This window comes from Eretmochelys imbricata, chromosome 1 (assembly GCF_965152235.1).
Source record: "Eretmochelys imbricata isolate rEreImb1 chromosome 1, rEreImb1.hap1, whole genome shotgun sequence".
NCBI classification, from domain to species: domain Eukaryota; kingdom Metazoa; phylum Chordata; order Testudines; family Cheloniidae; genus Eretmochelys; species Eretmochelys imbricata.
Window position 1 is genome coordinate 257,252,897 of NC_135572.1, and position 68,032 is coordinate 257,320,928.

Genomic DNA, 68,032 nt, shown 5'->3' on the forward strand with positions numbered 1-68,032 from the left:
AAGCCCTTACTCAGTCAAAATTCCCCGTGACTCCCATGGGAGTTGTGCCTGTGGCCAGCATTGAGTAAAGAATGAGCAAGGATTTCAGGATTTGTTGCTAAGACCTGCTAGTAAATAATGACCAGCTTTACTGAGCTCAGCCATGACAGGTACACACTAGAACTAGAAACCCCAAAGGCCCGCATTGCTGATCTGCAGCTGGTGTGTCCTTGTATTTGTGTGATTCAAATTTAATGCTTTTCTAAAGTGACAATGTGTGAGAAAGCCTATAATCCAGCGATGTTAAGCTCTGGAACAAATAAGATAATAAGTAGTTTGTCGTAGTAAAGGATGTCTTTAAAAGCAAGCATTTTTCTCAAGTTACTTTGAATCGTATTTGTGTGCTATATTAAGAAATGTAATCTTGTACAGGGATTCATCACATGCAGTTGTCTTCTGATCACCCAAGGAATTCATCTAAATCAACCTTTAAATGTTTTCTTAAAAAAAAAAAACCACAAAGCAGGACAGCAAAGGGGGAAAAACACGTGAGAGTTGATGATTAATTTATTTCAAAACAGTACACATCCTCTGTTTTTAATCCAAAGAGTAGACAGATGACTCCTACATATAGGGCCAGATACGCAGCATTGACATCAACGGAGCGATGCACGTGTACACCAGCTGAGGATCTGGCCAACATGCTGGGTGTTGTCTCTGTGTTCTGTTGCTCCACTGATTTACAGTTTAGCATTGTACAGGTAAAAATGGTCACCTTTTAGATTAAAATTTTTGCTAAATTATGACAGACGGTTAACCCTTCAATGAGAGTAGTGTCTGGTTTGTACCTAGTGCTAGGCCAGCGCAACAATTCCATTTAACTACATAGAATATGAAGCTCACTTGAAGAGGATTCTGTACTCCACAGTGTAATCTGTTTCAAGGAATGAAAAATATGGTCCAGGGAATAAAGGGTTTTTGCAATGAGTTGTCGCTAGTCTTCTGCAGTTCCATCTATGATAGACTTAAAGGAGAATGGAGAAAACTTATAACCTGTCCCCACGTAGAACTTGTTCTGGAACTCCACCCTGATAGGGGGAAAATAAACACAAAGAGAAGTTTAAGAGGCACCGTAATGTGTTATATGAGTTTGCAAGAGAAGATAGGGGGGTGGGGAGAGAGGGAAGAAAGGAACATTTAAAAGTCAAGCAGTGAGGTACAAAAATAGCAGCTCCAGGAAGAGAGAGACCGGCTGCTTAACTAACAGTGGAGGGTCTGTGTCAGAAACATGCACAAGTTTCCAGGAATCTCTACAGCTTTGTGATGTGCATATAGTCTGGACTGGTGGCTGAGCTAGGGTTTCCCGTGGGCCGCTCTGACATAATGGAAAGGGTCAGGATCAGCAACAGCACCATTGGCAACTACATTTCAAAGGAAGAAGAACCGCTCTTGACATATTTGGTTCCCACCTTCCTTGGGTTGGGGGTACAAGGAGGAAAGTAAAGTGTCTGAGAGAGAGTAACAGCTGTGGCTGAAAAAGGAATTCAGAAGAGCCACTGACCATTACAGCCCCTTTCATACATCAGTCTGAAAACACTGCCAGTGAGGGGACAATCACCAGTATCTTGGAAGCAGTGAAAACTAGGCCCTTGTTCCTACACTAAACCTAATATCCGAGAGAGCTTTGATAACCACTGGGGGCAGCCAAGTTCACTCTTTCATGCAGTACAATGGAATCCGAGAGCTAGCAAACTTCTCAGGCCCTCCAGCCCCATATCAAGTGATTCCAAGCTTTACAAGCTGGTTTTTGCTCATTGTATTGTGTGGTCAGGGATGGAATGTCACGTGATGCAAAGTAAACAACACAAGCCCTCCAAGAGAACTCCAGAGCCGATGAGTTCTTTTTTTCCCTTGCATTGAATTTGTTTTACACATCAGTCTGGGTTCTTATAAGATCTTAGAAAAGTGTCTGAACCCCTAAGTGCAGGTGGAACAGTGAGTTAACACTAAATCTTCCACCACCAGGAAGGAGTTTACAAAAGAGAGTTACCTTTTCTGTAATGGGTGTTCTTCGAGCTGTGCTGCTCATGTCCATTCAACTTAGGTGTGTGTGCTCGCCACATGCACTGATGTTGGGAGTTTTTCCCTCACCACTATCTGTAGGGGACCGGCTCCGGCGCCCCCTGGAGTGGTGCGCACACGCGGTATATAGGGCGCTGCCGGTTCCCCCCACCCTCAGTTCCTTCTTGCCGGAAACTCTGACAGTGGGGAAGGAGGGTGGGTTGTGGAATGGCCATGAACACCACTTCTCGAAGAACACCAGTTACAGAAAAGGTGACTGTCTTTTCTTCTTCGAGTGCTTGCTCATGTCCATTCAACTTAGGTGACTCCCAGCAATACCCTTGGAAGTGGGTAGGAGTTCACAGATGTGTTGATTGCAACAGCGCTCTGCCGAACCCAGCGTCGTCCCTGGCCTGCTGCATGATGGCGTAGTGGGCTGTGAACATGTGCACCGAGGACCATGGCTCGACAGATGTCCTGGATTGGGAAGTGTGCCAGGAAGGCTGCTGAAGATGCCTGCACTCAGGTCGAGTGGGCTCTGACGATCAGCGGTGGAAGGACTCCCGCCAACTCACAGCAGGTCCAAATGCAAGAGGTGATCCAGTTAGAAATCCTCTACATGGACACCAGGAGGCCCTTCATCCTATCAGCTGTAGAGATGAAAAGCTGAGTCAACTTACAGAAAGGCTTTGTCCGATCTAGGTAGAAAGCCAGAGCCCTTCTTACGTCCAAAGCGTGAAGGTGCCTCTCTTTGCTAATCTCATGGGGCTTAGGGTGGAAGACCAGAAGGAAAATGTCCTGGCTCATGTGGAAAGTGGACACACCTTGGGAAGGAAGGCTGCGTGCGGCTGGTGCTGAAACTCATCCTTATAGAAGACCATGTAAAGCGGGTCTGAGGTCAGGGCTCGCAGCTTGGAGACTCTCCTTGCCAACATCACCGCCACCAGGAAATCTACCTTCCACGATAGGTGAGACAGGGAGCATGAGGCCAAAGGTTCAAAGGGCAGGCCTGTGAGCCTGGAGAGAACCAAATTGAGATCCCACCGAGGGACCGGGGACCAAACTCAAGGAAAAAGTCTCTCGAGACCTCTGAGGAACCTGATCGTCATGTCATGGGAGAACACCGTCTGCCCCTGGATGGGTGGATGAAAGGTGGAAATGGCTGCCAAATGCACCCTGACAGAGGAGCGTGCCAGACCCTGGTTCCTCAACTGAAGCAGGTAGTCTAAGATCGACTGCACTGAAGAATGTGAAGGGGAGATGCCCCGTTTGGCCACACAGTGGGAGAACCTCGTCCACTTTGCCAGGTAAGTCTGTCTAGTCGAGGGCTTTCTACTCTCGAGGAGGACCTTCTGGACCCCTTCTGAAGAGGGGAGTTCCCCACTTGGGGAGTTCCCCACCTCTGGAAGACCATGTCGGCTACCTCCAGGTGGAGCACCCACTCATGGTGAGAGGAGGAGTCCCTGCTTAGGTGTTCCGCTAGCATGTTCTTGGCACCCAGAAGGTGACACGTTTCTAGATGGATTCCATGGTCGAGGCAGAAGTCCCAAAGATGGAGTGCCTTTGGCAGAGGATCATGCTCCCCCTTGTCTGTTGATGTAGAACATCGAGGCTGTGTTGTCCGTCAGGACTCTGACCACTTTGCCCGACAGGTGAGGTAGGAAGACCGCACAAGCTCTGCGCACTGCCCTGAGCATTTTGACGTTTATGTGTAGCGTCGTTTCCTCTGGGGACCACATACCTTGGGTCTTGGCCCTGAATCGCTCCAGCAGCAGGAATGCCCTGGTATGGGTAGAGTTGAACACTGCTCCGATGAAAGGAGCGGGACCAGGAGTCAGAGTTGGCCCAATGCCGGGAAGCACCTGCATGCAGTGATGCCCTCTTAGGGGATCGGCCACGGTCCAAGGAATGGTGATGGTGATCCCGCAACTGGTCCCTGGAGTGGTACTGCGGTCTCAGAGATACCGGGTGCCAGGATCGGTATTTCTGCCAGGGGCACGTGCCTCCAAAGGTCTGCACCCAATGACCGGCGAGCTGCGCCTCAAGCCTCTCTGCCTGTGCCCAAGGGCTGGGGACCGAATGGTGCTGTGCGGTGTTTGCCTTTTGTGGTCAGATGCGTGGCGGCTATGGGAGGGCGAGTGCCGGCGGGACGTCCCCCCATGGTGGGGAATGGTGCCCGCTGAGGTGGGGACCATGGTGGTCCGAACACAGGTTTACCCTGTGACCGGGGAACCGCAGGAGCCGGCGTGGGCGGCACCGGGAGGGACATGATCTCCTGCGCTGCCTGCAGGGCATCTGGCATGGACGGCACCCAGAGCTGACTGAAGCCTCTGCTGCCATCCAAGGTAGCTGGCAGGGAGCAGGTTGGGCTACATCGCTCCACAGGAGCGTGGGCCCAAGATCCTTACGTGGGTGAAGAGTTGCCCGGCTCGGGACCTTGCTCACACCCAGTCTTATTCTTTCCCTTGCGGGAGGTTGGAAACCGGCCTTGCACCACCTTCTTGGACTTCTTGGTCGAACACTGGCAAACAAATGTCCTGGCCCAGATGGAATTGGGAGACAACCTTAGGGAGGAACTTGGGGTGCGGCTGGAGCTGCACCTTGTCCTTGTGAAATACTGTGTACGGTGGCTCAGATGTGAGGGCCCTCAGTTTGGACACCCTTTGGCCAAGGTAATGGCAACCAGAAATGCCACCTTCCAGGAAAGGTGGAGGAGAGAACAGGTAGCAGGGGGCTCGAAAGGGGGTCCCATGAGTCTAGAAAGGACCAGGTTAAGGTTCCATGGAGGGACTGTGGGGTGGGAGTACGGGAACACCCTCTCCAACCCCTTAAGGAACCGTCCCACCATTGGGTGGGAAAACAGTGAGCACCCCGAGAACCCTGGATGGAAGACGGAGATGGCCACCAGGTGCACTCTGAGTGAGGACGGGACTAGCCCTTGCTGCTTGAGGTGCCGGAGGTACTCCAGAATGGCCTGCACCGGGGCCTGGCCCGGCTGCACCTGTCAGGGTTCACACCAAAACGAGAACCTTTTCCACATGGCCATATAGGCCGCTCTGGTAGAGGGCTTTCTACTGCCAAGCAGAATCTGCTGCACAGGAAGGGAGCACTGGCTCTCCAGGGCGTTTAACCACAGAGCCTCCACACCATCAGGTGCAGTGACTGCAGGTCCCGGTGTTTGGGCAGGACTACTGGGGCCTCCACCGACAGCTCTAGGAGCGATGTGTACCAGTGTTGGCAGGCCCAGGCTGGGGCAATGAGGATCACCACCGCCCTGTCCGTGCACACCTTGAGCAGGACCTTGTGCACCAAGAGGAGTTGGGGGAAGGCATACATCAAGCCCCCTTCTCCACGGGATTGCAAACGCTCCACGAGTGAGCCCGGGCTGCAGCCCTGGAACGAGCAGAACCGTGGGCACTGGGCGTTGGCCCTGGTGGCAAACAGATCTACCCGGGGAAACCCGCACCTGCAGAAGAGAGAAAGCACGACGTCCACCCTGAGCGTCCACTCGTGCATGCGGTATGACCTGCTGAGGGAGTCTGCCAGCTCGTTCCGCACCCCTGGGAGATAGGACGCGTCGAGGTCAATTGCATGGGCTATGCAAAGGTCCCAGAGGAGGAGCGCCTCGCGACAGAGTGTCAAGGAACGAGCCCCACCCTGCTTGGTTATATAAAACAGGCAGCACCTGGCCGTTGTCGTTGGAAACTGGCGCAGGGAGGCCACTGCCTGTTGGATAGTCTGGAATCAGGATACCGGAAGGCTTGCCCTGGCCTGCACTGCGTACAGGACCACCCCTATGAATTCCACTCTCTGCGTGGGTACAAGCGGGACTTGGGGATGTTGACAAGGAGCCCCAGTTCGTGGAACAATCTCAGGGCCACCTCCACATGGCCCCACACCTCCACCTCGGATCGGCCCACCAGGAGCCAGTTGTCGAGGTACGGGTACACCCAGATGCTCTGCCTCCGTAAGAAGGCCGCCACCACCGCCATGCACTTCATGAACACCCTTGGGGCCGCGGCTAGACCGAACGGGAGAACCGTAAACTAATAATGCTCTCAGCCCAAGCGTAGGAACCGCTGATGTGCTGGGAAGATGGTGATATGAAAAGAGAAAAGGAGTACTTGTGGCACCTTAGAGACTAAGGTTTATTTATTTGAATAAGGTTTATTTACAATTTATCTGAGCATGAGCGTTCGTGAGCTACAGCTCACTTCATCGGATGCATCCCGTGGCTGTAGCTCACGAAAGCTCATGCTCAAATAAATTGGTGAGTCTCTGAGGTGCCACAAGGACTCCTTTTCTTTTTGCGAATACAGACTAACACGGCTGCTACTCGGAAACCGGTGATATGAAAGTACGTGTCCTTCATGTCGAGGGCAGCGTACCAGTCCCCTGGATCCAGGGAAGGGATGATGGTGCCCAGAGAGACCATGCGGAACTGGGCCTTGATCAGGAATTTGTTGACCCCGTGCAGATCTAGGATTGGGCGAAGGCCCCCTTTGGCCTTGGGGATGAGGAGGTACCAGGAGTAGAACCCTTTTCCCCTTAGGCCGTGAGGCACCGCCTCTACCGCCCTCGTCTCTAGCAGCAAGCAGACTTCCTCCTCTAGGAGATGCTCATGAGAGAGGTCCCTGAAGAGGGACAGAGAAGGGGAGTAGGAGGGGGGGAGGGAGGCGAAATGCAGCGAGTACCCATTCCGCACCGTGCGTAAGACCCAAGGGTCTGACTTAATGGTGGACCACGCACGGGAGAAACAGGACAGGTGGTTCAGGAAACAAAGGGACGGATCTGGTGACTGGTCTGGTATGCTGTCCTCGAGCGCACCTTCAAAAGCCTGGCTTAGTGCCCGGCCGGGGTTTGTGCTGGCCTTGGTTCTGGCCCGGCGCATTATTGTTATTATTGTTATTGCACCATTGCCTGTTATCCCTGCCTCGCCTATGGTAAGGCTCATGCCTATGGTGAGGCTGGTACTGGCATTGAGGGGGAGGCTGCAGCTTAAAGGGCCTCCTCTGAGTCGCCGGCTTGTGCATACCCAGCGACTTGAGTGTAGCTCGCGAGTCATTGAGGCTATGCAGCCTCGTGTCTGTCTGGTCCCAGAAGAGCCTGGACCCTTCAAAGGGGAGGTCCTGGAGTGGATTCTGGACCTCGGGGGGCAGACCTGACTCCTGGAGCCACGCCAAGCACCTCATGACCACCCTGATGTGATTGTTCTAGCCGCCACGTCTGCCGAATCCAGAGAGGCCTGGAGAGGGGTCTTGGCTATTGCTTTGCCCTCGTCCACCAGGGCCATGAACCCCTCTTGGGAACCTTGCGGGAGGTTGTCCTTAAACTTCCCCACCGCCACCCAGGTGTTGAAATTGTGCCAGTTGAGGATGGCCTGCTGGTTAGCAATACCCAACTGAAGGCCCCCAGATGAGTACACCTTTCTACCAAAAAGGTCCAGGTGTTTCGCCTCCCTGGCCTTAGGGGCCGGGGCCTGCTGTCCGTGGCACTCCCTTTTGTTCACTGCCGAAACCACTAGGGAGCAGGGACTCGGATGGCAGAACAGGAACTCATAGCCCTTAGATGGGGCAAAGTATTTATGCTCCACTCCTTTAGCTGGTGGAGCGCTGGAGGCCGGGGTCTGCCATATAGTCTTATTGTTAGACTGAATGTCTTAATGAGCGGGAGCGCTATTTTGGATGGACCTTCGGGGCTCAAAATGTGCACCATGGGGTCCTCCTGCTCAACTGTCTCCTCGGCCTGCAACCCCAAATTTTGGGCGACTCTGCACAGCAGTTCCTGGTGGGCTCTATGGTCTATCGGCGGAAGGCCGGACACCTCTGTACCCGCCACCGCCTCATCGTGGGAAGACGAGGAGTTAGCTGCTGCTCGACCCCCTCTGGTTGGTCCTCCTGCTCCCCATCTCCCGTGGTAGGGGCCTCCGTCTCAGGCCGCGGCGGGAGTCCATGGGACGGCACCGGGCTCGGTGCTGGACTTTCCACTCTATGCTGGGGGGATGCTGGAGACCATCTGGCATTGGTGCGGAGACCGGGACTGCTGCACCGAGTAACTTGCCCTGGATGGGGCCCCTTGGCACTCCTGATAGGCCCAGGGGGTCCAGAAGGGCCAATGGCCTGGCGGCCCCCATTGAGGTTGCCAGCTCCCCTGAGGGTCCTTGCTTTCCGGGCCCTGGTGTGGGTAGGTATAATGGCCGGAGCCGGTGCCAGACTGCAGCGATGCCAATCGTGAAGACCATGGCGGTGCCAACAATCTGCGCCGGCGGGAGAACAAGCGGCTCCTGGCTGAGCGGGACTGGGATCGGTACCAGTATCCCCGGGACCGGGACCATCTGCGGGAGACCTCTGGCGAGGGCCGTCTCAACTCCTCCTGGTGCCGGTCTCTGGGCAGTGCCAGAGAGCGGTGTGCCCTTTCTGGTGCTTCTTCATGTCGACCCGCTGCCGGTGCCGCAACCTCCTTCTGGGCCGCTGGCAAGTGTGAGTCTGCAGAGTCGGAGCTCGACCAGGACCAACTCTGGGAGCGGTGCTGGGACAGTGTCCTCGAGCAGCACACCATTGCCGGCTTACCCCTCAACGGCACCCGAGGCATGGGTGACGGAGGGTTCTCCCCACAGGGGAGGGGACTCGCCGCCGACTGCTCGATGAGGTCCTTTTGAGCCTCAAAGGTGCCAGGGGTAGAGGGCTGATCTGTTATGCCCTTGAGTCCATCGTCCGCATTGAGCTCACTTAGGTCTGGGCTCGGTTGGGCTTGTGCTGCCAGGACCGTCGTGGTCAGCACCGGTACCGCGGCCTTCCCGCTCTTATCGGCACTCGGGGCCTTGGGAGGCGCCAGCCTCCTGTGCGGGGAACGACCACGCCTTCCTTTAGGCCGCGCTGGGGGCCACACCGGGGAGGACAATCGGTGCCAGGATCTAGCCTGGCGCTCCGGGGCCGACAGTTTACGGTGCTAAGCCAATGCCTGGTCTCTTGACGGCTCCGGGGCACTACGCACCAAGGAAGTCTGAGCCAGCGTCGGGCGCTTCAGGCCTGGCAGCTGCAATGCAGCCTCCATCAACAGTTACTTTAGGCGAAAGTCTCTTTCTTTCCTTGTCCTTGGCTTAAACGCCTTGCAAATCCTACACCTTTCAGTTTGATGTCCGTCCCCCAGGCAACGTAGACGCGAGTTGTGGGGGGTCACTAATTGGCATAGGTTTGCAGCACGTGGTGCAAGCCTTGAAGCTGTGGGCCTGCGGCATGCCCCGCAGCCCAGGGCAGGTGCTAGAGGCCTCCAAGCACCTAATGACTTAAGTGTCCACAATCTGTATATAAACAAACTGATAACAGCTACTCTAAAGGCTAAGGGACTGCTCTTCTATGAGAGAGAGAGAGATTGTTCCAATGCCGCCACGGATGGTAAGAGGGAACTGGAGGGGGTTGGGCTGGCCGGGGTATATATGCACGGCGCAGTGGTGCCCCTCAGGGGGCCCACCGGCAGCCGCTAAGGGAAAAAGTTTCCAACGCTGGTGCACGCGGCGTGCGCACACCTAATGTGGAATGGACGTGAACAAGCACTCGAAGAGGAAACATGAGCTACTCCCCAACAGACATGAGTTTGGAGGTCTCAGTTAGGCCACTTCACCTGACCGTTTACATATTTTTGCATGCCTGCCCGTCTTCAAACAGGAAAGTGCAATCTCGAGCAGTGTTATGGTATAAGCCTGAGGTACAATAAACGGCTGTGAATAGAAAACATCCTGTAACAAATATGAGCATCTACCGAGGCATACAGTCTCACTTTCTAATTAGGTATTTACATGCCCTCACCCCGTGCCCCTCCCCATGCACATCATCATGGACTCTCTGTAGTAAAATGTGTGCCCTCGTTTCTGCACTAGAAAAGGCTTCCATAGCTTGAAGAGGGACGAATACGTACCAGTGAAGGCGCAGTGCATGCAGGAAGGCAGAGAGGCCCTCCATGACAAGCAGAATAGCTACAGTCAGAACTGCAAAGATGGCAAAGATGATGAAGACCCCAATAAGTCCTCCCCAGCCGCTGTTCTTCAGTCCAATGTTCATCACCATGGTCCAGAGGACTTCTGATAACTCTGCAAAGCAAGCAGAGGGGAAGAGCAAGAATAGTTCAACCATCACAATGGTAAAATCCATACGCCCACCCCGTTCGCTGGATGGAACAATCCATTTGTTCTGTGCTCCATCATTCACAATGCCTTCCCTAAAGGGAAGCTGTGTGCAGAACGAATGGGAAGTGGGTATATACTGCAGCTGAGGTGTAACATCCTGGTCCTCCGTAGAGCCCCATTGACTTCAGTGGAGTACTGCCAGTTTACACTAGCTGAGGATCTGGCTCTATATCCTTTTGCGGAGCTGTGTGTGTGACTGCACCTGCCAGAGATCTTTAGAGAAATCCGGGCTGCTTTCTCCTGAGATCTCCCTTTTGTTTCTATCAGAGTTATAATAGTCTGTGCCATTTTAGTAGTTCTGGTCCCTCAGACAGTGGGATGCCAGGAGTGTCCTTCATGGTTTTGCATTTCATCCTTACTGCCAAAATCAGTTCCCTTTCTTACCGCTGACTGTCTACTTGATCTCCAGCTAATGTTAAGATCTGTGATCGCAGGCAATAGGTGCCTGTGTAAAAGGTGGGTTCTCTTGGGGTTCAAAATTATTTCTCTGATCAGTCTATTCTATGATTTTGCCTTGCAACGCCGGCTACAAAAGTCCCTTGCGAACACCTGTTCTCACTTTCAGGTGACATTGTAAATAAGAAGAGGGCAGCATTATCTCCTGTAAATGTAAACAAACTTGTTTGTCTGAGCGATTGGCAGAACAAGAAGTAGGACTGCGTGGACTTGTAGGCGCTAAAGTTTTACAATGTTTTGGTTTTGAGTGCAGTTATGTAACAAAAAAAATCTACATTTGTAAGCTGCATTTTCACGATAAAGACATTGGACTACAGTACTTGTATGAGGTGAACTGAAAAATACTATTTCTTTTGTTTATCATTTTTCCAGTGCAAATATTTGTAATAAAAAATAATAATATAAAGTGAGCACTTTGTATTCTGTGTTGTAATCGAAATCAATATATTTGAAAATGTAGAAAAACACCCACAAATATTAATAAATTTCAATTGGTAGTCCGTTGTTTAACAGTGCGATTAAAACTGCAATTAATCTTTTTAATCACGATTAATTTTTTTGAGTTAATCACATGAGTTAACTGTGATTAATCAACAGCCCTAGTTTTTACATGTCCCTCTTGACTATATTATCTAGGCACCTAATAATCTTCATTGTATTTCTCTCCACAGCACCTCTGTGCTACTATCCCCATTTTACAGATGGGGAACAGACGCTAAGTGACTTGCCCAAGGTCACACGGTAAGTCTGTGGCAAAGCAAGGAATTGAACTCAGCTCTCCTACAGTCCATGCTGGCACCCTAACCATTGGATCATCCTTCTTCTATCTCCTTGGACAGTACAGAAAGATCCATAGACTATATTTTGATGTAAGAGTTCAGATGAATGGGCTATCATCTTAGGTGCCAACAGTTGTAATGAACACCTCTGCTAAACCTCCCAAGAAAAACAGGTGTTCAGATGTTCATAAAAGGGTTACCTGTATATTTAAGTGCATGTCACCCTTTTACTCAAATGTCTTATACTTTTTAACACTTTATCTCCAGTATAAGGCTAGTGTGACTTGGCTTCTAATTAAGTCCTATTAGACTCACTTATGTGCCAACAAGGCTGTTATAAGGGGAAGTGCAGCTCACCCCTTCCAATCCAGGGATCTCTGCACTCCTTCCTTCTGTAGTTGCCCATTTCTAGATTGTAAACTCTTTGGGGGCAGGGACTGTCTGGTACTGTGTTGGACAGTATTTAGCACAGTGGGGTCCCCAGTACATGACTAGGACTCCTGGGTGCCACAAAAATATAAATAATAAATATATAATAATACTTAGAGTTGGTCAAAAAATCAGAAATTCTGTCCTACGGGGAATTCTGATATTTTCACATTTGTTTCATCCCAAATCAGGATGAAAAGTTGACATATTGAAATTTTTCATGAAATGGAGAGTTCTAAAAAATTTTGATTGGAAAATTTCAGATCAAAATGAAAAGTTTAGCTATTCCCACATCAAAATGTTTCATTTTTATTTGCTGCACGTAATCAAAATATTTCTTTTCACGTCAGTTTGACATTAATCTGTGTCTGCCTGAGCTGCCCCGGTGCCTCGTGGGGAGTTGTAATTCTGGTGCCTCATGCTCTCATTCTCCTTTATGGGCTGGGTTCCCCGGATGTGCTACCTCTTCCCATGATAGTTCAATCAGTGCATTATGGGAAATGTAGATTCAGCCAGAGAGCCAAGGCCACAGCATGGACATGAGGAAACACAATTACAAGACACTAGAGGGACTCGGACTTTAAGGCCAAAATGGACCATAATGATCATCTAGTCTGACCTCCTGCACATCGCAGACCATGGAACCACACCCACCCCCTCCTGTAGTAGGCCCATAACCTCTGGGTGAGTTACTGATGTCCTCAAATCATGGTTTAAAGATTTCAAATTACAGATAATCCACCATTTACACTAGTTTAAACCTGCAAGTGACCCCGTGCCCCACGCTGCGGCAGTTCAGGTGAACAGATTGAATTGCCACAAAACATTTTGATTTTGTTCGACGAACCAAAACACGTTTATTTGGGTTGACATTTGGTTTGATTTTCCTGATGGGCAATTTCCCTGATTTTTGGGGAAACCAAAATTTTCCCCAGAAAACTTTTTGACAAAAAATTCCCAACCAGCTCTACTGAAATTCTTTCTGTAGCAGCCTTTCACAGTCACTACCTGAAGAATAACGAACACAGAGTGATAACTCACGTGCATGAGCCAAGCTGAGGGCCCAGAGCCGAAGGTAGGATGCTGTGTTGGAGATGCAGCCCAGGCAGTATTCAATCGTGTGGATAGCTTGGTGGACAAACGTATCGCCAAAACTGAACTGGAATGATGTAAAAATGAAGCTGCTGAACAAGCAGCACTAAATGAGCGTAAGTGAACAGCGCAGTGCTGCCTTAATGTGCTGCACATTGGTCTCCTTTCTCCTCTTCATGGCAGTGGGAGCAACACATGGGTACTTCACAGGTCAAAAGGAAAGGTTTGAAAATTGTTCCTTCTCCTTTATTTTCCCAGCCCACCATTCGGAAGAAAGGCAACTTGAGGCAACTGCTAAAGAACTACCCTTTACCATCCCTACAATTTAACCCTGCTGGGGGGTGGCAGTGAGATGACCACTGTCCTCCTTGGGCTCCCCTAAGGCCTGAAGCTTTAGTTTATGGCTGGAACTGCACAGGAAACCTGGTGGCAGATGCTTCTGGGGACATACGCCGAATCAGTGCATTTCTTAAGAGCCATCTCCCTCCTCAGCCAGCCAATCCCACTTCCCGAACTGCCAGCTGAGACTGAACCCCCTCCCCCTGAAGCATCTGGGACTGCTGTGAACCCCAGTCTAGGCAGAGTGTCTGCTGCCAGAGGCCCACATCCTGGGTTCCCCCAGTTCAAATGAATGAGGCCTAATGGCCCCCTCCCCTGCCACACACACACGTTACAGGCTGCAAGGGTGCAACCCTGACATAAATGTGGAGCACAAAGGGGCTGATCCAACACTACTGAAATCAACGAGAGTTTTTCTATTGTCTTCAGTGGGTGTTGGATCAGTACATTCAGGTGAGAATTACGCTCAACTTCTGTCACTATCTTAGTTGCTCTCACCTTCCTCTCCAGATTTCAGGTTCTTTTAATGCCGAACACTCCTGTGCTTTTTCCACCAGGACAACTGCTTTTCCTTTGGGCAAGTCTACATTTAAAACATTGCACCGATGCAGCTGCTCCGCTGTAGCACTTTAACGAAGACGCTCTAAACCGACAGAAGAGAGCTCTCCATCGGTGTAGTTAATCCAACTTCCCAAGAGCGGTAGCTATGTCAGCGGGAGAAGCTTTCCTGCTGACACAGTGCTGTCTACATAGGGGTTAGGTTGGTATAACTACATCACTAAGGGGTGTGGATTTTTTGCACCCCTGTGCAACATAGTTATGCCGATAGAAGTTTGTAGTGTAAACCAGACCTTCGTGACGGGCAAAACCTCAGAAGGTGGGGGAGATGTTAAACCTTGGGCTTCAGGGCTTAAGCCAACTCTAATAATTAGAGAGCAGGATGAGACTTCTATGGGGAGCTGATTGTTCTACATCTGCCTTCTGCAAGGCCCTTACGCCTTCCTCTGAAGCGGCTGGTACTGGCCAATATCACAGACAGGGTATGGGACTGGATGGGCCTGAAGTCTGATCCAGTCTGGAAGTTCCTATAGTTAGGTTCACACCCAAAACCTCCGATGCTTAGCCTCAAAATCTGAACCTCATGGGTTCACAGAACTGGGTGAGAAGATAAAAAAGAACAGGTTCTCCCACAGGAAGTACATTATGATATGCTACACGCTGGCTTTATTTGGCCAGCTATAAACCCAGTGAGGCATGAAAATGAACAATAATAGATGGGGAGTGGAAGGGGATGGAGCGTTATACCTGTCTGAATCTCAACAAAGTTTAGGTTCAGATTTGGTCAGAGGATTGGGTTAAGGTTCAGGGGGCTCTTCTCTTACAAGGAATGGGTTCAAGAGCTTTCCCTGAAACTATTGAAAAGGCCGCAGGCAAATTCCAAGACCTCAGTTTGGCCTTGCAGAAGATCATCCACATTCCAGTCTGACCTACTTGCAGGTAGAATTCATAAGGGCTGCTCCTCCCCCTGTCCCGTGTTCTGATTTCCCTACCTCTTCATCATGGTCATGTCCCGCATGGCCACCACTATGGTCTTCCTGACCAGCTTTCTTGGCGTGATTGGAGTCAATGATCTCCACTTCAATGTCACCAGCAGGGTTTTCTGAAATGGCTGGTGTCTGGAGCTTTCAAAAAAGAAAAGAGAGGGGCAAGGTTTGTATTATTCAAATTGCCTCAGTGGTCCTACAGGTCAATAGATGCACTATGTAACTATACCTATACGTATGTGGAACATAATTCCCCTATATTGTTGTAGCACAGACTATGTGTGACATATTGGTGATTTCAGCGACAGTCAGACATTTATTAGACTAGAGAAAGAGAGTATTGCTGCCTCCATCACTAGGAATAAATAAATTCTTTAATTTCTAGAACATCTTCCAGCCAAGGATTGCAACATAATTTACATGCACTACCTTCAGCCTCGCAACCCCTCTGTGAGGCAGGGGGATACCATCTGCATTGGGCAGATGAGGACACTGTGGCACTGAAAGCCTGATTTGCTCCTTGCAATCACACCAATGCAAATCGAGAATAGTTGTAGCCAATGGAGTCACGCTGTTACAAGCCAGAGGAGAGAATCAGCCTCACAGAGACTGAGTGATTTGCTCAAGGTCACACAGTAAGTCTGAGAGAGAGATCTGGGAACAGAATCCAGATCTCCTGACCTACATCCGGTGACAAAATCTCAAGACTATCCACCCTCTCTCCATAATCAGTATTTGTGGAGCATCATCAAAGTGCACAGCATTATAATACACACAGGATGACTTGATCCATGCCTCCAAAGACCATGAACGAGTATGTGAAGAATCCTATAGCCAACATAATATAGGGCACAATAAAAGTCTCATTCTAGTAGTGATATAGCAGCTTGTTAGGCCGGATCCTGGCATTCTTTAATGCTTCCAACATGTTTTGTAGGAAAGGTCTCATAATAATGTGTTTTGTTCTGTTGCACCAGTAATCTCTGTGATACCCGCTTATCTTAGAGTTGTCTTGAATATCATACAAAGAGCGCCTTTTGTTGGAGCTGTATGAATCTGGCCAAATCATAGAATAGAATATCAGGGTTGGAAGGGACCTCAGGAGGTCATCTAGTCCAACCCCCTGCTCAAAGCAGGGCCAATCCCCAATTTTTGCCCCGGATCCCTAAATGGCCCCCTCAAGGATTGAACTCACAACCCTGGGTTTAGCAGGCCAATGCTCAAACCACTGAGCAAATCTAAGATCTGATCAGACAGCCGACATATGAAAATCTTTGGTTGGAATAGGGGGGAAAGATGGAAAGAGGAGGAAAGATATCAAATGTTATTGGCGTAAAGCAGAAGCTGGAGTCAACAATGTAAAACTTGCCTGAAAATCCCAGAAGAGTTACACAGTAAGAAGTTACAGGACAAATGATAGGTTATGAGCTACTGGACTGAAAAAGGTCACTTAGCATAACTAGCTGATCTCTTTTTAAATGAAAACATCTGTGCCATATAAAAGATACTCCAGTCACTACATCTAACTACCAAGAGAAGTAAATTAGAAACAAATGTGATAAAGAACAGAATTCACAAGCAGCTTTGACTGTTATGTGCAACAGAGTAGGACCAGGGGCTTTAAAACTTGCTCAGATGAGTTCTATCATTTAAGGAGGAAAGCATTATTTACAAGTGGTCAATCACTTTTAAATCAGGCATTTCCCCAGGTACTGTATACGTTCCCTGAGAGCACCATTTCTGCCCTGCTCCCCGTTTATATGGAGCAAGCAATCAGCCATAACAGTGATTGTGAACTGAGCACAGCAGGGAACTGAGGTAATCACTAGACCACTGGCCTCACAATTACTTTTTTCTAACTGCTTCTGACCTAGGATATAGTTTTTAAAAAACACTCAGTGTTGGCCTAACTCTGCTCCAATCAAAGTCACTGGTAAACACTGTTCCCTCTAAGCTGCGCGCGTGTGCACACAGATCCTAAACCCCGCACACACGGCAAAACACCACACACACAACAGTTTGCACAGAATTAATTTTTTTGTGCACACGGCCTGTCAAAAATTAGAGGGAACATTGCTGGTAAATAACTCCCGTTAACTTCAACGGGAGCAGAGTTAGGTCCTATGCTGAGTGCTTTGGAAAATCCCACCTCTAATCTTCAGCTCTGGCCCCATGTAGTGAAAACAGAGCTGTCTGCAACTTCTGATTGCAGCGACGGACTTGTGCCCTTACCATACGCTGAGCTTTCCGGTGATTGGCTCGGAGGATGAAAGGTTTAAACAGAAGCATCCAGGGAACGGCTATCAGGGCAAATATGACCAGAAAGCTCTGGACTTCTTCCTACAAGGGACCAAGGGGGGAAAAAAAAAATCTGTTAAAGGGACGTCACAAAAGCTTTTTTTAAAAAAGCTTTGCAAGTGCAATTATGGTCAGAAAAGTGATTCAGTGAAAATGGTCCCTTCTCACTCAACCAGTCTGCTCCCTGTGTACCTTCAGAGTGTCATCTGCTTGCTTGGTGACAAAAATAAGCATATTTGCACTCCTGTTAACACTGCAGTTTGCACTCCTTTGCACTCCTGTTAACACTGCAGACCCCACACAGCTATTGGACAGCGAGTCTATTCCATCTTAGGCATCAACAACAGTCTTGGCAACTGAGTCCAAACTGCAGGACAGAAATCTGACCTCAGAATGCTGTAGGGTTGCACAGATGCGACGAAGGGCAGAATTTGTCCTGCAGAACCTTCCTTATTAGAGATTAAGTATGTACGAGCCAGAAAGAACACAGCTGGACTTTGTGAAGCCAGCATGAATTTGCAGGGCTGACAGTTAGAAAAAAACATCTTCTCATGTATTATCTGACCAAATGGACAGAGCTGGTAGGAAAACAGTTTTCTTTTGGTGTAAGATTTTGACTTTTCATTAAAAGTAAAGAACCTCCAAACCAAATAATTTTTGATCAAAAATTGCCTGAAAACAAATACATTTCGGTTTTCAGCCAAAAAATTTTGAGTTTTCAGCTTTTCCGATGAAAAATCAGAAATTCTAGAGGAAAGCAGACATTTCTGGAAAAAATTTTGCTTTGTCAAAAACCTGGTTTTATGTCAAAAATAGTTTCGCCAAAAAATTTATGAGCAGCCCTAAAAACGGAGTCACCACGAGACAATAGAGCACCACAGCTTTGCTTCCACACTCACTCTCCCAGTCTTGGGCGCGTCATCACTGGGGTCAGCAATTAGACCCATTTCCTCACTACCGGAGCAACCTGAATTCCAGTAAAACAATGCTCCCCAGCCTGGCACCTGGCACTTGAGCCCCTCTGCGCTTCCCCAGTAACAACGTTGATTTCGCTGCCTGGAGACAGGATTTGCCTCTCACAGAACAAAAAAACAGCAGGGTTAGACATTAAGAGGAGATACTGCTTTCACTAGAACCAAATTCCACCCTACACAACCCACCACACATGGAGGTGTGATGGAGGGCAGAATTTGACCCTGTCAGGGTTTCCTCCCCTCTCTGAACTTTGGGATACAGATGTGGGGACCTGCATGAAAGACCCCCTAAGCTTATTTCTATCAGCTTAGGTTAAAACTTCCCCAAGGCACAAATCCTTTCCTTGTCCTTGGACGGGATTGCTGCCACCACCATGTGATTTAGACAAAGATTCAAGAAAAGGACCACTTGGAGTTCCTATTTCCCCAAAATATCCCCCAAACCCCTTCACTTGAGAATAATATACCAACCAATTGCCTTTAATAAAAGTACAGACCAGACCCTTTCTTTAGGACACTAAATTCAATCAGGTTCTTAAAAGAAGAACTTTATAATAAAGAAAAAAGGAGCACCGCTGTAAAATCAGGATGGAAGGTAATTTTACAGGGTAATAAAAAGATTTAAAACACAGAGGATTCCCCTCTAGGCTCAACTTCAAAGTTACAAAAACAGGAATAAACCTCCCTCTTAGCACAGGGAAAATTCACAAGCTAAAACAACAGATAATCTAATGCATTTCCTTGCTATTACTTACAATTTTTGTAATCTTAGATGCTTATTTCAGGTAGGGTTTTAGGAGATCTTTTTTTCCTGCCCTGGTCCCTCTCTGTCCGAGAGAGAACAAACAAAACCTCCACCGCACAGATTTGAAAGTATCTTCTTCCCTTATTGGTCCTTTTGGTCAGGTGCCAACCAGATTATTTGAGCTTCTTAACCCCTTACAGGTCAAGGAGGGATTTTATGCTACCCATAGCTGTATGTTTGACCCATAGAAATTTTCTCAACAGACTTGAACTGTTTGAAAGGTAGGACCAGTCTAAACTGCTTATTATACCAGTGCTTGTCTAATTTTCAAACTAACATAGCTTGGGGCCCACACACACCAGTTAATGAAGCTGGGCTGAAATGGCTCTCTAAACTTGGGGTAAAACTAGGTGTAAATATACTCGAGTCATTACCTGGTGTGGATATAAGGGACCGTTTGTAGGATCGTTGTAATTAAACAGAAACATGTTGATGAAGTGGATGAGAATGCTCGGTGCTTTCTGGGATACATGGACGTCGAAGCGGCACCATTTGAAAATAATCATGAAGACCAGGTAACCAAACAGGCAGAGGATAAAGATCATCTCTGGAATGAACTGCAGGACGATGTTTATGGTTTTCTTGAAGTAGCTGGAAAGACAGAACCCCACCGAAGGGATTGGTGCGGCACACCCGGGATAAGGTCACTGGGTTAGGGCTGTGGAGCACATAATGTAGTCTCCGAAAAATGAAACTAGCATTGTACAGCTATGGATGGACAAGGGAGAAACGTGTGACTTGGGCAAATTTAGGGATTAAAGGTACTATTAAGATATAAATATTATTTTACACATATTCTATTCAGGTCTTACACTTTGCCTATCACTATGGTATCTGAGCATCTTTATAGATTATTACATTAAAAAAGTACATTAAAAGAATGTTAAAGTAGCAAACATTAGGAAATGCTAGAATTAAGATTGCCCGTGCAGCCCTAATTCATACCCCCTTGTGTGTGTGCATGATCACATACTACTTTTCTATAGGATCCCTGCTGCAGTCAGTGCACAGGAGGGATGGTGCTCGCTGAATGAGCAGTTATTCAATGTTTTGTTTTCTCCTCCCTGTGTGACCCCAGGCCTTATTTATTGCATACCATCCACAACCTGCACTGAATGCAAAATTATTAATTTCCTTATGGGCTTTTCTATGGTGCTCTCATCATATTACGTTAGTTCCTAACAAGCACTGGTGAATTTATTTTCACAGCACCCCTCTGAGGCGAGAGGTTTTTAGCCCCATTTTACAGATGGGGAACTGAGGCATACAGATTAAAGTCAAAAGTGCCCAGTAATTTTGGGTGCCCAATTTGAGGCATACAGGGCCTGACTTTTCACAGTGCTTAGCTTTATATAACACTGTGTTCAAAGCACAGCTCCCACTGACTGCAGTTACAGCTGTGAGGGCTAAGCACTTCTGTAGATCAGACCCAGGGTCTCAAGTTGGGTGCTCTGAAAATGAGGAATACACAGTTAGGGGCCACCTGGGAAAAGTTTGGTTTAAGGGACTTGCCCGGCATCACACAGGAACTCTATGGCAGAGGCAGGGATAGAATCCAGTTCTCCAGGGGAGCGTTCAACTGCCTTAACTATGAGACCAGCCTTCCTCTTCCTGCAGTTTCCTGCTTCATTCACTATGTACCTTCTGACTTTTCAGCAAACGAGGGTCCTATAGGCAGCCTCATCCACTACACAACCTCCGTGAGATCCCAGAACAGAGTCTGGGTTTTGTGGATGTATTATACATATAAGGCCTGATCCAAAGCCCACTGAAGTCAATGGAAAAACTTCCATTAACTATAGTGGGCTCTGGATCAGGCCCAGAGAGAGAGATTTTAGCCAAAAAAGCTATAGATTCTACATAAAAAATTAACTGCACTTCTGTATCTCTGAAAATAGTTTGTGAAATCAAGAACACACATACACACACACAGAGATCACTCAGCAGAAAAGCCACAACCCTAATCAAGAAGAGATTGTGAAAACTGGTGACATATTGCACTTGGTTTGGTTTCAGCAATGAATTGGAGCAGTGATGTGCATCAACACACAGGGCTTGCCCATCTGCATTAGAGGGAAAATTCGCTTCACCTGCAGTAAACCGAAGAATCAGCCTCGATGTGGGTGAAGTGCAGGTGTGGGGCACCAGCACGATCAGCAGGGTTGCTGCATGGCTAGGGTGACCATATTTCCTAAACTAAAAACGGGATGGCACAGGGCTCGCTCGAGCTGCCCTCCCCCGTGCCCATGGGGCTCGCCTGAGCCACCCTTCCCCCTGCCCATAGGTCTCGCCAGAACTGACCATACCCCTGCTACCCATTGCTGACCTCCCCTCCCCTGATCTCCGTGCCCCATGCCACCCAATGCTGGGGCTCACTCCCCGAGCTCTGCGCCGCCCAGGGCTGGGGCTGAACCCCCAAGTTCCGTGCCTCGTGCTGCCCATGACTGGGGCTGACCCCCACCCCCCTGAGCCCCATGTCACCTGCGGCTGGGGCTGAGCACCTGAGCCCAATGCCGCACTGCAGCTGACCCCCCCCGAGCACCACATCACTATGGGCTGAGGCTGACCCCCCCACCAGAACTCCCTACCCCATGCCTCCTGCGGCTGGGGTTGAGCACCTGAGCCCCGTACCTGCTGGGGCTGACCCCATAAGCCCTGCTGCCCAGCACCTCGCATCGCTGGCCCCCCACCCCCACAATGTTCCTCTGCACCCCCCTGGGGGGGTGCATCCGAGCTTTTTGCTAAACTGGGCATTCGTTCATTTGCTCTTGCCACCTGATCAGCTGGGAACAGCAAACAGGACAAATGCCCATTTTTGTCAAAAAAGTCGGGACAGCCAGGACAGAGCTTAAAAAGAGGACTGTCCCAGCCAAAACGGGACCTATGGTCACCCTATGCACAGCCCTCCTGTGGCTACTACCCTATCTTACGAACGGTAGATCTGTGTCCCATCACAGGTCTATCTCCTCACCTAGCTAGGTTTTCATAGGGCATGGCTACACTGGAAACTTCAGAGCGCTGTCGCGGGAGCACTCCCATGGCAGCATTTTGAAGTGCGAGTGTGGTCGTGCACGAACGCTGGGAGAGAGCTCTCCCAGCACTCCTGGTAACCCACCTCCACGAGGGGAATAGCTCCCAGAGCTCGGAGCCTGTTTACACTAGTGCTTTAAAGCGCTCTGACTTGCTGCGCTCGGAGGGGGGGGTGATTTTTCACACCCCTGAGCCAGCAAGTTAGAGTGCTATAAAACGTACGTGTAGCCAAGCCCATACTGTGCTCGTCATGATAAATGAGCACCAGCTAAGGTCCAATTGGCACTGCAAACTGTAACCATGTCGTAAATGGGTCTTCTGACTCAGCTGTCAAGTGCAGACATACCTTACTTCCAACCTGTTTTCCTACAGGCTTAAGTAGAGGCTTTGATACAAACAATAGTCCAAGGCTTTCACTTACTTACAGGGACATCGCTAGGTCCCATCCGCACTAAAACATGTTGAAAGTAGGCTGAGACACAAGTGTGCGGTTACTGGGACCCCTGACTCAGCGATAACTGTGGTAGAAAAGTGAACGGTACAGGGAATGTTGGGCTGGGGAGAATTTTCTGCAAGGCTGAAGGCCAGGAATGCAAATCTCCTTCAGTGGAAGCTAAGGCCGTGGAAAATACGTAAAACATAAGTACATAAGAATCACTTGCTGATAAGGATAAAATATTCTGGCCAACACTTGATCCTTATCAGGATTTTCCACTGTACCAGACGAGGGTGCGGTGCCCAGGCTTCAGAGAAGGAGTTAAAGCCACGAAACTATTCATGAGCAGCAGCAACAGGCTTAGAGTCCACGCCTCTAGCCCAGTAACCCAGAGCAGCCTTTAAAAGGCATGCGCGAAACCGTTACACTTACATGTGGTTGAAAAGACTGAGTGTGACCCCAAAGACCATCTGCGTAATCCCCATGACGACAGACATCTTCATTTTGTAGGAGTTTAAGAACGTCAGCTTGTTTGCAGCGATGTTCCAGATCTTCAGAAAAGCGAAGGGAGAAATGGATGAAAACAGCAGGATTTGGGGGAATGCTTTTGATAATGACAGGTGAAAAATCATTAGACCATTAATTTCAAATGCCATCAAACTCCTTTTGCTAGTTCTACTTCGAACGGTCCAAAATGACTGAAATCTAAGTCTGACTCATAATACACTGGATTTATATAAAGCTTTTCACCCAAAGATTTCCAAGATAATTATTATCCTGTTTTTAAACAGATGAGGAAACTGAGGCCCGGAGTGCTGAAGTGACCTAAGATCATGCACATGGCAGGCCGGTGGAAGAGCTGTTAATACAACCCTGATCTCTCCAGCGTCAGGCACTAGCCACTAGACTGTGCCATAGATGCTGGAACTACGGGTGCTGCTGCACCCCCTGGCTCGAAGTAGTAATAACAACGCAAATACATAGTCTCCACCCTCAGCACCCTCATTATAAAAATTGTTCCAGCACCACTGGACTGTGATGTCTCTCTCGACAGCAGAGGTGGATAACAATGCGAATATCCTTCCTGCCTTCATCCACTATAAAAAAGGTCTCCATGTTCGCTGGAGGAAACAGTGACCTGTAGAACACGTGCTCATTTCAACTCAAGAAAGACTATTCTCATGCATGAAACTGAGAGAGAGCTCTGGTCACCACTTAAAGGAGCAGCTGAACCGTTATGGTTATGGAAACCATTGAAGGCAGGAAAGCCTGTAAGAGAATCAGAGGATTCACTGGACTACCTGAAGCTGAGCGAGAAATTAAGGATGAAAAGTACCTTGCATGTAATTCAAATAGTTTATTTGCCTCGTTTTCCACTGTGGAGGATGTTGAGTAGATACCTACTTTCCTCTTCAGGCAATACTTGTGAGATACAGTATAAAAAGGAGCCGGGGAGCGGGGTTGGGGGGGAGGGAGGCTGGATGGGAAGGGAGATTTGCTGGGAAAGTAACATACTAGTTATTTATTTATTTAGCTAGTAACATACTAGCTTCTACACACGCTTTAGAGTAGGATATACTATCATTTTGAAGGAGACCCCAAAACAGTCAGATCTCAGTCTAGGGTGACTATTTCTCTTCAAGGTATAAATGCATCATACCATCCTACTAAACCCGTACAAAAGTATTCTCCACAAAAGAAACAAGCCAGGCCTTTATAATGAGTGAACTGGTTAAATCCCATAGAAATGGTCATATTAAAAAAAGCAGAGAGACAAGGCGGGTGAGGTGATATCTTTTATTGGACCAACTTCTGTTGCTGAAGTGAGAGAAACTTCCAAGCTCACCAACAGAAGTTGGTCCAATAAAACATATCACCTCACCCACCTTGTCTCTCTCGTATCCTGGGACCGACGCGGCTACAACAACCCTGCAAACACACCAAGAAATGTGCGGCACTGTCCATTTTCTTACAGCCTGCTTCTTTGTTAGGATTCCTGTTAGAACTTTCAGCTAAACCTGTGCAGTACTGGAGAGAAAAGCTGCCATCTAGTGGCCTGCTGGGCTCATCACAGTTATTCTTGTCCACTTTCATGTTGCTGTATGCTGCACATCTACATTCCAGTTAAATGACACAGCTGGGATAATTGCTTTGTTTCAATAAAATCCAATTAACTAATAATAATTATGCAGCAAAGCCCATGTCCTGCCCTAAAGCTAGCTGACCCAATCACCGGTGGATTACCAGAGTGCCGGGGAATCCTCAGATGGCATACATGGAGCCACTGTAATGTCTTCTATGCACAGCCGGTGGAATATGCCCATTGTCCACTTTTGCCCTCCTCCCCCCACATCCTTGGATGCCAGAATAGCCCACTGGGAGAATTAGCAGCCAGAGTAAATAAAAGCTTACGGCTGTTCTAATTTACACCAGCGAGTGGACACAGATGGTCCCAGGAGTGGGGGAGGGAACATACAGCTGGCTTAAACCCACTTTAAGGCCACTTCTTGAATTGCAGTGAATGCTTCTCAGCTACACTGCCAGGTCTGGGCCCAGGACATTAACATGTTACTATGCTGCTATGAGTTTCTTTGCCTTGTTTTTTGACAATGAAATCACATCTAGCTCTTTTACGAACAGAGGCATGCTGGATGAGAATGAAAGGGAAGTAGGGAGGTTGGTGCTAGTGACCACTTGGTGCTAACTGAATTTCATACCCAGCATGAAGAAAAGGGGTTCACACAAAATTGCAATGATGGGGTATTAGATGTCAATAACTCAAATTTGGAGACATTAATAATCCTTACATTTATTCAGTGCTTTAAATCACTGTACACACATTAAGGAGTTAATCCACAAATCAAAATGATGAGATACATAGGTACACGTTATCATTATCCTTATGCAGCTGGGTAAATTAAATCCACTGACTCACAGGCAGAGCAAGGATTAGACTCAGAATTTCCCAAGTCCCAAATCTGTGCACAAGCCTGCAGACCACACAGCCTCTATCTATTGGTCATGGCATGAGGGGAAGGAATATTGTACTAAAATCTTGATGGCTGAAGATGAGCATCCTAAAAGACTCCATAACTAAGGTGTAATGGACTTGCAAAGAGCAGGAAGTGGCCAATGTGGCTTCGGGAGGGACTGCTTGCATATTTGAAGGCTATACACAAGCTGCTGATGTACTAGATCTGGAGATGTGAGGAAGGAATATAACTAAAGATCTTGGACCAACTGAACTTTATTACCGGATCAATTCCAAATGGATATGGATTTCCTGAGTAGACTCCAGGGATCGCTGGATCCAACTGCAATAGTTGATTTTCTTCAAGAACATGTGGACTATAAAAGAAAAGAGAAGGGGCAGGTTCTTACTGCCTCAACCTGAGGTTTTTCTCTATCAAGAGTGCTAAGTACTACAAAATTAAAAGTGTCATATACCCAAGGCCTACAGTGGCATTGTGCGTGTACATATGCTATACATGTGTGTGTGTGTGTGTGTGTGTGTACACACATACGTGTCTATATTGGATATACAAGGCCTGACACTCCTATTCCAGCTACAATGAGTCTGGGAGGAAACACATCAAGGTAGCATCCGAACAATTCCGGAACGTCTAGGCAATTGCTCTCTAGCATTTTGATTGTTCACATTGTCATTGAAAAATCTGAAGGAATGTTACAAATCCACTTCTCCCTGATGTGTGGATACTAGGGGCTAGATCCTCACCCTCATTCCAGTCCCTTCACACCTGGTAAAAGGGCTGGAGGGAGCAGTGTAAAGGGCTCAAAAAGCCCTGTAAGCTGGACAGGAGTGGGGGCTCCCCAGAACAGGAACTGTGGAAAACTGCCATAAAGCTGCCTTCCAAGACCCCCCTTGCTAGCATCATAAGGACCATGTCGGTGGCAGGACTGGAGGTGGGACTGGGCCTTAGCACACAGTTCTGCAGAGGTTCCAGGCAGTACTGCGGCCCATAGGGCAGTCCAGGAGAGGCTGCCATAATTTAGACAGGCCCCCAACACTGTTTAAATTATGCCAGAAGCTTCCCAAGCTCCCGGAGCATGAGAGTTTTGGTACATCAAAGAATCTCAGTCCAGGAATTTATTGGGCCTTGGAATCTCTTGGATACTGACAATGAAGCCGGATCGTGAATATAAGAACGGCCATACTGCGTCAGACCAAAAGTCCACCCAGCCCAGTATCCTGTCTTCTGACAGTGGCCAATGCCAGGTGCCTCATAGGGAATGAACAGAACAGGTAATCAAGTGATCCATTCCTTGTCGCCCATTCCAGCTTCTGGCACACAGAGGCTAGGGACACCATCCCTGCCCATCCTGGCTAATAGCCATGGATGGACCTATCCTCCATGAATTTATCTAGTTCTTTTTTTAACCCTGTTATAGTGATATGGGGCTGTGTACAGACAGGGGAGGAGAAGAAGTGGGCAGGGCAGGCTCCAGGAGTAAAAGGGGGCTGGGAAAGGTGAGTGGGAGGCAAGTGGAATGAGAGAGAGAGAGGTGAGGAACGGGAAAGCCAGGTCATACTCCCATGTGCCGGGTGATGGAGTCCACTACGCTTATGATGGCCCCTCCCCAAGTCAGCAGCTATTTTAAGTATCTGTTAAAATACACCTTGATTTTGAGATGAGATTTGTCCAAACGTGAATTCAGTCATACAGCTTGATCCATTCACACATGAATTCACCCCAGGGATTCAGCCCAACCCCACATGCATCCTCAGCAGGTCTTTCTTTTAATCCCCAGGGAACAAAATATTGTTCCATTACATGTCATCTTGCTTTTTGTTTTTACATCATTTACCACTTACTTCCACGTGTTGTTTCTAAACATGGGGCGGGTATGCCAGGAAGAACCAAAGATGTTGAAAGATTTGGAGAAGCAGTCATTGTAGATAAAGCCAGTATAAATGGAGAATATGCCCATGAGCAGGATCAGGTAGCGCCCACCAAAGAAGGTGTTCCAAATCTGCAAGGGAAGAATTCAGGGAGAGCAAGCAACCATCACACAACACAGCAATTCTCGCACTGTGCAGCATGCCTCGAGAGAGGAATTCTTTTACAGAGTCATTCACTCACTCCCCGTATTTCCAGATGTTCATGCTTGCATAAGATGTTCCTACAGAAATGGCTTAATTTCAGACGTGCTGAACACCCAGCCATTTTAATGGGAGCTGCTGGTTGCTCAACATTTTTGAAAATCAGGCCAATTACTTAGACCCCTAAAGGTGGATTTAAGAGCCTGACTTTAGTATCCAACTTCTGAAAACTGAGCCCCAATTTGTACATACAAATGCCAGCTGCAGTTTTGTACAGACATATATGCGGGTGCATGAAACTGCAGATGCAAAGTTAGAGCGTGTTTGGGGCGATCTGGCCCTTTGTGTTATTATTAGGCAGAGGAACTACTTGCCAAACAGCAAGGCCTCTTAGGTCCTCTGAGTTTTACAGAAGAAAATTCATTTAACGTTTTGGGGTTTAGATGCCTTCAGTATTGAGTAAGGGTTTTGGAACCCATTGCAAGGCTGACAGGATGCATTCAGCCCTAGGAAACTCACCTCGTTATTGCTTTTCTGGGCCAAAAGTGTCTTCTCGTTAGTGACCATCCAGAGGGCAAAGCCCAGCATAACAGCCCCGTGGCCACAATCTCCAAACATCACCGCGAACAAGAAGGGGAAGGTAATGATAGTGTATGGAGCTGATGGAAGGAGACAGACAGGAGCTCAGTTTCACTGAAGGGCCTCAACAAGAATCAGCTTTTTAAATCAACCACTAGGGTCAGAAGGCCAGACTCTATGCCACGTGTAAAGGGGTGCAGTTTCACTGTAGTCAATGGAGCTGAACTAATTTGCACCAGCAGAGAATTTGGTTCAGCTGTGACATATGTGGTTTTGGATCACAAAGTGTGGTCAGAGACCGGAGGCCTTCCCTTTTGACCCACGCCCTTGGCAGGATCTCATCTTCAGGCTGCAGCAAAGCACGTGTCTTTTTACCTGGATTCATCTCCCTGTAGCTCCCCACACCATAAGCATCCACAATGTTCTGAAAGCCTGCAGTGAACTTGTTGGTTCTGTTGAAGGTGGGTGGGGCCATTTTAGACTGTACTGCAGTCAGGATAGGGGAGATGGTAGAGCCGCTACGTTCCTGCAAACAGGTGACAAGGATTGACGTTAGCCCATTTTTACTAGTCACATCACGCAGTTTTGCCAAGAAACCTCACCCATGGAGTATTATTTGGCTAGTGAACCCTGCCCAACAGGTCTGCATTATACACCCCTTTAGCCCACTGTCTCCCAACCTTGGAAGCAGGTCCCCTCAAGAGACGGGATAGACAGACTAGCCCCAGCAGACTCAGGGCACAGTGGCTGTCATAAATATAAAGGGAAGGGTAAACACCTTTAAAATCCCTCCTGGCCAGAGGAAAAACCCTTTCACCTGTAAAGGGTTAAGAAGCTAGGATAACCTCGCTGGCACCTGACCAAAATGACCAATGAGGAGACAAGATACTTTCAAAGCTGGACGGGGGGGAGAAACAAAGGGTCTGGGTCTGGGTCTGTCTGTGAGATGCATTTGCTGGGGACAGAATAGGAATGGAGTCTTAGAATTTAGTAAGTAATCTAGCTAGGTACTCGTTAAATTATGATTTCTTTAAATGGCTTGAGAAAATAAGCTGTGCTGAATGGAATGGATATTCCTGTTTTTGTGTCTTTTTGTAACATAAGGTTTTGCCTAGAGGGATTCTCTATGTTTTGACTCTAATTACCCTGTAAGGTATTTACCATCCTGATTTTACAGAGGTGATTCTTTTTACTTTTTCTTCTATTAAAATTCTTCTTTTAAGAAACTGAATGCTTTTTCATTGTTCTTAAGATCCAAGGGTTTGGGTCTGTGGTCACCTATGCAAATTGGTGAGGATTTTTTATCAAACCTTCCCCAGGAAAAGGGGGGTGCAAGGTGAGGATTGGTGAGGATTTTGGGGGGAAATACGTTTCCAAACGGGCTCTTTCCTAATAAAATAAACCCGGTTAGACGTTTGGTGGTGGCAGCAAAAGTCCAAGGACAAAAGGTAAAATAGTTTGTACCTTGGGGAAGTTTTAACCTAAGCTGGTAAAAGTAAGCTTAGGAGGTTTTCATGCAGGTCCCCACATCTGTACCCTAGAGTTCAGAGTGGGGAAGGAACCTTGACAGTGGCGTTGGGCAAAACAGCGCATTCCTATACTGTACTCACTTCCCTGAGGCAAACATGTCCCACAGCCGCAAATGAAGGGGCAGGCAGTCCATGAGGGCCGCCCACCTCTCCTCCTTTCTCTGAGTGGGCCTAATGCTGCTGGGTGCTCAGAGCAACTCAACGCAGAGCTCAGCTCAGCCATGACAGCACATGTGGCCCAACTCCAGACGCTCCCAGGGACGTCCCCACCCAGCCTGAACCACGAGTATCTCTCTGTCAGGGAATGAGGACAGGAGCCACCAGAACCGGGAGAGCCAAAAATAAGAACAGACAAGGAAAAGGACAGGAGAGAGATAAAAGAGAGGGACAGACGAAAAAAACTGGCAGAGGAAAAAGAAGCTCTGGTGGGTCCTGGGAGTCCATTCCGAAGCAAGAAGGGGGCTCCGATACAGAGTGGTTGGGAAGCGCCGCTTAGCCCCTCACCATTCCCTGCTGGAGAGCCCTTTTTATCTTGCTGGAGTCAGCCACTGGGAACCAGATCTCAGCGATGACGCACTGCTGGGTGATGTCAATGTTACAGCAATTCAGGATGTGGTAGATGGCTTTGATTTTCTTCACCTTGATCCCCCAGGTCCACAAGTTCGCAGCCGCCTCGCACAGCAGCCGCTGGCGGTGCGATTCCGTTTGGGTTATCACCTGCAAGCAAAGCAGGAGCAATAGTGAAGCAATGGGAACTTATTTGGTGTGGTGCCCTTCAGCTGCATTTTAGGGAAGCCTGAGGAAGGATTGCAGGTGTTTAGTATGAGTCAGCCAGACACCTGATAATGGCATTCAAAGATGTCTGAACATGGACGCAATTTGCCGATCTCTGGAAAGCTGAAATACTGGGAGGGAGGAACGGGGGAGAATTATCACAGCTTCATTCCTGTTAAGAAATTTTCCAGGGAAGTGGCTCAGTAGCTGATACTGTAAGGCACATTTTCCTGACACCAGAAATTTAAAACTCTGCTCATTGCGAGCTTGGTCCTGAAAGGGGCTGAGATATTTCTTGCAGATATTGAGCACCTTCAACACTGATGACACCTTCAGGAGTTCCTGGGCAACAACTGTAGGATCAGGCCCTAGCTCAGTCTCTCTCAAGAAGGCCTCCACAGCTAACAAGCAGAGAGAGGAGTCTGGCTGGCTGAGGCACGCAGAATTAAAAGCAAAATCCTGACCAGCTGGCTAGTCAGCAGTGATACTATCAGGGGGTCAGTCTGAAATGAGCATTTAGAGAGGGGATGATATCATGTCAAATAAACATCTGCATCTCCAACTGCTAGCTGGGACAGTTTGGAACAAAGACAGAGAATGAGGGCTGCCCACTGTGTCGCACTGAGCAGTATTACCGAAAGTTTGCACAACATAACAGGCCAAAGCTCCGCACCCAATGCATCAGTCTCATTTTCAAATGGAGGAAAATTCGTGTCTTTATAAATGGGCGGCAGCGTTTTATTTTAACTATCATACTCTTTCAGGGCCCCATCCTGACTTCCGCACACTACTCACGAAGTGGAGCATGGGCCACAGCACTGGGCCCCTAGTTCTTACCCCACATCCTTACTATGCCACCCTCTTGCCTTACAGGTTAATGTGTGTCTAAATAGGGGCTGGGTGACAAAAGTCAAAGCAATCCAAACAAATGAGTTTTGGAAAGCTCAGCATGATTCAAAGACAGCAGAATTCATGGATTATTTAGGACATTATCAGTGCCAACTAACCAGTCAAATAAATAGATTAAACGCCCAATCCAAACCAATGGGCGTCTTTCCACAGACCGCAATCTGAGTTGAATCAGGCCCTTTAAGAGCAAAGGTCACGTGTGGGATAAATTATCTCACAAACACATGGATTTTTAATATATCACACGGTTTTGCAATTTATCATGTGCCTTTAGCCAACTCAGCTGCTCAGCCAGCTTCACTAGACGACTGCTACAAGTCTCAGAGCCTCTTCATTCAACTGCCACTGGCTTTTTTTCCCCAAAGGAATCTGTTAAAGAAACTTTTCCTTCTTTCCCCTCAAATGTGGAATTTTCCCCACAAAATTATACACCTCTGAGGCCCAAGATGGGTAATTTTCAGTTCTGCCGCTGTCACAGATTTAAGGGTTGAGATTTCAAAGTTAGAAACAGGAGATGGATACCACTGGAAAAGGAAGATCCCTGGCTTTCCAGAGTGGTTCAGGACTTGTTACTACACCAAGGGCCTGAGAGATCAGCCATTTTAGGTACAGTAAAGCTATTTCAGGTATTTTTAAAGGGTTTTATGGTGCCCTCTCATCCCTATACAGTTGGACCAGGTGGTAAAGTAGGTGTTTGTATACAAGAGTTGAGATCCCCATCCTCTGCTAAAGCTATTGCACAAAACAAAATAGTTCCAATAAAAACATGTAAAGCTCTCTCAAACATTTGTAAAAACATTTTTCTGTCACATATGTGGCACATACATGATGATGCAATGTGGTACAAATACGTTACCAGCACCTCTTGAGGGGAAGCAGTGTTGCCTAGTGGTTAGACCACTAGACTGGGACGCACAAGACTTGAGTTCTATTCCAGCTCTGCCACGGGCCTGACTGGAGAAGTTGGGCAAGCAAGTTCCCTTCTCTTTGCCTCAGTTTCCCTACTGGTAAAACAGGGACAATGACACCTTCTTTCGGAAGCACTTTGAGATCTACTGCTAAAACGTGCTGTAAGAGTATTATTATTATATTGTCTTGGATGACCTGTAATTCAGCTGTTCCATATTCAGGCTACTAAAACCTTTAGTTTGTACCATACCATCATGTACTCCCTAGATATCAGAGCTGTAGGGTATAAGTCGGGCAGCAATCAACCACCTTTTCTGAGAGAGTACTACTTTTGTATTTTGTTCATCTACCACCACGCCCCCTTAAGCTTTTAACGTGTGGGGCCTTTCCGGCATCGCTCTCCCTATATCTAATGGAAAATGGCACAGCTACCACCCTGTGCATAAAAAGAAGGCTCTGCCCCAGCTGACAAGTTGCAGAACTGGTCTGAAATCAACAAGATGAAATTAAAAAAAGACCCAGTGCAAATTTACTACACTTAGGAAGGAAAAAAAAATCAAACCCACACCTACAAAATGGGGAATGACTGGCTAGGCGGTAGCACTACAGAAGAAGGATCTGGGGGTCACAAATTGAATATGAGTCAACAATATGATGCAGTTGCAAAAAAGGCTAATGTCATTCTTGGCTGTAATAACAGGAGTGTCGAATGCAAGACATGGGCGGTAACTGTCCCGGCTACTCGGCACTGGTGAGGATTCAGCTGGAGTATTGTGTCCAGTTCAGGGCAGCATATTTCAGGAAAGATGTGGACAAACTGGAGAGAGTCCACAGGAGAGCAACAAAAATGCTAAAGTTTAGAAACCCTGAGCTATGAGGAAAGGTTAAAAAACTGGGCACGTTAAGTCTTGTGAAAAGAAGACTGAGGGGGCAGCTGGTAACAGTCTTCCAATATATGGAGGGCTGTTACAAAGAGGACTGGGATTAATTGTTCTCCATGTCTGTCGAAGGTAGAAAAATAAGTAATGAGCTTAATCTGCAGCAAGGAAGATGTAGGGCAGATATTAGGAAAAACTTTCTAACTATAAGGGTAGTTAAGTTCTGGAAAAGACTTCCCAGGGAGGTTCTGGAATCCCCATTATGGGAGGATTTTGAGAAAAGGGTTGGACAAACACCTGTCAGGACCGGTCTAAATTTACTTGGGCCTCCCTCAATGCAAGTGGCTGGGCTAGGTGACTTCTCAAGGTCCCTTCCAGCCCTGCAGTTCTACGATTCCATGATTAGCTATTCCTGGAGCCTGTCCTCGTCACCAGGTCCCCAATCCTGCAACTGACTGTACATGGCCAGAGCCCCATTTGTGTGTGGATCCCTGCCGTTGTCAGCTGGGCTGCCCAGGACCATAGGAGCCAGTCTGTCTGCATGCAGTCAGTCACAGGATCGGGGCCTAAATAAAGCTAGTGTCACTTACTGCATTTAAATCCTCAATCCTTGTGTTCACACCATCAGACATTTCTCGACGTTCAGTAGCAGACTCTGGACAGGTATATACTGTAGCACGAAACCTAGTATGAAGAAGGGGGAAAAGACCCAGTCATACTTACTGTCACTATGCACAGTCATCTGTAAGGCTATTTGCACACTCTTTTCAGTTGAAAACTGGTCCCCATCTCCACTTCATGCATTGAGATGCACTGACATTGCAGCTGAGGTGCAGTTATACATAGGAACCTCCCTCAACCCAACAGTAAATGAGACTCTCATTCAAGTGGGGCTGCTCAGACAACAGGCCTCTCATTCTGTGCTGTGAGTTAAGGTACCTGATCTTCCTTAGGTCATGTCTATCCATACAGCTCTGCAGTGGGGCAACTGAATGGATACAGCTGTGTCGCTGAAGCACGTCTGGTGAAGATGCTCCCTATACTGACAGGAGAGTGCTCTCCAGTCAGCATAAAATACCCATCTCCGTGAGTGGCCTAAGCTATGTTGGCAGGAGAAGCTCTCGCACCAACACAGCGGTGTGCACAGAAACACTTACGTTGGGGTAACTCATGTGGAATATTCACACCCCTGAGCAACATATATTTTGCTGACATGTAGACCTAACCTTAGTGGAAAGGATTTTAAAGAGTGACAAAAATAACATTTTCTGCAAAGCCAAAGTGGGTGAGATAATATCTTTCATTGGACCAACTTCTGTTGGTGAGAGAGTCAAGCTTTCGAGCTTACACAGAGCTCTTCTTTGGGTCTGGGAAATGTACTCAAGAGTGCCCCAGCTAAATGCAAAGTGGAACAGATTGTTTAGCATAACACATATTTCAAGGGTCCACTCAAGGTGAAGAGACCTGTTAACATTGGTGGGTTACAGATTGTTGTAATAGGCCATAAACCCGGTGTCTTGATTCAGGCCATGATTTTTAGTGTCTAGCAAAGTCATGAATTTAAGCTCCCAGGCTCATCTTTTGAAGATGCTGTACAGGCTCCCTTTGAGGCTGAGGACTGAGAGGTCAGATATAGAGCGATCGCTTTGTGAAAAAACTGTTCACCGACAGGCAATAGGATATTTTTGTCTTTTTTTTTGAGGGGGGGGGTATCATTTTGTTATGTGAGTTCATTCAAGAGCATAGTGATTGTCTCATTTCACCCGCTTAGCTGTTATTGGGCATTTCTGCTAAACCCAGGGTTGTGAGTTCAATCCTTGAGGGGGCCATTTAGGGATCAGGGCAAAAATTGGGGATTGGTCCTGCTTTGAGCGGGGGGTTGGACTAGATGACCTCCTGAGGTCCCTTCCAACCCTGATATTCTATGATTCTATGATTTCATGCAGTTTCTGAAAAGTCAGTCTTTGAACAGAGCAGCCAATAGATGTCCCTGTAGCACCATGTCTTTACAGTAGCCATTCACCTTTCTCTTTGCATCACAATTGCAAAATCAGCATATCCCCAGTCAGTGACACAACGCTTAAGAGCCTTCACTGAGGAAAATTTTAATAAAACCCAGTTAGTCTATAACGTATGTTTTCTATATTTATTTGCCAGTGTAAACAACTAAAATTGAGACTGTACAGTATTGTGTAGACTGAGGCCAGGCCTACACAAGCAGTGCTATACTGGGATAGCTATAGTTGTATACTACATCAGCAAAGCACTCCTAGCATGAATGCAGCTATTGCAGCAAAACTGCAGTTTGTATAGTAAAACCACCCCCGAGTGAAACAAGCTATACTGGTGAAAGCCGTTTTGACACTATAATTGCATCTACACAGGGAGCTTCTGCTGGCACAGCTGTGTTGGTCAGGAACCACACTTCTTCACACTCCTGACTGGCACAGCTATGCCAGCCGAAGTCTGTAGAGTTTACCTGGGGTGGGGCGTGGACTCAATTATGTCAATCTAAAAGTGTCGACCCCAGTAGAAGCACTTTTATTTTGATAAACCTGTGTTCACACTGGGAAGGTTTTGCTGATTTAACTGTACAGGGATAGTTACAGTTAAAGCACGGTATGCATGACTAAGGCCTTGTCTACACACAAAAGTCTACACTCCCCCAATCTGGATTCAGCCATACCAGTGTAAATGTGCTTATACCAATATAGTTGAGGCCTGGTCTACACTTAGACTGAACTAGCTACATCACTCAAGGCTGTGAAAAGCCCCTGAGCGCTGCAGTTAAGCCGACCTAACCCCCGGTGTAGACGCAGCCAGGTAGACTGAAGAATTCTTCCATCAACCGGCTTACTGCAACTCAGGGAGGTAGATTACCTACAAAGGCTGAAAAACACCTTCCATTGATGTAGGAAGGGTCTACATGACAGTGCTAGGCTGCAGTTGTGTCACTGTAGCGCATAGTGTAGACTTGGCCTTATTCCTGTACAGGAAGGGGAATAAGCAATATTGGCATAGAACACCTTTATTCAGGAATAACTGTAACCACAGTAGGGGTTGTACTTGTATAACTAAAGCAGTCAAAAAACAAACACACACACACACCCCTAACATAGTTATACCAGTACAAAAATTACACACAGAGCAGGCTGTAGTTTGTGTTACACTCATGTAGCGTACACTGACAGATTTTTCTGGCCTGCTGTCCACTGGGACCCTCACAAAACAAGACACACATCTCACGAGGCTCTCTCAGTGGATAAGATTTTTAACTACAGAAAATAAATGAGTGCAAGGTAACATATTAGCTTCTACTTATACACAGATTTCTCAGTCATTAGCTGTTTGATTCATGCAGCGATGGCATACTATCTAGTGCTCGTGCCACCACTGTCACTTCACGGGATGTCACAAAGGCTGTATTGAGATATGGCTCCATGAATCAAACAGTTGAAAAAGAACGCCTAGAAGAGAATGCTGCCTTTTTACACAAGGATACGTGGTCAGATTATCAGCCGGTGTAAAGCGACCATTCCATTGATCGTTTTAAAAGACAGCATGTGACATTTAGAAATGCGTGTCACATTATGGTCTCAAGGCATGTCACGGTATGTTTCCCAGATCAGTTCTAGCCCGTGCGTGAGGAAGAACAGTGGCAAACTTAACAAAACACACAGCCGTGTATTTGAGCCCTCTATAATCACAACAATATCTCTTTACCTAGCCTCCCACTCTGAACGGGATCTCTAACCACAAAACATCCTGCAAAAGAATCCCAGGGGTTACTAGCCCCACTTAATTATCTCCAGCTTCTTATGCTTCAGAGCTCTTAGCCCATCTTTTAATTGGTATTTTTCATCAAACTTGAAAGCTTATTCCACCGTGCTGTAGAGTTCCTACATTTTGCACATTATCACAGCAATGCTACTTTGATCGGTTAACAGCCCCTTTGCATATTAAATATCGCCTTTGCCTTCATGACAGACATCTATGAAAGCTGAAGGAGAATTCAGCAGGGAACCCTTACGCTGATAAACCCATTTTGGCATTCACATTAGCATCTAGGCAGCCACCAGCTTAAGAGAAAGGGGAAAATCTCCTTGTTCCCACCCCTCTGTCTCTTTAATAAATTTGTGCATAGGATTAATGCTCATGAAATTGGCAGACTAATGTTCTCAGTTAGAGCCAAGCATACTGCAAGTGAGGGATGTGCGAACATTTCATATACTGTTCCCCCAATCAAAGCTTATTCTGACCTGTAAAAGTCCTGCTATTCCAATCCAGGGGTTCTGCAGAATATTAACCGTTAATGGTTGTGCTTAATTGTGCACTGATGATGTTGGGTTTCTGATGTGAGCAAATGCTTTTTAAGGACTACAATGGCACCACCAAGTTCATTTCTACTTTTAAATTAACCAGGATTAGGAGAACCTATGGGCATGTTCATAGAGCCACTGCTCAGCGTCTGCTTCCCACAAAGGAGGAGTCTGCTTCAGCTCTCAGGTAGAGGGTGTAGGTGTTGGTGCCTAACTCCCTTTGAATTTAAATGGGATTTGAGTACCTAACTCCCTTAGGCTCCCAGCTGCTGCCCTTTTATTCAAGGGGCAGAGGTTCACGCTTTTAGCTCTGGGGACCTGAGTTCAATCCGCACTGAGAACCAAAATGATGATAGTTCTTATATCTACTAAAATTGTTTTCTGAAAAATTCCCGCTGGTTCTACAACGGGTTGGGTAGTGGCACCGGTGACAGCCCTGGCACAGACAAGCCTTCAGGCATAGTCGTTGCCTTGTTACATACATGAGAAATTTTTGTTGTTGCTTATTGCAGCACGCTGTAAAGGCAGCCAGTAAGGGACTGATCCCGCTCCCACTGAAGTGAAGGACAAAACTCCCATGGATATCAATTATGCAGGAGCAGATCTTAAAGGTCAGATTGTCAAGTTGGAGCTCCACAGTCAAAAACCTTTGCTGGGAAAATTCTCCTTCCCGATCCAGTCTTGACTGAGCCTAGGGACCAAGGAAAAGACCCACCCACCAGATGGCTGTGTCAGGTATGATCACTTCTGGTTCTCACATAGGGTTCTTTCTTGGAGTCATCATTGCAAAAATCTGCCAGCCTTAAGACTTCGAATAACCATGCCAAAGGGTTGGGGGTTATGTGTGACAGTGACAGTTAATCAAATCTGACTTACACAGTACAAAGCCCATCAGTACTGAGTGCTATAAAACAGTAACGCAGTATTCAGACCTGATTCGTTTTTTTAAAGTTTGCTCAATAGGGTGGGAACGAGACGGAATGTTTAAGATTTTAATTTTAATTTTTATTCTTTGCTGTTTCATTTTGACACCAGTTAAAGAGACTAGCACAGAGGTCAGCAGTTAATTCAATACAGAAAGGTTTATTAAAAACATAGCCCCATATCCTTTAAACAGAAGCTTAATAAAATTTGTCCTAAATTTTCAAACATGACTAGAGATTTTAGGGATCCCCAGTTTTGGACTACCCATCTTCTGACACCCTAATAAGGGCCTGATTTCCATAGAGTGGGTGCTGAGACCTTCTGAAATCCAGGCCCATTAAGGTATCATCTTAGAAATCTAGAAATTGAGGCTCCTGAAACCTCTAGTCACTTTGGAAAACTGAGGGCCTTAATTTTAAAATGCCAAAGTGATATATATTTTTATTATTAGACACAGCAGAATTGAAAAGCAGGATTGAGCAGATTGGTAGAACTGACAGCAGAGTGCTGAGAAATAATCTGTACTCCCAGGCTCCTTTTGTCAATCCTGCCAAGTAAACACTCCCGAAAGAGTCATTGCTACTTTCTCAGCAGCCTGCCTTACCCATCACAAATCTTCTTGATTTTTTGGTTGAGCTGCTCTCCTTGATAGAAGATAATGAACACATTCTTTTTCATCTGTTCCTTCTGAAAAGCAATGCAGGCAGATTTTAAAATGCTCATAACAAAGTACAGCACAGTACTGAAAAGGGAAAATTTTTAGTCACCCTTTTTCAACAGCATTTTTTAAAATAGTTTTCCAAGAACAATAATTAAAACACAAAATGCTGTTCAGAGGGGTTCCCCTGGTTGCAGACACAAGGGCTAGAATATCTGTTGCAGGCTGTGTATACTGGAGACAGAAGGCCAGCAGGAGTCCTAAGTGTGACCCTCAGAGGAAGCAAAGGACAGGGCTTCTTGGGCACAGAGCTTGCTGGAGGGACAGATTGGAAATTTCTGAGCGAGAAAACCGCTGTTTGTTTCTACTGTGTTCAGGGACACAGAACTTTGTGTACACTTTCATAAATAAACAAGAATACACCAAGAACGTACCTGACAGTGAGTCCTCATCCTATTGAAAACAGCCCTACAAGGCCCTGATTATTGGCAAACTGCTCAGGCCAAATGGGCAACAGTGATCATAACAAATGAAAATGGGGAAAACAAAGATCTGTTGTGTTTTAAAGAGGGCCTCCCCGCCTCATATTTGTCCCGCCTCTCTTACTATATGGATTAGCCTCTTTGAACCCCAGGTTTAACTAAGGTGGCAGGTACAGTAGAGTGGCAGAGGGTTATCATGGCAGTAGTTTGGGTTTCTCTAAAGGTGTGTGTGTGTGTGTGTGTGTGTGTGTGTGTGTGTGTGCACATAAAATGGGAAGGAGGTAAAGCAGGAGTATACCTACCGTAATAGGGTCCTCCAGGGAAGTGTCCATTTCAGTGTATCTCAGATAGATGTTTCCCCTGCAGGCTCTCCACAATAAACGCTCAAAAGGCACCATCCTTTCCCTTTTTATCACCCCTGCTGTGAATCTAGGCAGTGTTAACAAGACCGATAAATGGCAGGCATATTTTAAATATTTTTGAACATGTACCACACTGGGTTTTATAATCATTAAGGCGCCGTAGTCTACGATAGACTGTATTTACATTCAAATCCAACCTGGGACCCTGGCCACAGGTGTGGCTGTAGTTAGGTGAGGCCTCTTTATTAAGAGAAGTTCAAGCATGGATCTTACTTCTTAATCTATTCACTTTTCTCTATCTTCTTAGGGGGCCATAAGCCCACCTCTCTGTTTCACGATTAGGGGAGGGAGGGCGAGGAACAGGGAGAGAATGATTCATTCTCTTCTTAAATATGTGAAGCGGATATAGTGATGGTGAAAGGCACCTGGATGACAGCACTGGAAACTGAAATACTCTCCATACACACAGCCGGTGCAGCATAGGCAGGGCATGTGAGTTTCACCATATTGACCGAACAATGTACCTCGGCCTCAACCCGATGAGGTCAAAGGTTTAGAACAGAGTTCAGTTTCCCGGCTTTCTCTCCCTCTTTCTCTAGCGCAAGGCTGGAGTAACTAAGCCCTGACCCAAGGCAATCTTGCCATCATGAGGGCCACTGAAGAATTGCCTACTTTACAAAACACCACTATATGGGGATTTAACCACGACAAGCTAACACAGTGCTGAACGTGACTTGTCTTAGCCAACATTGCTGCAAAGTCACAATCATCATCATGCCATCTGACTCGACTGCATTCAAACTCACTGCAGCTTTCTGCTGTAGACAAGCCCTGAGTGTAAACTGCAGCGGTGGTTTCTGTGATGTGCACATCTTTCATTAGAACATAATGGCCATACTGGGACAGAACAATGGTCCATCTAGTGCAGTATCCTAAATTCAAACAGTGGCTGGTGTCAGAGACTTTGGAAGGAATGAACAGAACAGGGCAATTTATTGTAGATCCATCCCCTGTCATCTAGTCCCAGCTTTTGGCAGTTGGAGGTTTTGGGACACGCAGAGTATAGGGTTACATCCCTGACCATTTTGACTAATAGCCATTGACAGATCTATCCTCCACGAACTTATCTAACTCTTTTTGGAACCCAATTATACTTTTGGTCTTCACAACATCCCCTGGCAATGAGTTCCAAAGGTTGAGTGTGCATTGTGTGAAGAAATACTTCCTTTTGTTTGTTTTAAACCTGCTGGCTATCATTTCACTGGGAGCCCCATGGTACTTGTGTTATATGAAAGCGTAAGTAACACTTCCTTATTTACTTTCTCCACACCAGTCATGATTTTATAGACCTCTATCATATCACCCCTTAGTTGTCACTTTTCTAAGATGAGCAGTCCTACTCTTATTAATCTCTCCTCAGACGGAAGCTGTTCCATACCCTTAATCATTTTTATTGCCCTACTCTGTACCTTTTCCAATTCTAATATATCTTTTTTGAGATGGGGCAACCAGAACTGCAATCATTATTCAAGATGTGGGCGTACCATGGATTTATACAGTGGCATTATGATATTTTCTGTCTTATTTATCCCTTTCTTAATGGTTCCTAACATTCTGTTTGCTTTTTGACAGTCACTGCATATTGAGCAGCTACTTTCAGAGAACTATCCAAAATGACTCCAAGATCTCTTTCTTGAGTGATAACAGCTAATGTAGACCCCATCATTATGTCCGTATAGTTGGATTATGTGTGCATTACTTTGCATTATTAACACTGAATTTCTTCTGCCCTTTTGTAGCCCAGTCGCCTAGTTTTGTGAGATCCCTTTGTAACTCTTTGCAGTCTGTTTTTGACTTAACTATCTTGAATACTTTTGTATCTTCTGAAACTTTGCCACTTCACGGTTTATCCCTTTTTCCAGAACTTTATGAATATGTTGAATAGCACTGGTTCCAGTACAGATCCTTGAGGGCCCCCATAATTTACCTTTTTCCTCTGTGAAAACTGACCATATATTCCTACTCTTTGTTTCCTATCTTTTAACCAGTTACTGATCCGTGAGAAGACCTTCCCTCTTATCTCACGACTACTTAGTTTCCTTAAGAGCCTTTGGTAAGGGACCTTGTCAAAAGTTTTCTCAAAGTCCAAGTACACTATATCCATCGGATCAGCCTTGTCCACATGCTTGTTGACTCCTTCAAAAAATTCTAATAGATTGGTGAGGCATGATTTCCCTTTACAAAAGCCGTGTTGGACTCTTCCCTAATATATCATGTTTATCTATGTGTCTGATAATTCTGTTCTTTACTATAGTTTCAACCAATCTACCTGGTATTGGAGTTAGATTTACTGGCCTGAAATTACCGGGATCACCTCTGGAGCCTTTTAAAAAAATTGGTGTTACATTAGCTATGCTTCAGCCATCTGGTACAGAAGCTGATTTAAATGATAGATTACATACCACAGTTAGCAGGTCTGCAATTTCATATTTAGTTCCTTCAGAACTCTTGGGTGAATACCATCTGGTCTTGGTGACTTATTACTGTTTAATTTATCAATTTGTTCCAAAAGCTCCTCTAATGACACTTTAATCTAAGACAGTTCCTCAGATTTGTCTCACAAAAAGAATGGCTCAGGTGTGGGAATCTCCCTCACATCCCCCAAAGTGAAGACTGATGCAAAGAATTCATTTAGCTTCTCCGCAACAGCCTTGACTTTCTTGAGTGCTCTTTTAGCACCTTGATCGTCCAGTGGCCCCACTGATTGCTTTGCGGGCTACCTGCTTCTAAAGTACTTAAAATAAATTTTGCTATTACTTTTTGTATCTTTTGATAGTAGCTCTTCAAATTCTTTTTTGGCCTGCCTAATTGCACTTTAACACTTGACTTATCAGAATATATGCTCCTTTCCATTTTCCTCACTAAGTTTCCCAGAGGCCACTCAACAGCTGTCAGATGGCAGTGATTTTCAGTCACTAGGCACATTTGAACCAGTGACCTGGAGCTGAAAGGCTGTCCATCCTATTTAGCAATAGTCTGAGCCATAAAGATCAGTTTTTAATCATCTATTGTCTCCTTCAAAACACTAATGTTGCTTTCATTTTAATCAATGAGTTACAATTAAGAGACTGAAAAGCAGCCTGTACTAAGCTATCTGAAGATAGGAACCGAATTCAGCAAACCTCTAAGACTGGGTCATGGTGCTGAAACCAGCTTATTAATGCTGGTGGAAGTAAAAGGGAAGGGTATATTTGCATTGGCTTTATTAAAGCTATAAGCCTATAACCACACTGACCCCAGCTTTGCAGCCACTGCAGTAGGAGTACTTCTTAATTCCAACAGACCAGAAGTGTCTTCATTGAAGAAATCATCTGGCAGATTGGTTTCTGTCTGAAAGCAGAAATCATCATTTTCTTTTGAAATTATTTTAAAAACACTAACATGTTCCAATGGATTTAACTGTTGTCACATCTTTACTGTTGCTATTTTTTGTCTGAAGACAGTTTTTTACGGAGAGCTAGACCAAGTGTCTAGACCAAACTTTCAAGTGTCTAAGTGACTTAGGAGCCCATGAGATTTAGGCACTGAGAAGCCTGAGACCCAGTGAGACTTAGGCTCACCAAGGCATTTTGGAAAATTTGACCTCGAATCTGCAGTAAAGGAAATCTGGAGTCTTTTTTACCCCCCCCCCCCAAAATAAAGCCAAAAGCATAAACAACTTTAAAATTCATCAACCCCTCTGCAAAAAGAAAGAAGGACAAAACTGACAGATAGTAACACATCTGAAGAACTCTCACCTCAAAGAAGTCCTGAGTTTTCTTCAGGAGATGTTTTAGTTCAGTCAGTTCTAGAAAGTTCTGTTTCAGGGTTTGCTGATTCTGATTGGCTTCCTGCAGCTCACTCTCCAATTTCTCCAGAACCGTCTGTTTACAACCAAAACAAAACAGGAAAGATTCAAGACAGGCCCAGTTATCCTTTTACAAGCTGCCACATCCCTGTCAAAAGGATTGTAAAATAATATGGGCAGACATGTACGATTGTGCAATGAACATTTTAAAATATGCATTGGCTGTTTAGGAACATGCACACAGCTATCAAACCCCTGACCTTCCCCCTGCCACCTTCTCTGTTACATGCAGTGACTCAAAGTTATATTTAGGCATTAAATTAGGCAAGCCAGCAGACCATCATTCTACGTGAAGAGAGATCATGGTCTCTTCCCAGACAAACAGCGACAGTCAACCTTGATTAAAACCAATCAGCGATATATAAATGCAGTATTATTAATCTATTACACAGGATTGTGCCACAACTACAGAATAACATGGCTAACCCATGAGAATCTGTCACTGGTGAGTCACTTGCCTCCACTTCTGGGACCCACATGTTTTTCCTGAGATGTTAAATATATGGATATACATGTAATTTCACTCCTCCCCTGCCCAATCTTGCTCCATATGCCCCCGAGGCAGGGCAGAATTCCGTACCTCCAGATCAATCATTTCTCGAGGCAGGGGTGTCTCAGGATACTTTTCAGGTTTGAAGATCACAATCTCATTTTCCATTTCATTTTCCAGAAAGCCTGCAAGGAAACCACACAAAAGGCACTGTTAGGCTTTCCCTGGGGTCACTGACTCGGCCTGCGGTGGTGACCCGCATGTGACATCATGACACATGATCACAGTATTCAAATGTCATTCGACACTTATTCTAGGAGATTCACCAAATATTTGTGGAACTCTTCGACACCCAAGAATCTGGCTCCCTGGAGCCTCCCTCAGCAGTAAGGAAGCTGCTCCTTCTCCAGAGGAGATAATTGTATACACCTGGGAATCGTGACTGTAGTACGAAGCTAACCTAATCATAGCACGGCAGTAGAAAATGATCATCAGTTCATTGTGCCTGCTCTCCAGCCTGCTGTTCCTTACAACACAGCATACAGTGGTTTCTCCAACACAGTTTCAAATCCTCAAGGGGCGGGGCTACTCCAACCTCCCTTAGTACTCCTGGTGGAATTCTGTACCAAAAAATTAAAAATTCTGCGCACAATATTTTAAAATTCTACAAAATTCTGCATATTTTATTTGTCAAAATAACACAATATAAACACACCAGTTTCAATTATTTTTGGTCATTTATTTCAAAATACCTGTCAGCAAGTATATCTGTAACAATACAGATAACAAAAAGATTAAGGAAATGTTTTTTGACAAATAGATTCCTTACTAAGCATATTAATACAGAACTCTGAGTAATAATTCATTTAAACTACAATACAGAACCATATTTCCCACACCCCTCAGAAGCAAAGTGCAAAGGTTTGGGGGAGTCAGAGCTAACAGAGGTGCTGAGGGAGAGGAAAGTACATTGCTGGGAAGGAGCCTGGGTGTGAACTTGGAGGGTTGTTGTGTATGGGTGGGAAAAGTATGGAACAGGGGAGCGGAGGGATTGTTAGGGAGCTTTCCCCATGCAGACCCTGGCTGACCCGTAGCCTCTCCCATTCAGTCAGACACATCTGCCCGTCCCCATGTGTCTCTGTGCTCTCACCCAGCCACTCTCTGTCCCTGTGTCCCTGTACCCCCTCCCCATGTGTCTCTGTGCCTTCACCGAGCAACTCCTTTGTCCCTATGTAGCTCTGCACCCCCCATCAGCATGTGTCTCTGTGCCTCCACCCAGCCACTCCCCTGTCCCTGTCTCCCTGCACCCCCTCCTCCTGTATCCATGTGTTTCTGTGCCCCCACCCAGCCACTCCCGTCCCCATGTAGCTTTGCACTCCTCCCCCTGTCCCCATGTGGCCCTGCACCTCAACTCCCATTCAGCCCCTGTCCCAGTCTGTCCTCCCCCACTAGCTGTTTTGAACCAGTCTGACCCGGCAGCATCCCATACTGTCTGTCTCCCCATACCTCTGTCCCCTGACCTGGCCCGCTGCGAAGAAGGCAGCTCTCTCCTTCCCTCGCTGGTGGGGAGCTGCAGCTTTGCTCTATTGCCACAGCACCCTCTGGTGTGCAAAAGGTGGAACTGCAGCAACGTTTTGGCAGACGCTTTTTTCCTCACAAAAAATTAGAAATCTGCAGGGCTCATTAATTATGCGCATGTGCAGTAGCGCAGAATTCCCCCAGGAGTACCTCAGGAGAATACACTGCAATAGAATAGATCCCACTGGTAGCAAAGGTTCTTTGCTATCCAGCCTACATTTTTCCTGTGTTTCATTTCATACAATAGATTTATTTAGACACCTTGAACCTTGCACCTCCTCGCTTTGATATCACAAAGCCAGGGTTTGGTGCCCAGGCTCCTGGACAATGAATGAGACAGGCACCTGAGAATGGGATTCACAAAAGCCGGCATGCTAGGCAGCTCCTCACCTGAACTAGCTAATGAGAGATGCCAAAGGAAGGGGGGAGAACTCTCAGGGAGTTCACCACCTAAATCCAAGCTGGAGAGAGGTACCACCCTCTTTTGGGATTCTCTCTTGGTGCTAGGGGCCAAGTGGAACAGCTTCAACAGGAGAAACGGCGGAAACCCCATATCAGACTATAGGCCATAGGCCAGCAGTTAGGGCACTCACCTGAGAGATGGAAGATCCCTGTTCAAATCCCATCTCCGCGCAGCTGGAGCGAGACTTGAACCAGAGGTCTCATGCATTCCAGGTGACCAACCTAGCCACTGGACTAAAAGTTATGAGGAAGCTCCTCCTCCCCTCCCCTCTCCTCCCCTCCAGTTGTTTTGTGTGAGTTCACCTGCAGGGGCCCAATCTGGTAGGCAAGCTCTGGGCCTGCTTACCAGATTGGGCCCCACAGGTGAGTTGGGCAGAGGAAAACTGATCTTCCCGCAGTTCAGGCATCACACTGGGGCTTGGGCATCTGGATGTCTAGAGCGAGCAGCAGTGCACGTGCTCAGAGAAAGAAAGACAGGGGCAGAGGGAACTTCTAATGCAAAAATGTAGCCGCCAAATGAGTTTCGTTGCCTACAGAATTCAGTGGCAGCTGACCGGGGGTTTGTGAATCCCGGTGGGGCCTGATTCTGGGATTTAGGTGCCTAAAATAGCAGTTAGGGTACCTATGTCTTTTTGTGAATCTAGCCCTATATCCTTAGCCACTGACTTTTTGTTTGCACCCCTTCAAAATCCGGACCCTGCAACACCAACTGAAAAACTGTCCCCAGGCAACAACAGCTTTCACCCTCCTCTCCTCAACAAGCAGCACTTGTCTTAAGTATCCAGGGCCCTCTTCCAAAAGGGATAGGGCTGAAGGCTGGAAGGTAGGAGACCTACGGTCTATCCCAAGTTGTGCCACTGACCCACTGTGAGACACTGGACACGAAATTTAACCTCTCTGGCCCTCAATAGAGCCACCTATAAAATGCGGAGAATAGCGCTTACCCACCTTTGCAAGGTGCATGAGGATCAGTGGGTGATTAGCACTATAAATGCTAAGGGAGTGTAATTATTTCCCCCTCACACAGTAGAAAAGTAGACATTTTAAGGATCCTATGGACACTTCACTTGATACCATTTCCTAGCAAGCTCCACAAAAATAATGACTAAGAAAAAACAGCTTAAAAAACCCCCCATTTTTATTGCCTGCCGGCTTTTTAAAGAAATCTCTGACTGGGACAGTGTGCTTTGCTGCAGGAAGTATGTTCTAATGGTTAGAACACGGGACGAGGAGTCAGGACCCCGGGTTCCATTTCCAGCCCAGTTGCTGGAAATGTGATTTTATGCAGGACGCTTAACCTCTCTTCTGACTTTACCCATATGCAAAATAGGTGTGATACGTACACTCCCCCTCCCCAGCAGTATAGTGGCACTTAATTGGTGCATGCAAACACTTCAAAGCCTTCAGATGAAAAGTACAAAGCCTTTCTAATGAAAGCTTTGCCATCTTTAGAACAAATTCCATTCATTTTTGCTAGTTAGATCACTTTGCTTTTTGAAATAGTAGATTACCACTTCTGGAGCCAGTAGCATTGTACAAATGTCTACTTACGGAGGATCCTCTCCAAGGATTCACATCTTCTGACTTCATTCACAAACTTTCTCTGGAAGCTGTTCACATTCACATTCAACTAGAAATTAAAAAACAAAACAAAAAAACCAAACAAACCCAGGGCTGAATGCACATTGCCAGTTGGGAGACTTTTAGTTTAACTGTATATTAGCGTGGGTGAAAGATGCTGCCTTTGCATATTACTGAAACTTGTAGCCTCTTAGCCACACAACAGGCACCACACAAACAATGGGAATACAAAACTTCTTCAGACAATCACTGTGCCTCAACCTTAACTGGTATGCTTGGCCCATTCAGTCATGGCTTCTCTGGCTGCCAGAGGTCTGAGCAGGGGTAGAAAAGGCTTCTTGGATTTTATAGATTTTAAGGCCAGAAGGAACCACTGGGACCATCTGGTCTGACCTCCTGCATAACAGGGACCACAGAATTCAGCCAGTGATTCACTCAAGACAGCCTGCTCATTATCCTGACAGAGGAGAGTTCTTCCTCACTTGCCACCGAGGAACTGAACCAAGATCCCTGAACTTGTGTCACCAGCGCCACTGAACAGGCATCAGACAATTATTCTCCATCACTGTTGACCTCGCTTGGATATGAACTGGGGTCCTAGCAATGGGAGACTTGATATTCTCCTGAACAAGACTCTGAATCCTCTTTCCTCTCATTTCTTTAAATAACCAAACCTCTGTTTGGGGATGTACATGCCAATGTCACAGGTGTAACTATTTGGGGTGTAATTTTGTGAGGCACATTCCATATACCTTGTTTACACTAAGCAAATTAGTAAACATTTATCTGCACTGATGCAGCTCCAGCAGTGGAAGACACTAACCATTGCCTCCTGTCTGCAGTACAGCTTCCACCATTGCTACCAACAGCACCACGGCAGAAAAAATACTCATGAATTTTCCATGTCCCACAGCAGACTCTTTTGGTCTGCTAATTCACCAAGGATATGTCTGTCGCTATGCCATTCACCACTGGCAGTTACCAATAAATCTCAAAAAGAAAAGGAGTACTTGTGGCACCCTAGAGACTAACCAATTTATTTGAGCATGAGCTTTCGTGAGCATGAGCTTTCATCCGATGAAGTGAGCTGTAGCTCACGAAAGCTCATGCTCAAATAAATTGGTTAGTCTCTAAGGTGCCACAAGTCCTCCTTTTCTTTTTGCGAATACAGACTAACACGGCTGTTACTCTGAAACCTGTCAATAAATCTCAGTTTCAAGCCTTGTATAAATACTTTATAGTCCCTTCCTTGTACAGATAAATCTCATGCTGCAGTTTTTGCTCTCCAAAAACAACGTTCTTGAAGATACCCACTTTGGAAAACCACCAAAGGTAACCAGGTGATTTAGGTGGGTGATGGGGATTGACTTTAAGGATATGCAAATGATGCCTAATTGGCATGCAGAGAAATGGTTCATATTTTCTTAGCTGAATCTAACTTCTGGCATCAGGCTCAGATTTAGCTGATGAACTGGAGGAGCAGCATCTTCCTTGATGGGCTTAGATTTTTGCAGAAGCACCACACTGTGCATATACTTCAATCATGCATAATTGGCATCACATGGAGACATTGCATCCTTGCTCATCTTTACTATAGAGACTACAATACCCAGCAAGCAATGCTCTATCTGGAGCCAAGATGTCTCTGCTCTGATTACAATGGAGCTCTGTGGATGTAATTTCTGTGGATCGTATCTCCATATTAAATTATGGGTAAGGGTGGCCATAGACTGCATTGTAGTGTAGTAGACACCCTTGGACTCCAGCAATTCCAAATACTCCCCTTACAAGTTATTATAATTCTCACAGAAGAAACCCCCTTTACTGTAGATAATTTAGACTGTGGCTCTGTTTACCATACTGTATCTGGCCTTAAACAGACATATAAATAAACCTTTACTTTCAATTTTCAGACAGGGACACTGTTCAGGTAATCCGATCAAACTGGAAAGTCAATGATAGGAAGAGTATTATGTGTAACAGTAAACTCAGAGTAATTATTGTTACGGTAGAACCTCAGAATTATGAACACTAGAGTTATGAACTAACCAGTCAACCACACACCTCAATTGGAACTGGTGTACGCAACAGGCAGCAGCAGAGACCCCCCCCCCCAAAAAGGGGGGGAATACAGTACAGTACTGTGTTAAATGTAAACTACTAAAAAAAAAAAAAAGGAAAAGCAGCATTTTTCTTTTGCACAGTAAAGTTTCAAAGCTGCATTAAAGTCAATGTTTAGTTGTAAACTTTTGAAAGAACCACCACAATGTTTTGTTCAGAGATATGAACAACTTCCATTCCCGAGGTGTTCGTAACTCTGAGGTTCTACTGTATTTCTATTTGAGTAGCGCCTAGAGGCCCAAGTGAGATCAGAGTCCCAGTGTGCTCTGTGCATACACAGACTGTCTCTGCCTCCACAAGTTGACCATCTAAATAGACAAGACAGATAAATGGAAATATTTTTATCCCCATTTTACAGATGGGGAACCGAGGTGCAGTGAAAATAAACGACTGGACCAAAGTCATGCAGGCAGTCTGTGTCAGAGCTGGGAATTGAACCCGGATCTCCCAGTCCACTGCCTGAATCCCACGGCCTCCTTCCTTTCCAGAGCAAGGCAGGTATTTACAGTCTTTATGCCAAGCCCTTCCAGCATAGGTGCTGGAACTAGAGATGCAGGGGGTCTGCCACATCCCCTGGCTCGAAGTGGTTTCCATTATAGACAGGGATTACAGTTTGGTTCAAGGGTTCTCAGCACCCGCACTATAAAAACTTTTGTAGCATCCCCGCCTTCCAGATTAATCTATTGTCCCAGCATCTTTTGGGACCAACCACATTTACAGTGGCCCTTTAATAGCTGATCCCAACATTCCTACCCCAGAACCTCTCATAACTACTTACATCTCTGAACTGGACCAGGCCCAGCTCGCCAAGCTCTGCAACGCAGCAATAGGCAGCCTCCACCTGGAGAAACAGCTGCATCAGACACATCTCCTCACTCCGGAACATTGACGCCATCTCGCTCGCTCTTGTTCTGCACCAGTGTTGATGGGAGAATTAAGGTGGTGACGCTGGCTTGTTTGCCTTGTGACAAACCTTAAAATGTAAAGGGCAGTATAAATGCTGGCTTATTAAGCCAATACAATGAACGCTAAATGCTGGGCATCCAGAAAATCTGTACCTTTGGTAAAAATTAGGGCTGTCAAACGATTACAAAAAATTAATCGTGATTAATGGCAAGAAACTGCAATTAATTGCAATTCATTTTTTTAATCGAGTTAATTTGTTTGGAGTTAATCACTTGAGTTAACTGTGATTAATTGACAGCCCCAGTAAAAGTGTGACAGGTACAGAGCACTGGGTTGTTTTGATATGCCCTGGCTAAGGACAACGATGGAACTGGGTTTAGCTGTGAGGGGTTACAAAGCCTGTCAGCCACAGCCCAGCTGCAGAGGGCACTGACCGAATCCCAACCAGATCTCCAAAGGGCTGCTCTAACTTTACAGCCGCTTTCCACCGCTACCTCCAGGTCATTCCGGAGCCAGAACAAACAGCCATCCAGCCATGCACCCTCCTGCCCACCCAGACACAGCTTGGGGGCAAGGGGTGTAGGGCTGTTATGACAGCAGGAGGACCCCCCCTTATGGTAGGGGGATTCCTGGCACATGCGGATCCAGCTGCTTCCCCCATCTCTCTCATGGCCCTCCTGTCGCGTAAAAGGGGGCAGAATGCAGTCAAAGGGCAGTACCCCTATATACAACAATATATGGTCTTTGTCCAAGATATTAACACATTAGGAAGACTGGATGAATTTTAGGCATCTAGTTTGCTTCTCCCTATTTACACCTCACAACTCTCCAAACAGAAAATCAGGGTGAGAGAGAGCGAGAATCCAGAAAGGGTGCCCCGTCCACCTCTCCCACCTTTAGGGTGACCAGATGTCCCTATTTTATAGGGACAGTCCCGATTTGGGAGTCTTTTACTTATATAGGCTCCTATTATCCCCCACCCCCATCCCGATTTTTCACACTTGCTGTCTGGTTACCCTACCCACATTTAATCCTCTGTCTGCTCACAGTCCCTCCACTTCTCCTCCTCCTGGTAGCTGCAGTGAGGAAGAGAGGAAGGAGCAGGCCTGGGGAGAGGAGAGCAGCAGGGAGAGGGCTCTCTACACAGCACAACCTGCAGGGGAGGAAGAAGTGCTGCAGCACAACAAACACAACAGTGTTTCTTCCTCTCCTGAGGGCAGTAGCCATGTTGCCCGCAGAGTCATCATCATGGCAGGGTAGGGTGACCAGATGTCCCGATTTTATAGGGACAGTCCTGATATTCGGGGCTTTGTCTTACGTAGGTGCCTATTACCTCCCACCCCTGTCCCGATATTTCACACTTGCTATCTGGTCACCCTATGGCAGGATGGAAGGTTAGCGGGGGGTTGGGAGGGGTGCATGCTTGTCATGGGAGGTGAGTCTCATAGGTCTTCTACATTAAACAGGTGAGTGAATCCTGCCCTCTCATCTTCTCCCTGTGCCCAGCATAGGATCTGGGCACTTCAGACCACCCAAATGTGGGTGATTAACATGTTTGGATACTGAAACTGAAATTCACAGTACTGTCCACAAAAGTGATGAGCCAAGAGGCCTGACATCTTGTTCCATTAAACTCATCTTGAATATAGATAGGTAAGGGAGGCTGATCTGTTTCATGTCAGTTTCACTCCTAACACAATGTGGTGTCTGGGTTGCAAACACAGCAAGGGACAGTTTACATCATAAAAGGGAAATCTATTTTCATTTAAATTTAAATCAACATTTCTTGGAATGTTTCATACTAATATTTGTTTTATAAAATTCTTTCTTTCTTTCTTTCTTTCTTTCACAAAGGGCCTATTTTCAAAATAAGGCACATGTAATGACATACGCAAAATGCACATGCAATTTTTCATTTGCTTTGTGCATGCTATTATCACTATTTACATTAGGTAACTGCACATGCAAACTGCAGATAATCATGTCATTGAGCATTCATGCATGTAATCAGCTAATTTCAATGCACAAACATAGCAATCACTTGGCCAGAAGAAACATGCAATTGAACACATTATTTCCATGCATTTAAAAATAAAAATCAGACCCAAACCGACATTTTTATACTTCGACTACTAACTGCATCCCTTGATGAATTTCTTCCACCTAATAACAAAGGCGGGAAGGGAACTGTCCCTAACCTGCTCTCTTTTTCAACCCAATCTTGCAATGCTTATTCCTAGTAGATCCGCATGTGTTCAAATCACCTCTTATTTAAAGCACCAAGGACATTAAAAAAAACCCACCCTAAAAATAATAGATGAGTTTTACAAAATGTGTTAAATGGCCTGATTTATGGAGATTCAATGAAGTCAATTATGCATATATAGAGTCAATGCATATCCCTTTTCCTCTGAGCTTTCATTGCATCACTCACTGTACCCATTCACTAGGTAGTTTAAGGTATAGAAAAACAGAACATTTGATAACTAATAACTTGCTAAAATAAAATATATCATCTGTCAGTTTCACATGGCTGAGATAGGATGCGAGCAATACAGCTGGTTGGGAATTTCACAGTAAAACATTTTTTCCATCAGAGAAAATAGATCATCAAAACTTAAATTATTCAGTTTCAACAAATCTCCCTATTTGAAAAGAAAAGTTTCAAATTTGTTGAAACAGCCCATTTCAACATTTATGAAACAACATCTTCAACTTTCATTTTGAAATTGTAGGTAATTTATATACTTTAAAGGTTAAAAAAAAATAATCAAGATTGAAATCAGTTCTCAAATCAACATTTTTTTAAAAGGAAACATTTTGATTGACCCAATCCAAAGTGAGGGTTGTTTTTTTTTAAAAATCAGATTTTTGATTTGTGACAATTTTCAAGATTTCAGACTGGAAAATTATTTCCTGCCCAGCTCTAATGAGCATAGTAGAAGTTCCTCATTTACTTTAGCCACTATTAATTTAATATGGAATATAATCCCAATCTGAGTTGCTGTCAGTTTTCTTTTCCTCAAAATTCTTCAGTTTGACAAAGGGATAGCTAAACAATCATCCACAGTTACTCCATTTGTGATCTCCTAAGTTATAGTTAGAATGTACACACGTTTAGATATAGCTGTAAGAGTTAGTTGTTGATTTAAAAAGAATATTATTATGTGTCATCAGGTCAATGACCAAAAAACTTTATGTAGGCTGTTTCCTTAGCAGGGCTGAGAGGAGAACCGCCCATCAAGTCTTAACAATTCTAAAGGTAGTTCTACAACAACGAAAATGTTCCATTTTGGCTTAGCTAGCCAGAATTCTTGTGTTAGGTAATATGAATGCCTGTTCTTACCTTGATCACCTGCTCTTTATGGAGCCTGAAGAATTCTGGAACTACTTCCAATTCTACTGAGCAGCAAATGAAGGACTGAAGTAAACTTTTCTTTCTTTAACATATCTATAGAAACCAGTTCTTTTAAGGGCTGAACTGGTCTAGACCAGAGAAAAGAGACCCTTTTTGTCCTAAAACAAGCACAGAGTGAAATGGATCAGGAGCTGTCTGGCTCATTCTAAATTTTTCATGTCAGATCTGTGACAAGAGTTGGCTGTTTTGTCAGCGTGCAAAGTGTTGTGATTAATAACAAATCGGACATGCTTCCTTGCACAGCCAAGGTGCTCTCAAACGAAAATGAACTTTTGTAAAGTGCTATGCTCTGAGAAGTATAAACCAATGAAAGCTCATTCAAATATTGGTTAAAGAAATAGCAATCCCCAGGAAACAGAGAAAACCTTCAAGCTGTTTCTCACACAACTCTATCAGCTTTAAGGCAAAGACACAATACTGGAGATCAGATAGGAACAAGGAGAGATTTAGGACTTTCTTCCACCCAGACATTGGTATGAGGTTAATGTGGAATGTTCACACACCAAAAAGAGGTTCTATGAGGAGTATTATGTTAGTGATCATGAATACTGATTTTATGGACCTTTATTTTTATTGGTTTGTGTGACGGGAAATGGATGCTTTATATTCCTTCCCCTCAAATGCTAAAGAAAAAAGACTCAGTGAAATCCTGGCTCCAGTGAAGTCAATGGCAAAACTCCCATTGATTTCACGGGAGTTGGGATTTAACATTATTTTTTTCCTTTTGAAAACTATATTATTTAAGTGAACTTTAGTACTCATGAAAGCTACTACATTGTGAGCCCCAGAGACTTGAAGTCCTTTACTCCTCAACATGGCGAGCAAAGGGGAAGTAGGGAGGGAATGGTGTCTCAGAGGGATGGTCCCTTCTAGGGTCTCTCCTGGGGTGGGGATTCTTATGAATTACCCCTTGCTCAGGGCTGTGGACTAAGGGTATTTCTACGCTGCAGCTGGGAGCATCCTTCCCAGTGCAGGTAAGCAGATGTGCCAGCTCTGCTCAAGTTAGCTGGGGGCAGAGCCCTCCCTTGGGCATGGTGAATCAGGGCGACCGCCCTGGGCTCTGCGCTTTGGGAGGCCCCACACTTGTATAAAATCATGGGGAGGTGAGGCGCGCAGGTGAGTGGGGTGAGGAAGCAAATGGGGAGGTGAGGGGCAGGCGGGCAGGCGGCAAGGAGGAGAGTGGCGGGCAGGCAGGTGGTGGGGGCGAGGAGGTGAGCTGCGGCCACCAGCAGCCCCCCTATGAGAACTTCCCCCTCCCCACAGTGCCTCCTGCCCGCTGGCGGGCCCCGCCAATCAGCACCTCCCGCTCCCTCTCAGCATCTACCGCCCACCACTGATCAGATGTTTCACTGCAACAGGAGGTACGGGGGGGGGAGGAGGAGAGGAGCGTGGGCGTGGTGCGTTCGGGGGGAGGGGGTGGAACTGGGCAGGGGCAGGGCCTTGGGAGAAGGGGTAGAGTGGGGGCAGTGCCTGGGCTGAGCTGGGGGAAGGGGAAGCACCCCCTAGTAGATTAGAAACCCAGTGCCTTATGTCGTGGGCTCTGCACTCCCCCAGGGATGGCCCTGCCTGGGGGTAGCATGGGCATCGACTCACCCTAGCCACCTAAGTATGCACCCAGGGGTCCGGATGTGTTTGTACTCAGGCGGGTAGCCCAAGCTGCAGTCCATGCTACTCCTGGCGACACTGGTATTTTTAGCATGCTAGCTCAAGCAGAATTAGTGCGTCTGTGTACTCATGCTGGGAAGCACGCTCCCAGCTGTAATGTAGACATACCCTCAAAAGCACAATCGAGCTCTATATGACTAAATTGTTCTTGTGTGATTGGACAAACAGCTCCCAAGGTTGGCCTAGCTACAGATATATACACCCCTCTATAGCTGGGGACTGGGATCCACTGGAGGGACAAAGGCCTGTCTCAAAGCAAAATCATGAAGGCTAATGATAATGCATGTTACTACGTAAAATAGGGTATTGTCTAATACCTGCTGACTCTGGACTGTTAAAAGAGACAACGACACACTTTCTAAGACCCAGACATTTCTGGACACACAACAGTGAGCTCACAAGCGGAAAGCCACAGTTTGACCAGGTGGGGTAGACAACCACACTGGCAGAAACAAAGAGCTTGTGAATACGTAAGGCCTACATTTTCAAACAAAGACAAGTGATTCCAGATGCCTCAGTTTTTGGTTGCTCAGCTTGAGAGGGAGGGTGCTCTGCACTTTCTGAACCTCCCCCACCTTCTCCAATTGGGGTACCCAGAAAGCTGAGGCATCTAAAACCAGGGGTTACCTTGGAAATTTAGGCCTAAGGTTTTCATCTTGCTCACCTGGCATCCTCCAAGTGACTTTAGAGCCTAGAAACTCTGCTTGGCCCAGCACTTGCCTGCTTCGTGCCTGTTTTGCTTGTGATTTGCTCCTCATGTTCTACCCTGTGTCATTGAACTCTGCTTTTCATTTAAACTAGCCAGAACTGGAAGCGGCAGCTGTTGAACTGAGGTACTTACTGTCAGGAGAAGAAACCTCATCTCTGACCTCCAAGGAGACAGAAGCAGGAGTGAAGTAAGAACATAAGAATGGCCTTACTGGGTCAGACCAAAGGTCCAGCGAGCCCAGTATCCTGTCTTCTGACAGTGGCTAGTGCTAGGGGCCCCAGAGGGAATGAACAGAACAGGTAATCATCAAGTGATCTATCCCATCACCCATACCCAGCTTCTGGCAAACAGAGGCTAGGGACACCATTCCTGCTGATCCTGGCTAAGAGCAATTGATGGACCTATCCTCCATGAATATATGTAGTTCTTTTTTTAACCCTGTTATGGTCTTGGCCTTCACAACATCCTCTGGCAAGGAGTAGCACAGGTTGACTGTGCATTGTGTGAAGAAATACTTCCTTTTATTTGTTTTAAACCTGCTGCCTATTAATTTCATTTGGTGATCCCTAGTTCTTGTGTTATGAGAAGTAGTAAACAACACTTTTTTAACTACTTTCTCTATACCAGTCATGATTTTATAGACCTCAATCATATCTCCCCTTAGCCGTCTCTTTTCCAAGCTGAAAAGTCCCAGTCTTATTAATCTCTCCGCAGATGGAAGACATTCCACACCCCTAATCATTTTTGTGGCCCTTTTCTGAACCTTTTCCAATTCCAATATATCTTTTTTGAGATGGGGCAACCACATCTGCGCACAGTATTCAAGATGTAGGCATACCATATATATATATATATATATATATATATATATATGAGGCAACATGATATTTTCTGTCCTATTATCTATCCCTTTCTTAATTATTCCCACTATTCTGTTTGCTTTTTTGACTGCTGCTGTACATGGAGTGGATGTTTTCAGTGAACTATCCACAAGGACTCCAAGATCTCTTTCTTGAGTGGTAACAGCTAATTTAGACCCTTCATTTTATATGTATAGTTGGGATTATGCTTTCCAGTGTGCATTACTTTGCATTTATCAACACTGAAATTCATCTGCCATTTTGCTGCCCAGTCATCCAGTTTTGAGAGATCCTTTTGTAGCTCTTCGCAGTCTGTCTGGGTCTTAACTATCTTTAGTAATTTTGTATCATCTGCAGATTTTGCCACCTCACTGTTTACCCCTTTTTCCAGATCATTTATGAATATGTTGAATAGGACTGGTCCTAGAACAGACCCCTCGGGGACACCACTGTTTACCACTCTGCATTCTGAAAACCGACCATTTATACCTACCATTTGTTTCCTATCTTTTAACCAGTTACTAATGCATGAGAGCACCTTCCCTCTTATCCAGTGGCAGCTTACTTTGCTTAAGAGCCTTTGGTGATGGACCTTGTTAAAGACTTTCTGAAAATCTAAGTACACTATATTCACTGAATCCCCTTGGTCCACATGCTTGTTGACCCCCTCAAAAAATTCTAGTAGATTGCTGAGGCATGATTTCCCTTTACTAAAACTATGTTGACTCTTCCTCAACAAATTATGTTCATCTATATGTCTGACAATATTATTCTTTATTACAGTTTCAACCAGTTTGCCCAGTACTGAAGTCAGGTTTACCGGCCTTTAATTGTCGGGGTCACCTCTGGAGCCCTTTTTAAAAACTGGCATCACATTATCTATCCTCCAGTCATCTGGTACAGAAGCTGATTTAAATGATAGGTTCCAGACTACAGTTATTAGTTCTGCAATTTCACATTTGAGTTCCTTCAGAACTCTTGTGTGAATACCATTTGGTCCTGGTGACATATTGCTGTTTAATTTATCAATTTGTTCCAAAGCCTCCTCTAATGATATCTTAATCTGGGACAAAAAGAAAAGGAGTACTTGTGGCACCTTAGAGACTAACCAATTTATTTGAGCATAAGCTTTCGTGAGCTACAGCTCACTTAATCGGATGCATAAAAGTGGAAAATGCAGTGAGGATATTTTTATATACACAGACCATGAAAAAATGTGTGTTTATCACTTCAAAAGGTTTTCTCTCCCACAACCCCACTCTCCTGCTGGTAATAGCTTATCTAAAGTGATCACTCTCCTTACAATGTGTATGATAATCAAGGTGGGCCATTTCCAGCACAAATCCAGGGTTTAACAAGAATGTCTGAGGAACTGGGCGGGGGGGGGGGAGGAAAAAACAAGGGGAAATAGGTTGCCTTGCATAATGACTTAGCCACTCCCAGTCTCTATTCAAGCCTAAGTTAATTGTATCCAATTTGCAAATGAATTCCAATTCAGCAGTTTCTCGCTGGAGTTTGGACTCGAAGTTTTTCTGTTGTGATATATGCCATCACGTGCAAGCAATGCCCCTCTGCCACGTACATTGGTCAAACTGGACAGTCTCTACGTAAAAGAATAAATGGACACAAATCAGATGTCAAGAATTATAACATTCATAAACCAGTCGGAGAACACTTCAATCTCTCTGGTCACGCAATCACAGACATGAAAGTTGTGGTATTACAACAGAAAAACTTCGAGACCCGACTCCAGTGAGAACCCCCTCCTCCACCCCCCCAGTTCCTATTACCAGCAGGAGAGTGGGGTGGGGTGAGAGAAAACCTGGATTTGTGCTGGAAGTGGCCCACCTTGATTATCATACACAGCAGGAGAGTGGGGTGGGGGGAGAGAAAACCTTTTGAAGTGATAAACACCCATTTTTTCATGGTCTGTGTGTATAAAAATATCCTCACTGCATTTTCCACTTTTATGCATCCGATGAAGTGAGCTGTAGCTCACGAAAGCTTATGCTCAAATAAATTGGTTAGTCTCTAAGGTGCCACAAGTCCTCCTTTTCTTTTTGTGAATACAGACTAACACGGCTGCTACTCTGTAATCTGGGACAGTTCTTCAGATCTGTCACCTAAAAAGAATGGCTCAGGTTTGAGATCTCCTTCACATCGTCAGCCGTGAAGACCGATGCAAAGTAACTGGCTTCAATACTTGGTGAAAGGCAAGGGAGTTGCATTTCTCCACCCAAATGATGCTGTGAAGGAGCCGGCACAGGTCAGAGTGGGCACTGCCAAACAAAAGGGTTGCTAAGCTTGGTTATAATGCTAAGAGAACAGAAATCATCATTCATTCCTTGGCTGAGGTGTACTGACGCAATAAAATAAACTGGCTACTCAGGGTCTCCCATGTTAAGTCTAGTATCCACAAGATCACTTTCCCTCCCAACAAGATCATATTATTTTAATGCTAACTTTGTTTGTACTAAAGGGGTAGGAACAAAACTATAAAACTCTTCCCATTTTTATTCACAACATTTCAGTGGCAGGTCCAGAATTACATTCAAATACTGTCCTAGAAGGTAGCTGGGAGAGGGGCCTGGTATTTCCAGACATGCAATCATCACCAGCTGAGCACTGCTAAGATCCCTCCTGCATTGGAGACTAAATCTAATTAGTTGACACTGAGTGAATATAGAGAGGAGTAATAAAGCTGGATCCCCATTTTTATTACCTTCACAGACTCATGATAGAAGCTGAAAGGATAATCCATTTCATTCCTTTGGCATTTTGAATGCAGAACATTATTAAAAAGAATATTATTAAAGATCAGATTGTCACTGGTGGTGACCAGACCCAAGAGTAAATTCTGTTCAAAAGAGCCCCTCCCCCATATGCAGTGCCTAGATTGGTAGTGAGCATGTTCTAATTAGTACTGGATCTGGGTCTCGAATCAGGAGCCCCATTGTCTGTACGCAGCAGCTCTGCTAGCTGGAATTAAAGGGAGCCTCTTTCTAACTCAGCCAGAAGGAACTGTGTAGTAATGACTTATACAATTTCTAGGGTGCTGGAGGGACAGCGGGAAGAGAAAGGAAGGCACATTAAGGTCACACTATCGTGGACCAGTCAAAGTAACAAACCTAGCACTGGCTGGCAAACCCAAAAGTTTTGCAAACCATTTCAAAACCTCGAAATTGATTTTGTTCCGAAGCATTTAACACGGAACCACATTGCATTTGCTAAGAGATTCTCACAATATCTTTTGCAAATTCCCCCCAATTTTTTTTGTTCTCAAAGACATCATCAAAAATGTTATTGAGAAAAGTTAGCCAATGTTCATTTTGATAACATCGATAACATTTTTGCTTTACAATTTCAACAACAAAAATATCCAGAAAACCCATGAAAGAGAATCAGCTATTCACATGCTGAAAGTTAGGCATGTGTGTAAACACCTTCTTGAATTGGAGCTGTGAGGGGGCCACTGCAGAAAACACCGAGTCCCAAATATAAATATGATAAAAGCGGAGGGGAGGCTAAGGGGCTTTGGAGCCACTGAACAGCCCCAGCCATCCCCACAAATCTCTTTTCTAAACGTGGACCTGGAGGTTTAGTTACTCACAGGGAAGATGCAAAGAGATAGAGGCTTATATGATCAATATCAAGACTGGATCAGGGCTATCAGGGACCTGAAGACGTTTATTGAGCGTTTAGCTCTGCAGTCCTGTTTTGCCATATGAGCAGGATCTTTGTTCGTAACGCTCTGAATGTTAGAATCCGGGAATTGCAATAAACAAAACTAAGCTAGGACCCAATCACATCAACACTCAAGCACATGTATAATTTTACTCGTGTGTGTCATCCCACTGACCTGAGTCAAGTTACACACAGACCGAAGTGTTTGCTCAGATTCCATTTGTACACAGCTCTATCACACAAAGATATTCTGTATGGCTACATCAAATGTGAACAGGTACTTTTTCTTTACACCAAAGCTGCCCTCCTCCACAGCAGTAGTAAAAACAACAGTAGGCTGGCATGCTGAAGACAGAGCAGGGACCAAAGATGTAACTGACTACCAAATGCTTCATCTGAAAAAGGGGATTTGCTCTCTTTTTACTTGACTGTGTTGTGCCACGTACCTAACGTTCTTTGCTCTAGTGCAGTGTGTGTTGTATTGATTTAGGTATTTTTTGCTCTAGAATGCAGAACATGGCACTCTTTGCTACTCTTTTCAGCAGAGTTGCACTGATGCAAAGATCAGCTTTTGTTTAGAATGTAAAAAATAATCATCGGTAGTAATCGGAGGGTCACGCAGTTGCAGGCAGTGGGCAAAGAACATTTAATTAAGCACAGAAGCCGTAGAAGCAGTCACTATAAACCAAAAAATACACTCAAATGGTAGCTAATCCCACATTTGAGATTATTATGAAAAATTGCCTAACAGATCTATTAGACCATGCAATAGTCTCTCAAGGGGAGTGGGGAAAGCCCCCTTACTTGAGTCATCTGAAAATAAACTGGGCAAGGCATTCAGCAAAATCCATAAAAGAACAATCCCTGGCATGGGAAGGACCAAAATGACCTATATCTTTTCCATTTTTAATGTCTGTGATTCATGCACTACCCTTTCTCCTCTGGAGACTGGAGTTCAAATACTGCGATAGATCAACAGCTAAGAAAAGGTTTGATGGGTCTCCCCACACAATTTAGTATGATTAGCAGCTTCTGCTGAAGGGAGCTGCAGCACTGAAACATTACAGTGTTACAGATCAGAACTGAAATAAAGCCAGAGTTGTGTGCGGAGAACCTTTAACAGAGTTTACTTTAGTTCATCAATAATCCCCTCATTTCAAGCCCAAGCCAAAAGCCATTGCAGTCAGTAGGAGTCTTTCCATTCTCTTCAGTGGATTTTGGCTCAGCTACCAGTTGTTTTTTTTAAAAGGTAAAGAAACAGATCATTGTGCATGTCAAATGCTCTCTAGCTGTGCACACGCTCTGAAAGCAGTACCAGTCTCTCTTGGAGGTGGAAGTATTTACATACAATCTGACAAAGGCAGTTTCAATAATGGCTACAATTGAAAAGATGCATCATCACAAATTATTTGCTAAACAACAAAGTTTCTCTCTTTCTCAAACATTTTTTAGCGTGAAGTGGGTTTTGATTTTGATCATGTCTGTGAAATGAATTTCCGTATCAACTCCCAGCAAAACCCAAAGAAGAGCCATTCAAGGAGGGAAGGCTGGAGTGGAAGGGAGAGCACTTGGCTTTCTTCCCAGTAAACAATTTCTGTTTTTCAGGTAAGCTCATTCTCAGGTGAAAATGAAAATAAAAAACATGTATTTATGAAAGCTCTGGACATTGTAATTAGCCAGAAGCGAAGATGATCTTATACAATGAGTTCCAAAGGCATTCTGTATCTGGGCACTCAGGTACTTTTTAAAGCATTGTCTGTTATGGAAAGGCTTATTTCTTTCAGGATCACTGTCTGATGGTTTGATCATACACGCAGTTCTGTTGTCACACAAGCAAACTCCATCCATAATTGCTCCACTGTCAACAGAAAGTATTTACAGCGGGTACAGAAGGCTCCGACAAGAACGAGCCATTGCAGACTGGCTAGAGGCAGTTGTAACTTCATCTGCTGCTGTGGACAAGCTAAAAAACATAAAACAAAGCAGATCTGGAATGGCAGGGCCTGGTGGCTAACTGTCAATTTTCCCATTTCAGCTGTCTTGTCTTTTTATTCATTTGCAGCTTGACAAGTCTTTTCTCATGGAAATCTCAAGTGGGATAAGTTGTATTTCATCATGGAAATATTTTATTTCAAGGACTGGGTGTTCTGAAGGGAATCAGTAAAGCGATACGGAACCGTTCACTGCCAGTACAGAACTGGTGGCAGTCTTCTCGGTCCATTCTTAGTGAACTGGTGGGTGCATCACAGTTGTCATGAACCGGATGTCTTGTCGTTAGTCTGAGCTGAGTGGCAAAGAACTAAACAGAACGACCCATTCAGCTCGCCAGGTCAGGGTTAGAGCTGGTTGGAAAACAATTCCATTTTGCAAAAGACAGGTTTTGACATTTGTTTTTGTTTGGCCTCAGAATGACATGGAAGGCTTGTGAAAATTTTCACAAAAGACATGAGAACACGCTCCCCCAGAATAGCGAACAGCTTGGTGGCTGGAGCAAGAACCTGGGATGTGGGAGACCCAGCTTCGACTCCCCGCTCTGCCAGATGTCAGTGAAATATGTCACTGTTGATGAAATGGGTATTTTTTGACAGAAATATGTTTATTTGATACTGACAATTCTTCAGCCAGCTGGAATGAGAGTGGAGGCCAGGTAGCTGGGGACAAGGCAGAGGACAAAGCTTTCCCGGCCTGGGGACAAGGCTTTCCCTGCCATTCTCTGTGCTGCACCTGTCTATAAGAATAAATCAAAGACTTATTCAGCTTGATGCCTTTTGATTTCACCAGCATGAAATTGCCTAGCCTATTAAATTTTCTCTCCCAACAGCTGTTTCCATGCAGCACAAGTTTAGTGAACAAGACACAACAGATCTCTATGCTGACTGCACAGATCCAGCATAGCTTTTATTTTACTTGTGCACCTGAAGTTATTTGTAATTATGGCAAAAAAATGTCAATGATCTGTGTGCTGCTGGAATCCAGGTGGTTTTCTGTCTGATTTAACTTCTGAAGTTTCTTTCATAAGGACATCATGGTGGGTAGAAGACAGGAATGGGCAGAGATAATGGCTCATGGGAGCTGTACTAGGGTACAGATTCTCTCATAGCTGTACCTTAGGTAACCAGTTCTAATTCATGGTAGAATCCAGATCACTAGTGACAGCCAGTCACCATCATCTGACAGCTGTGAATGGCCTACACAAAAGGACTGGTCTCAGCTCTTTTCTTAGTGGACAAGTACTAATCTCAACTGACACACTGACTGCCCTCTGCACTGAAACTGCCAAAGACTGTGTGAACCTAACGTCTGAATTACTCTCTTATGCCTAGAAGTACCACCTCCAGAAGAGAGTTAAGGCGCAACTGCTACACAGTATGGGGAAGATGACCAGCACACAGAAATCTTTGGATATTAGATCCAAAATGTAAGACAGGTTCCTCCCACTGATCATCTTCTTTTTCAGTTCTTAAGCCATCTAGCTAAGATCAAAGATCATGACTTATGTAGCTGCAAGCCCCATTCCAGAGCCTGCAGCTGCACCACAATGGCATCCAAGATCGCCTAGTCAAAGCCATCCCGCTACCCAGGGACTCTGATATTCCTGGAACGGACAGTCAACTGCAACAGGACATCGTCATCGCTAACGAGGAATGGAAGAAGATGGTCATGGTGGACATCACAGTTGCCTTTGAAAACAGGACCCCGGCCTTCTGCAAGACCTGAGCTCGAAAGGTGGAGAAATACACCTCTCTGGTCGATGTCTTGAGTGCTAGGGGTTATGAGGTTCAAACACATGTGCTGATCGTCAGAGCACTGGGCGCATGGGATCCCTGTAACAAGTAAGCGTTGCGCGAATCCGGGAACGGTCAGTGCTATGCTCGGCTGATGCGGCAACTCATGATGTCAGATGCCATTAAGTGGTCAAGGGACATTTATTTAGGACACATCACCGGACATCAGCAAAACCAGGAGCTGGCGTGCCATTGAGAAGTGAAGTCAGGAAAGTAACTGAAAAACTTCTCTGATGGATTGTATTTACTATCCTAAATTCTCAGTTACTGAGGAACAATCTACACCCATTGCTATATTTTCTTTCCACAAGCTACTCTTAATATAACTTTTTATGAGTGATGTATTTGGATGCTACTATTTTAACTGTATTCTTAAATTTATTAATCATAATTTGGGGTATTGCAGATTATATACTATGTGTATTTTCTTTCCTTAATTTGTGTATTAGATAGTTTTAACATTAGCTTTAATACAATTTTTATATCAAAAGATGTACGTAAGCAGATCAGGGGCCTTTGCAAGAAGAATGGACTCCAATAGAAAAGGAGGACTTGTGGCACCTTAAAGACTAACAAATTTATTTGAGCCTAAGCTTCCGTGAGCTACAGCTCACTTCATCGGATGAAACCTGACTCCAATAGGTCTTTCCTATCTCTTACTACAGTGATCCTGTCAGGAACTGGGGCCTGACCTTCAGGGAACCTTTACCAGTTGCACTGTTTGTAATCAACTTACCCTGAAGGCTGCCAACACACAGACTTTTGTTTTGGTTAAAGCCCTTCTCTTTCACTGTACAGTACGTGATAGGAAAGTTCAAGGTGTACTGGCAACAGGAATTTCCTTTGCTCCACCCTTCCCCCTGAACATTAGGCTTGAATTTTATCGAGGACTTGCAAAATCACCTTCAAAGCTGCCATTGACTGCATATTGATTAGCACAGCTGCTCGGCCAGGGTTCCAGCATGAAGCTCTTTACCATCGTGCCCTGTACTACCATCACCCTCGTCTTCCTCTCCATCATTCTTCGGAGTTCTTACTTAGCAGGTAATTCTGTTCTATTTAGGTTCTTATACTGCAGCCGTCACCTAGGTATATAAGTGCCTTGCACCTCAGCAGTCAGGTGATTAACGGATTAAACAAAGATTTTGTTCTTGATTTATGCAAGAAACAAGCCTCTGTCCCTTAGCTAAGAAGTGTAAAGAACTGGTGCTGGTTAAAATTAGTGATAGTTACTGCAAAAGGATTCCTTGAGGGGAGCACTCACAGTATCGTTCTGAAGAGATCTGATGTTATTAAGTGCAGCAGTTTTTCAAAACTCCCATGCGCCTTTGCCAGGCATGTACTTTAACAGTGCCACAGACCGAGTCTGCTGATTCAGTTGTAGTTTGCTCTGTAGGATGTTAAGTACTGGAGGCAGCTACAGAAGAGACATGTGGTTTCCATACTCAACCTGCTGGGTTAAGCGATCACTTTAAAGTATCCAGCATTTTTCAGTATAATTTGGTTCAGTCTTTAACTGCTAATTATTCCAGACAACTGATTTTCGCTGCTCCCTTGAGAGGAGTGGCTGCTTAAAACAGGGCAGGTATTTTCCTCTCAGGATATTGCGTCCATTTAGGTGTCAGAATTTCTCTAGGTCTTTTAGCAGATTTTTAAAGATGGGCTACTTAGGGTACATCTACACTATCCTGAAAGCCCCACAGCACTGCTGCGGTTGGCTGGCTCAGCTGAGTCTGGCTGCAGGATACACATTCAGGCTTGGGCTGGAGCCCACGAGGAGGGAGGGTCAGAGACCAGGCCCCAGCCTGAGCCTGAACATTCAGACTGCTATTTCTAGCCCCACACCCCAAGCCTCATGAGCCTGAGTTAGCTGACCCAGGCTCTGAAACTCAGTGCCATGGGCTTTTTATTGCAGTGTAGCTGTACCCTTAGTTTGCCTTCACAGTAACTCTTTTTCAGCTAGACCAGGGGTGGCCAACCTGTGGCTCCAGAGCCACATGCGGCTCTTCAGAAGTTAATATTTTAACGGCTCCTTGTACAGGCACGAACTCCGGGGCTGGAGCTACAGGCTCCAACTTTCCAATGTGCCAGGGGCTGCTCACTGTTCAGCCCCTGGCTCTGCCACAGGCCCTGGCCCCACTCCACCCCTTCCCACCCCCTCCCCTGAGCCTGCCATGCCCTCACTCCTCCCTCCAGAGCCCCCCGCATGCCACAAAACAGCTGATCAGGAGGTGCAGGGAAGGAGGGGGAGGCACTGATTGGCAGGGCTGCCGGTGGGTGGAAGGCACTGGGAGCAGAGGGTGGGAGCTGATGGGGGGCTGCTGACGTATTTCTGTGTCTCTTTGGCAATGTACATTGGTAAATTCTGGCTCCTTCTCAGGCTGGCCACCCCTGAGATAGACTGTAAAAGTAGAGATTATAACCACAACGCTGCTTTGTACTTCCGTGGTGCCTTTCTTCCAAAGATCGCACATTATTTTACAAGCTTCACAACATTCCTCTGAGGTAGTTATTAACCCTGTTTTACGAGTGGAAAAACTAAACACAAATGGATGAAGTGAGCTGTCCAAGGTCATGCAGCAAGTTGTAGCAGAAGTGGGAAAAGGAACTGGAAGTCCAGACTGCTCCTGCCCTTCTCTAAGCTGCTCTCGATATAGCTGTGCGGAGGAAAGGACAGGATTCGCAACTCACTGAGGCCAACTGACCCAAAGTCTAGGGTGGCACACAAGAACGTTATTCTGAGCGGGAAGATTTCTTTAGTATTTCCTGTAACCTCAAATTTTGTGGCTCTAGATTTCTAAAAACATGGAACAAAATTCCTGAAAAACAAAACCAAACCAAAAGAGGAAGGATGGTTTTGTGGTTAAGACACTAGACTGGGACTTAGGAGACCTTGTTCAGTTCTTAGCTCTGTCAGCCTTCCTGTGTGACCTTGGACAATTCATTCAGGTGGGGATTTTCAAAGAGGCCTAAGGAAGGAAGACAACTCCTAGGCTCCTTTAGAAATCCCAGCTTTATTCTCCTTGTGCATCAATTCCCACAGTTGTACAAACGAGATAGTATCTCCTTTCCTCCCA

At 45.8% G+C, this 68,032-nt stretch overlaps 2 protein-coding genes across 2 annotated transcripts in view; one reads left to right on the plus strand and one right to left on the minus strand.

Moving 5' to 3' along the window:
* Nucleotides 1–973: 973 nt before the first annotated feature.
* On the minus strand, nucleotides 974–50,823 carry ATP6V0A4 (ATPase H+ transporting V0 subunit a4). The gene is made up of 20 exons (XM_077807534.1): nucleotides 50,707–50,823; nucleotides 47,778–47,856; nucleotides 44,277–44,371; nucleotides 43,587–43,712; nucleotides 43,085–43,179; nucleotides 39,730–39,856; nucleotides 38,892–38,974; nucleotides 33,635–33,728; nucleotides 30,079–30,291; nucleotides 28,421–28,571; nucleotides 27,986–28,125; nucleotides 27,239–27,396; nucleotides 25,659–25,752; nucleotides 22,837–22,955; nucleotides 19,313–19,529; nucleotides 17,094–17,201; nucleotides 14,868–14,999; nucleotides 12,928–13,045; nucleotides 9,955–10,126; nucleotides 974–1,067 (listed from the first exon to the last, which is right to left on the minus strand). The coding sequence occupies exons 1-20, from the start codon at nucleotides 50,821–50,823 to the stop codon at nucleotides 974–976; spliced, it is 2,532 nt and encodes an 843-aa protein (XP_077663660.1).
* A 15,094-nt stretch (nucleotides 50,824–65,917) lies between these two features.
* Nucleotides 65,918–68,032, plus strand: part of TMEM213 (transmembrane protein 213) — a 3,870-nt gene continuing 1,755 nt past the window's right edge. Inside the window, exon 1 of the mRNA XM_077807536.1 lies at nucleotides 65,918–65,999. Within this exon, the coding sequence (XP_077663662.1) occupies nucleotides 65,918–65,999 (82 nt within the window). The remainder of the gene's footprint in view (nucleotides 66,000–68,032) is intronic.

What these genes read in the sequence shown, in the direction of transcription:
- ATP6V0A4 (XM_077807534.1), bottom strand. Translation starts at nt 50,823, where the DNA reads ATGGCGTCAATGTTCCGGAGTGAGGAGATGTGTCTGATGCAGCTGTTT. An exon ending in CTCAGTCTTTTCAACCACAT is followed by an intron (nt 19,530 to 22,836) that starts GTAAGTGTAACG and finishes CTGTCTTTCCAG; the next exon opens with CTACTTCAAGAAAACCATAA. An exon ending in CATGCACTGCGCCTTCACTG is followed by an intron (nt 1,068 to 9,954) that starts GTACGTATTCGT and finishes TCCCCCTATCAG; the next exon opens with GGTGGAGTTCCAGAACAAGT.